General features: G+C 33.1%; 6 protein-coding genes and 2 long non-coding RNA genes across 14 annotated transcripts in view; 4 read left to right on the top strand and 4 right to left on the bottom strand.

Annotated features, from left to right (window-relative positions):
- Positions 1–3,584, top strand: part of LOC146903293 (cellulose synthase A catalytic subunit 7 [UDP-forming]) — a 4,980-nt gene extending 1,396 nt beyond the window's left edge. For both annotated transcript variants that reach the window (XM_085737769.1, XM_085737768.1), the window contains 8 exons: positions 57–323; positions 405–750; positions 845–1,108; positions 1,211–1,423; positions 1,545–1,755; positions 1,853–2,049; positions 2,151–2,504; positions 2,760–3,584. In XM_085737769.1, coding sequence (XP_085593895.1) covers positions 57–323; positions 405–750; positions 845–1,108; positions 1,211–1,423; positions 1,545–1,755; positions 1,853–2,049; positions 2,151–2,504; positions 2,760–3,341 — 2,434 coding nt within the window. In that variant the 3' untranslated portion in view covers positions 3,342–3,584. The remainder of the gene's footprint in view (positions 1–56; positions 324–404; positions 751–844; positions 1,109–1,210; positions 1,424–1,544; positions 1,756–1,852; positions 2,050–2,150; positions 2,505–2,759) is intronic.
- Positions 1–4,235, bottom strand: part of LOC146903292 (uncharacterized) — a 4,258-nt gene extending 23 nt beyond the window's left edge. The window contains exons 1-2 of the long non-coding RNA XR_015023548.1: positions 2,594–4,235; positions 1–2,529 (exon numbers count right to left, since the gene is read on the bottom strand). The exon at positions 1–2,529 is cut by the window's left edge and continues 23 nt beyond it. This is a non-coding gene — a long non-coding RNA (uncharacterized LOC146903292). The remainder of the gene's footprint in view (positions 2,530–2,593) is intronic.
- Positions 4,236–4,853: 618 nt separating this feature from the next.
- Positions 4,854–8,027, bottom strand: MEF29 (Pentatricopeptide repeat (PPR) superfamily protein). The gene has a single exon (XM_085737770.1). The coding sequence runs from the start codon at positions 7,837–7,839 to the stop codon at positions 5,488–5,490; it is 2,352 nt and encodes a 783-aa protein (XP_085593896.1). The 5' UTR covers positions 7,840–8,027; the 3' UTR covers positions 4,854–5,487.
- A 693-nt stretch (positions 8,028–8,720) lies between these two features.
- QWRF8 (QWRF motif protein (DUF566)) lies at positions 8,721–15,451 on the bottom strand. 4 transcript variants are annotated; one of them, XM_085737765.1, is made up of 7 exons: positions 13,632–15,451; positions 12,031–13,528; positions 11,783–11,902; positions 11,042–11,158; positions 10,864–10,953; positions 10,219–10,326; positions 8,721–9,289 (listed from the first exon to the last, which is right to left on the bottom strand). In XM_085737765.1, the coding sequence occupies exons 2-7, from the start codon at positions 13,381–13,383 to the stop codon at positions 9,224–9,226; spliced, it is 1,854 nt and encodes a 617-aa protein (XP_085593891.1). In that variant the 5' UTR covers positions 13,384–13,528; positions 13,632–15,451; the 3' UTR covers positions 8,721–9,223. The 4 variants fall into 4 exon arrangements, with proteins under 4 accessions (XP_085593891.1, XP_085593893.1, XP_085593890.1 ...); XM_085737767.1 differs by having other exon boundaries at positions 8,721–9,178; XM_085737764.1 differs by having other exon boundaries at positions 15,294–15,451.
- A 28,307-nt stretch (positions 15,452–43,758) lies between these two features.
- LOC146903289 (uncharacterized) lies at positions 43,759–47,272 on the top strand. The gene is made up of 6 exons (XM_085734776.1): positions 43,759–43,928; positions 44,015–44,139; positions 44,232–44,328; positions 44,414–44,523; positions 45,492–45,566; positions 46,921–47,272. The coding sequence occupies exons 1-6, from the start codon at positions 43,859–43,861 to the stop codon at positions 46,969–46,971; spliced, it is 528 nt and encodes a 175-aa protein (XP_085590902.1). The 5' UTR covers positions 43,759–43,858; the 3' UTR covers positions 46,972–47,272.
- A 2,576-nt stretch (positions 47,273–49,848) lies between these two features.
- LOC146903288 (uncharacterized) lies at positions 49,849–53,489 on the top strand. Of its 3 annotated transcripts, none has more exons than XM_085733828.1 (3): positions 49,849–50,206; positions 51,140–52,531; positions 52,976–53,489. In XM_085733828.1, the coding sequence occupies exons 2-3, from the start codon at positions 51,191–51,193 to the stop codon at positions 52,997–52,999; spliced, it is 1,365 nt and encodes a 454-aa protein (XP_085589954.1). In that variant the 5' UTR covers positions 49,849–50,206; positions 51,140–51,190; the 3' UTR covers positions 53,000–53,489. The 3 variants fall into 3 exon arrangements, with proteins under 3 accessions (XP_085589954.1, XP_085589956.1, XP_085589955.1); XM_085733830.1 differs by lacking the exon at positions 49,849–50,206 and adding an exon at positions 50,255–50,325; XM_085733829.1 differs by lacking the exon at positions 49,849–50,206 and adding an exon at positions 50,342–50,633.
- Positions 53,490–54,340: 851 nt separating this feature from the next.
- On the bottom strand, positions 54,341–57,998 carry LOC146903287 (Leucine-rich receptor-like protein kinase family protein). Its single transcript, XM_085733827.1, is given in 3 exon segments — positions 54,341–54,821; positions 55,383–57,296; positions 57,299–57,998. Coding segments are annotated over 3 exon segments (2,922 nt in total). The 5' UTR covers positions 57,912–57,998; the 3' UTR covers positions 54,341–54,426.
- A 4,782-nt stretch (positions 57,999–62,780) lies between these two features.
- LOC146903286 (uncharacterized) lies at positions 62,781–65,832 on the top strand. Its single transcript, XR_015022433.1, has 3 exons — positions 62,781–63,563; positions 64,591–65,150; positions 65,318–65,832. It is a non-coding gene; the product is annotated as an uncharacterized LOC146903286 (long non-coding RNA).
- The last annotated feature ends 2,129 nt before the right edge of the window (positions 65,833–67,961 follow it).

Genomic DNA, 67,961 nt, shown 5'->3' with positions numbered 1-67,961 from the left:
TTGAAAGATCATAATCAATATTAATGTTAGTTACTATACAATGTGAACCGATGCAGGTCAGATGAAGCAAGACAACCACTGTCAAGGAAGGTACCAATAGCATCTAGCAAAATCAATCCATATAGGATGGTGATCGTGGCACGGCTTGTTATTCTTGGCTTCTTCCTCCGATACAGACTTATGAACCCAGTACATGATGCAATGGGGCTATGGCTAACCTCAATTATATGTGAAATCTGGTTTGCTATATCATGGATCCTTGATCAGTTCCCCAAATGGTATCCTATTGATAGAGAAACATACCTTGATCGTCTTTCACTCAGGTAAAGGGACCTTCACTCCTGATTGTTGAAATACCAGTGTTTAAATATTTATATCGCTGAACAAAAAAAGTTGTTTATCAGGTATGAGCGTGAAGGCGAACCCAATATGCTTGCTCCTGTAGATGTGTTTGTTAGTACTGTGGATCCCTTGAAGGAACCTCCTCTGAATACAGCCAACACAGTTCTTTCAATCCTGGCAATGGACTACCCCATTGATAAGATATCATGCTACATTTCTGATGACGGAGCTTCAATGTGTACATTTGAAGCCCTGTCGGAAACGGCAGAGTTTGCTAGGAAATGGGTACCATTTTGTAAGAAATTTTTGATAGAACCTCGTGCACCAGAGATGTACTTCTCTGAGAAAATTGACTATCTAAAGGACAAGGTGCAGCCAACTTTTGTCAAAGAACGTCGGTCCATGAAGGTTTGTATTAATCTATTAGAATTGTTAAAAAAATATGAAGTTCTGAAATCAGTTTAAAGCTTACTCATCGAACTGTTAATTGGATGCATGGCAGAGAGAATATGAAGAGTTTAAGGTTAGGATCAATGCACTTGTGGCAAAAGCTCAAAAGGTTCCAGCAGGAGGGTGGATTATGCAGGATGGGACACCATGGCCAGGAAACAATACTAAGGATCATCCTGGTATGATTCAAGTTTTTCTTGGTCACAGTGGAGGTCATGATAGTGAAGGAAACCAGCTTCCTCGCCTTGTTTATGTATCTAGAGAGAAAAGGCCAGGATTTCAACACCACAAGAAAGCCGGTGCCATGAATGCTCTGGTAGAGTTACTTGAACAAACAGCTTTTGTTATTTTTATGATGTCCATTCGCCTTTCTGAACCACACTTACTTGACTCATCTAATAATTTATGTAACTTCCAGGTACGGGTCTCTGCAGTGCTTACAAATGCTCCTTTCATGCTGAACTTGGATTGTGATCATTATATCAATAACAGCAAGGCTGTCCGAGAGGCCATGTGCTTCTTGATGGACCCCCAAACAGGGAAGAAAGTCTGCTATGTCCAGTTTCCTCAAAGATTCGATGGCATTGATGCGCATGATCGATATGCTAATAGAAACACAGTTTTCTTTGATGTAAGTCACTGCAAGAAAGTCAACATCAACACGACATGATCTTCTTTGAAGCAATTGATGTTTTTGTAGTAGTGCAAGCTAATATATATATTACTAATTCCTCTTCTTTCTGTTATGGCAGATTAACATGAAGGGTCTAGATGGTATTCAGGGTCCTGTATATGTCGGCACAGGGTGTGTATTTAGAAGGCAGGCTTTATATGGATATAATCCTCCTAAGGGTCCCAAGCGTCCAAAAATGGTAAGTTGTGATTGCTGCCCATGTTTTGGAAGGCGCAAGAAGGTTAAGCATGCAATGAACGACGCAAATGGAGAAGCTGCAGGCCTAAGAGGTTCTAATTTAAAAATAGTCAGCAATCTTGACGCTAAATCCTTATACAAATTGATTTCATGTTCACCTGTTCTAATCCCTGTCACACGTCCATATAGGAATGGAAGATGACAAAGAGTTACTGATGTCCCAGATGAATTTTGAGAAGAAATTTGGGCAGTCATCAATTTTTGTGACTTCAGTCTTGATGGAAGAGGGTGGTGTACCTCCTTCGTCAAGTCCAGCAAGCCAACTTAAAGAAGCCATTCATGTAATCAGTTGCGGATATGAAGATAAAACTGAATGGGGGATTGAGGTAACACCAACATTGGCAGCCTAGGCTCTCATTGATATCTTACAATAGTTGTTCACAATAAGAAAATCAGCTCATCCATTATTTTGTTTTCCAAATTGCAGCTTGGTTGGATTTATGGGTCCATTACAGAGGATATTTTGACAGGCTTTAAGATGCATTGCCGTGGTTGGAGATCCATTTACTGTATGCCAAAGAGAGTAGCATTCAAGGGTACTGCTCCTATCAACTTGTCAGATAGACTCAACCAGGTGCTTCGTTGGGCTCTTGGCTCCATTGAGATCTTCTTCAGTCATCATTGCCCTTTATGGTATGGCCACAAGGAAGGGAATCTGAAGTGGCTGGAGCGATTTGCCTATGCAAACACAACCGTCTACCCCTTCACCTCCATACCTCTAGTTGCCTACTGTATTCTTCCAGCTGTCTGCTTACTCACTGACAAATTCATCATGCCACCGGTAACATTTTTAGTCTTTTATCTTCCTACACGATGAGCTTTTGAAATTATATTTTTTTTGACAAACATTACAATATTTCATTATATTACCTTCAAAAGCACAAGAATGATCACGATCTTTTTATGTATGTAGTAGGAATCCAACTTTTAAATCCATAACAGCTAAGAAATGCGAGGCATCCTTGTTCAAGGATGCTCAGAGAATTCATACCAAGCCTTTTTACTCAAAAATAATTTTTAATTGTTCATTCTTCAGATAAGCACTTTTGCAAGTTTGTACTTTGTTGCTCTCTTCTCTTCAATCATGGCAACAGGCATTCTTGAGTTGAAATGGAGTGGAGTCAGCATTGAGGAATGGTGGAGAAATGAGCAATTCTGGGTCATTGGTGGTGTATCAGCACATCTCTTTGCTGTCATACAAGGGCTTCTGAAGGTTCTTGCTGGAATTGACACCAACTTCACTGTTACATCCAAGGCAACAGATGATGAGGAATTTGGAGAATTATACGCCATCAAGTGGACCACTCTCCTAATTCCTCCAACTACTATCTTAATAATCAATATTGTTGGGGTTGTTGCTGGAATCTCAGACGCCATAAACAATGGTTACCAATCATGGGGACCTCTATTTGGAAAACTCTTCTTTTCCTTCTGGGTGATTGTCCATCTATATCCATTCCTTAAAGGTTTGATGGGTCGGCAAAACCGCACCCCCACCATTGTTGTGATATGGTCAGTGTTGTTGGCTTCCATTTTCTCTTTGTTATGGGTAAGAATTGACCCATTCGTGATGAAAACTAAGGGACCTGATACCAAGCTATGTGGAATCAACTGTTAAAAAGACTGGTTTGTTTTCCTACAGTATTCTTTGATAAACATCTTTATGTGAATTCTTGATTGAGAAGTATGATGTGTGGATCAACAAAGCTTAGATGCACAAGAATGAATGAGCAAAGAGTGGATTATTAGGAAGTGCAAATGCAGTTTTCACATTTTTGTAAATGTAGTGGATATCTTGTGTTTTGGTTCAAATAACAAGGATTGAAAAGTATACCAATAGTACAGGTTTACGGTTTACCAATACATTGTTGCAAATTAGTACGTGTTGATAATGTTCTATCAAATGCATCTAAATCAGTATCTCTAATCCAAGTCATGTGTATAAATTGTATAATGAAGAAATTGCAACAAACAAGAAAAGAAACAGAATCTTCATTCAATTAGTTTTTCACAATCATGAAAGCATTAAGTCAGTTACATCATGATGAGTTAAATTGATTTACATAATAACATAAACATTAACATATTTCATGTAGCATTTGGCAGGACTATTTGAATTGTCTAGGTTTTCTGTTTCTTCCTCTACAATCTTTACAAGTTATGCACTAGTAGGTTGGTACAAAGTAAGAATATAAAACAGTAAATGATCCTTAAAACCTGGAGTCCTGGACTAAGAAACAGGGCAGGAAATAGAACTTACTTGACTAACTTATTGATAGCTAATGGTCTGGGTTTTTGCTACTAAAAGAAGTGTCTTCGAGATTTCCCATAATATATGATTCTGGATTTGTTGCCCTGTAAATTACAAATGTTTTTTGCAATTGAACTACTAAATTAGCTTTCCTTTGTTTCCTCATATGTAAAACAGGGAAGTTGAGTTCATATACAAAATTCAGACAAAGAAGTAGAGTTTGTTTAACTTGATATAATGTCAACATCGAAAAGATTGCTTAACCCACCCAAACTATGATGTAACTTTTTGTCTTTTAGAGTGAAAATAGAAAGCACCGACATTTTATCCATCTATTACCAGGTAGCCTTCTTTATTTATTTATTTGCTTAAATAAACTTTTGGTCTCTTTGTTTTTGCTGATTTATGTATGATTTTGCTTCCCACATTTCCAAATCCAAAAATATAGTCGCTCTTGTTATAATAAATATTATAGTTTTTATTATTTAGGTTGAAATATCTATCCAAATTGTCAACTTACAATAGTAAGTGATAATTACATATTATCTAGGTCCAGCCAACAGTAGCACACAATGCTACACTATGTAGAGATGTTGAATTTTCTTATCCTACATGCACATAGGATCATAGCATGGGATGCTTAATTTCTACATGTGTCAGAGTAAATGGAAAATGGGTGCAACAATGTTTGAAAGTGTGAACCAAGCATTTAATGCCTGTGGTTCAAATCTCTATAAATAGAGAAGAACTTCAGCAATGAAATACACACCACTTTTGAGAAATCAAAATATATCATCTATTCAGTGGCGGAGTAAATTTCTGAAATTTTCAAAATTGGGGGACTATATTTTCATATTTAGAAATGCAGAGTAAAGTCGAATCAACAAATGTAGGGGTCCAAAAATGCATTTTACCCTTTTCTTTTTCATTGTTAAAAGCCAACAAACAAGAGCACATTGAAAAATCATCAAGAAATGATCTCAGTATCCTGAAAATGATAGATCATACTTGGCAGCAAGATGGATCATAAATCTGAATTTGAGCAAAAAAACGTAATTAATGTGTTTAAAACGTCAAGTATATCAGGAAGAACGTCCAGTTTCCACAGTTGTTGTATACATTTTGTTAAAATGAAATGTGAGATGCCTATTCTTCCACCCCAAGTGCGTTCACCAACAGCCTCCCTAGAAGAAAATACCCCTTTTTGAAAGATGTTTCTGCATTTATGGTACTTTCTTGAACGTACACACTCTACCCTGTTCCAGTTTGAACATATGTTTAGTTCAAACATAACTCCAAGCTTGTGATCATCCATGGACACAGTGAGGTAAACCATGGATGAAACTTCCTTTAGTCAGGCCGGTGCTGTGAAATGTTGTACTTCTCAAGTGGAGGTTCACATGAGGGTTCGGACTCCATATCAAAATTGTAAGATAAATAATATGAAAGCAAAAGATTAGATAATGCTTCTGCTCCATATAACTTTAAGTGGTGAAAAAATATTAGTTCGGCTTCACCAATAATCGCCACAAGAACAGATCCCATCTTTGAAATGGTGGAATCTGTTAGCATCCCTAACCACTATCACTCTTTCAGTGATCTTCGATATAAACTTAGTTGCAGTGTGGCAATCTAAACAAACCCGAAGATTCTTGATGATCCTGATCTCGGTACCAGGTTCAGTGGTGATAAGGCCAAAAGCTATGGCTAACTTCTCACTATGAACATTCACCGCGAGTTCTTTTTCCTCTTCTTCCACGTCATGTAAAGCAGGGACTATTTCTGCCTGATACCCCATCTCCCTCATCTTGCCCGTTAACTTCTCCAGCTTTGCATAAATATCGGTTGCATGAGAATGAGAACGATCACCAGATACAAAGACATGGGGGGTCCCATTAACCTCAATTAGAGTGCACCCTGGACTCTTTGCCAGTTTTCTTTTCTTAACAACTTGGCGTATTGAAGCAGCCTTTGGGAAGTTTCTCTCTACAGAGTATATATTAGAAAGTAAGACATAGTATCCTACACTACCTGGATCGAGTTCAAATAGCCTTTCTGAAGCCAAGCGGGCTATGTCCGTGTCTTTGTGAATCATGCAGGCGCCAAGCAGTGTACCCCAGACAGCAGGACCCGGCTCAACAGGCATTTTCTTTATAAATTCTAAGGCTTTTTCTAACTGTCCAGATCGTCCCAGAATGTCCACCATGCATGCATAGTGCTCGATTAAGGGGTCAATCCTGTATTTATTGACCATATTATGAAAAATTTCCTCTCCTTCTGCTACTAAGCCAGCATGGCTGCAAGCATACAAGACTGAAAGAAAAGTGACCGCAGATGGATTGTACCCTAAATGTAACATCTCATTATAAAGCTTAAGTGCTTCATGCCCATATCCATGGAGCCCATAACCAAAAATCATAGTATTCCAAGTTACAGTATTCTTTTCACTCATCGAGTCAAATAATTGCCAAGCCTCCGAAATGTTCCCACACTTGGCGTACATGTCAACTAGAGCTGCCGAGACATAAATGTTTGGCTCAAGATTTTTGCTTTTAATCAACTGATGGACCCATTTTCCAAAACTTAGAGATCCTAGTTGAGCACAAGCTGAAAGGATGGTCGTGATGGTAACTGCATTTGGAGTGAATTCAGTCTTCATCATTTCCTTAAAAAGAGAGATAGCCGTCTCTGTCGAACCATTTTGCGTGTAACCCGAAATCATAGCATTCCAAGCCACCACGGTTTTCTCTGGCGATTCATCAAACAGTTGGCGAGCCAAATCTATTTCATTAAGTTTGTTGTATATAGCAGTGAGTGCAGTTGAAACGGTCGGATTCAAAATAATACGGGATTTCACACAAAACCCATGAATAGAGCAAGCCAAATACAGATGACCAAAGGGAGAATGCAATGGAATCAAACCAACAATTGTACTTGAACTGACTCTCTCACTAGAAAAAAGCAGCTCTCTGAAAAGCTTCACAGAACATTCAGTCTCACCATTGGCAGTAAACCCGGAAATCATGGCATTGTAAGCTATCAAGTCCGGCCTATTAATCCTCCTAAACAACAACCTCGCCGTGTTTGCATCCCCACATTTAGAATACAAGGAAATCAAACCGGTCAACACATAATCACAAAAACCAAACCCAATTTTCAAAGCCAAACACTGAATCCCCATCCCAATTTTCAACTCTTGCAACTCAGCAGCAGCAGGAAGCACAGCAGTAACAGTCGACGAATCCACCCTCACCCCATCTGCAACCATTTCCCTAAAGAGCTGAATAGAATCATCAAAACAACAATTTTTAACCAACCCATTAATCATGGTGTTCCACAAAACAGTATCTCTCTCAGGCATTCCATCAAACACTTTCCTTGCATACGCAACTCTTGAAAACTTGCAGTACAAGTCAATAAGAGCAGAACCAACAAATACATTAGAACCATACCCATCAATAATAGAGTGGGCATGCAGAAGCATCAAATGCTTATCATTAGAACAAGCTGCAACGGCGAAAGCGTAGGTGAAGTTATCAGGTGCAAGATTGGTATTTCGACGCAAATGAGTGTATAGAGAAATGGAAGAAGAAGGTGAATCGTTGAGGGAGAAGCCACGAACGAGGACATTGAAGAGGAAGATGTCGGGTTTGGAAACAGAGAAGAAGAGGGCGCGTGCATGGCGCGTGGCGGAGAAGTCGAAGAGTTTTTGAGTGAGTTTGGTGATGGTGGCGAGGTCGAAACGGTAACCATTGAGAATGAGTTGAGCGTGAGTTTGAGCAAGATGAGGAAAGGTGGAAGCTTTGTTGATTAGGGAAAATAGTGTGTTGCGGCTAAGTTTGCCACTGCTATTGCTGAGAATCATTTCAACTAATTTTTCATTTATGCTTTCGCGGGACACAATAGTTTGTGTTTTTTGTAAGTTCTGAAAACGATTTGTGTAGGTGGAAGGAACATAAAATATTTACATGTTAATCGTTTTTCATCAACTTCATTAGAAAAGTGTGTTTATACCATGTGATGTTGATAACACTTTCTTTTGAACTATCACGTTGACATGTCTAAAAAATGTTTATGACACAAAACATCTTTATTTACAAACATTTTCTCCTTATTGATTCCGAATTTAAATCTAACTTTACATATAAATGTGAACATCACCACAAATCAAGTAATCGAACATCATCATAGTTTTAAGAGTAGTGAATTTTTAACCCACCAGCTTTAAGATTAAACATTTATTCAATTTTTTGACATTTTTAAAAAAATTACTCTTATTTTCTCTTCACTTCACTTCACTTGATTCATTTGGAGTGGAGTGTTTCTCATGCATGGTAAATTTTCATACACATGAATCAAATATCAAACTCTGGATCATGGTATAGTTAAGGGACCCTAGGCGCCACCTAATCATGCAACACCGGATTGATATGAGTAGGGATCCCTTTATTTTACAAAAAAAGAAAATGGGGATATCCATTACTAAAATTTTAAGATTTGGTGGTGAGATCCATTATTTACTTTTTTTTTGTTCATCTACATCTCTTAAAATTGAGTCTTCTATATCTTTTGAGAAATGGAGAGGATCCATCCCAACTTAGTGGTGACATGTATTATGCATTTACATCTCAATTTTAGTAAAGGACATTTCCATTGCTTTTGAGAAATGAAGAGGATCTCTACAGTCCACATTATGTTGTTCAAAATCTCTGTCATACTTCGCGAGATAAATGTAAATATAGACTATTTTGCTCTTTTACTTTGCATTTTCTTTTCATTTGCCTGATACAAAATTACAAGTGGAAAGCTCGGGCCACTAATGTTAACTAGAAAGAAAAAGATAATGGTTGAACAATATAATTTCCAACATATTTGAGGGAAGAGGGGAACCAAAAAAAAAACCTATTTAAAAAATTTACACACTAATACTACCGCTTTGGGTGCAGCCGCAAGAGACTATTTCCTGTTAGCTTGGTAGCAGGTCAGGCTCATGTGTGTCTAAATTTCTGAGATGGTGTCTGGAACCATAGTAGAAGCATTGTAGACGCGCGACAAGGATGAACCTACACATTGTAGCTTCTATATGGATGTGCGTTGAAAGACTTTTGGACGCAGAAACAATCGCACTATGAGATTGGTTACTTTTTTACCTCCAAAGCTTGCTTGAATTGCATCAGATGCGTCCGAAGGCTATATTCCTCAACCTGATATCACCAAAGGACGCAGAAACAATCGCACTATGAGATTGGTTACTTTTTTACCTCCAAAGCTTGCTTGAATTGCATCAGATGCGTCCGAAGGCTATATTCCTCAACCTGATATCACCAAAAAAAGTATAAAATTAGAAACTAATACAAGAACAATGATAAAGCACGTTGCATTTCATTCCTCTCGGTCTAAGCCATAAATTGAAGAACTAGTTCACATAGCTTCGTTTCTTTCAAACTGTCCTTTTGTAAGGGACTGATAAAGGCCCTAGACCTTAGTGTTGAAAGGACGCCTCTTCCTTTCATGAAATGAAAAGAAGAAGAACTATGTACATTTGGCTTGTTCACTTCTTCATTCAGATGGAAGCATGGAATAAGTAACTATAGCCTTGATGAATATATTATATTTGTGGCATCGTGACCATCACACTCACACATCTATAGATAATATAGTTGCAGCAGTTATACTACTGGCAAACCATGAGGTGTGGTGGATAACGGTGTATGCCACATATATTGGTTAAATGCACACAAGTCTCTAATTGATCACGTTTTTTGCACTTACACCTCCACCCATTCATTATCAAGTTTATTTGAACAGTTTAATTATGTGTAACAGTTTTCAGATATTAAATGGCAGAAGTGAAAAGAGTTATAAAACTACACTTAAATGTCAGAATAGACAAGAAATAAGCATTTGACCATCGAAGCATTTTCACATTATGGCATGTTCAACTTTCCTCAACAACTAATTAATTTCTAGTATTTCAGTGAAAAATGAGGGAGTATATAGTAAAAGTAATAGCAAAGTAGGAAAGTTATAATAGTTTACAACCAACCCAGGTTCTTAAGATCTAGACTGAAGCTCTAGTATGATTCACTAATCAAGTATTACAAGAAAATCAAACTTAATGCAAAATTTGATAAGTGTGAGTGAAATGTATTCTCCACTAATTTATGCCCGTCCTTAGCATCATAAAATCGAAAAATCATATCTGCATAATTTAAGTTCATAAACTATATATTATGATTCTTACCTGCATAGACGTTGAAAAAGCCAGTAGCGCTTCACATTCATCAAGCATGGCTTTCTCCTGTGCTGATACAATAGCAACTTCAGAAATTAAGTTATTCATGCCCTCAACCTGTCAGACACAGTATTAAATTAGGTCAGCCTCTCGTAGAATATAAAATTTAATGAACGATACATAAAATATACTAACCCTTTAATGCCCAAGACTTCAGTTCTACTAATTTGAAAAATCAGAAGGAAGAAAAACATATTTTTAGGAACCTTTCTTTTGGTATAAAAAAAAACTTCCCAAAACTGGACAGAATTGAACAAACAAGGGAATAATTATATTGAAAGACTGAGAAAGGATAAAAAAGAATAAGAGAGAATATCTTCTCCAAGGGTTCCACTTCACAATAGAGTCACTACTTTATTCACAAATTTTACAATGATTCAAAGATACCCCGGTCTAACAAACAACTAACCAACTAACTAATTGCTCTAACACTCTTAAACTACTCTAATTCCCCTTAAATCTATATCCTAACACATACAACCAGCAAAAAGAGGTTTTGTATTAAATGTGTTGACTTCGAAAATAGCAGGATAGAACTAGCGCTAGGAGATTATGTGAACCACAGCAGTAGAACTCTTGAGACAGTTAACTCACCCGTGAGGACAAAGGGCGGATTGCAGATCCCATAGCTTGCATGACATCAACAGCTGAACAGATAGCAACCTTCAAGGGCTCAATATCTGCCTGTAGGAGTGTAAACATAGAATAATTGATGCTAGTGTCACTTCTTAGGTAAGTTGCAACAAACCAAAAGGCACAAAACCATGCATACCTTTGCCCCTCCGGTGAGTGGAAGACGAAGCGTGTTTGCCTCTAAATCTTCTACAGCCCCAGATAGAGCATCAACATGATTGCTTTCAAGAGCAGCCCAGTCATCAAGGTAGGCCATCTAGTTCATTGAGCACAAAAATTTTATTACTATTATTGAAAGTTGAAAAATTAACTAAGGAAAGAAACTAGCATCACATACAATAATTGATATCATATTAGATAATCAACGTTGTATAAGATTTCATATAATATCAGTATCTTTCTTGATCAAAATGTTTTTTAAAATCTGTAATCCACATCAAAATGTAACCAACCTCCAAACTATATCAGATTCTCGTAGCATACCACAGTACCCATTCTTCCAATGTTTTACTTTCAACAAGCAGAATGATAACCTTTCTATTTTTCTTGTCGATATAAAAGTATCTTAATTGCAAGTATCTCTTGGACTTTCACTAATTAAGACTTATGTATATTGTATAACAGATACTTATTTCAACCATTAACATGAATAACATATTATCAGATACTAACATAAACACGATTTTTTGATAAAACAAGGGAAATCTCTTGGTAAGTACATGTGTATCACTTATAAACTCCACAAAATTGTCTGAAACTAAAGTACTCAAACGAATTAAAACACGTGAAAGGACTGTACTACAGTAACAGCGATTTTTTTGAACTGATAATATAATAATAAAATATGATAGGAATATTTCAGTCAAGAGAAAAGTATTACTTGATCATTCAAAATAGAGTTTAGCTTCAGCTCAAGCTGCAGCTGTTGGAGATAGATTCTCTTTCTAGTTATCGACTCCCACATAGACAAAGTAGTGCTCCATACATTATACAAAGTTTTCTGCATCATTGAACAAATACTTGTAAATTGATGCAGGTAAATGATTCCAAATATGCAATTTATTTATGTAATAGAGGAAGTCCGCAAAGAAGAGTTTGCCGGATTGTCAAAGATAGCAAGCCATATACCTCCACAATTGCATTTTTAACATAAAACGCGTCCTCTGCTCTCGCATTGGCAAATCTCCATTGCAAGTATCTGTTATACATGAGCCTTAATTGGTGAGCATCTTCAACATATGCTGCACCTTTTTTCCCTTTTTTAAAATCGGCAATAAAGCTAAGCACTGATATTGAATTATTGGATTGGTTGGATGAATTGGTTGCCCTTATTCGACTTGGACTAACCCCTCCGGGAGGAGTTGCTGGCCTTGACCGAGATGGACTGACGCCTCTTGAACTAGAAGAGGATAGCGTTGTGGTCCTACTAGGTGAGGCAGGACGTGACCCTGGAGTTGTCAAGGACTGAGATCTGACTCCAGCAAATGCTAATCCTGTTTTACCTGATGTAGTGGCAGGAACAGATTTGCGAGTTCTTAATACCTGGAAGCTGTCATCAAATGCTTTCACCTCGCTTCCTATTCTACCATTTTCAACAAGCGACAATAGCCTTGCAACATCAGTAGATGTTTTTTGCAAGGGCCTGCTTACATCACCTGGTAACGAAAATCTTCTAAGTGAAGATACACCACTTCCTGGAACAGAACTGTTCAACGTTCTGGTTATCTTATCTGAATGATCAACACTTCTATTTAAGGAATTAGAAGATACCTTCCCACCTATTCTACTTGGCCACCGATGCTGATCTATCAATCGAGAATGCAAACTATCAACTGGTTTCGAGTTCTCAGACTGATCAGAGGCATTCTTCCCTTTAAGAGGACTCCTCCTTCTCTCTGGTGTAGGCTTTCGTGTATTTGGTGTTTCAACCTGCTTATGTGCCACGTTTGAAGTTGGCCGTAGAGTGCGATCAGAAGCACTAGTAACAGGCCTCTCTTTCTTGCTCACAGGTATCGAAATGGTATCTGACTGAAAAGAAACACTCAAACTTCGCATTGTGGAAGGCCATAGACTCTCTTGCATACGGCTACTGGCTGCCCTTCTGGATAAATGCACATCATCCTGAGCTGGTGTAGAAGGACTTGGTGGGGAAGTAGGGGTTGTAGGCCGCTTCCTCTCAGCTGATAGAGCTCTCTTGGGTAACAATTTGGATGCTGCAGTTGTTCTAGTGAAGCTGCTTGGAGATGGACATCGACGAGGACCAGATGGAGATGGGCATCGACGAGGACCAGATGGAGACGGGCATCGTTGAGGACCAGAAGCCGCTGCCGGAGTAGGTGACTTATACCTTGAACTAACTTCCCTAGTTCCAGAGCGCCTGGTGGGGATTGCATTATTCTTTTCAGCCAGGACCAGAGGGCGTCTCGGGGTCTCCCCAGTTCTATGTTTCCGTAATGCTTGCTGTGATTCACATACATCCATCCACTCTAACCCAATCAGACCACATTGATGGAAGTTTTCATTAAACTAAACCAAATATAGCAAGCAACTTTGGCACTCCAAATCCAATGGAATAAATGAACAGCGAAGATTATCCAGAAAGAAGATCCTTTTCTCTGCAATAAATCTGTCACAAATGAAAATAATAAAGTAAGATACTACAGACTGGTAAAGAGAAGAAACACAGAAAGAATAAACCACTTCAAAAAGAGAAAAATAAAAAAGCGCACATCTTTACAGAGACTCAGATCTGTTGGAGAATGAATTTGAGAATCGCAGGTAATTAACACAAGTGGGTATGTTTTTTTCATGAAAAAAAACCCAAATCCAACAAGATCAAGACACGGCAAGAAGAATATGGAGAGGGAAAACAACATCTGGTGTAATGGATGAGAAAAACTCGCGGAAACTGTCTCAACGTACATTTAACGTTTTTTATCATTAAAACTTGGTTTATGGTTAATTCAAGATTAATAAAAAAGTTGATTTGCTGGTTTAAGGGGGGTCCCCTTGGAAATTAGGGATAGTGAGAAATAAAATGGAATAATAGAGGGTATATAAGATAAGAAAGAGGAAATGCATAGGCTTTAATTTTTTTCCCCTTTTGTCTCTCTCACGAGAATGCCATGGTCTTGTGGGCTGGCAATAGGTTCACTCCACACAAACACACTCTGTCCAATTTCTTCTTCTCTCTCAACTCCTTTTCATGAAAGGGAATTCAATGAAAGTGATGCAATAACTTGCATTGCAGGCCCCAAATTTAACTAACTAATCTCTCCTATAACACCAAACTAATTAAGTTGCAACCAATTTAATCAATGTGTAACTTTTTCCTTAAAGATAATAGTTACCATATAGTAACTGCTTTGGCCTTTGAAGTATAAAATATAAATTTCCTCTTCCAAAACTTGCAAACAGAATATTATATTCAATAGAGCTAAAGCCAATTAATTATGTATTTTGTTTGTATTGATGTATTATATAGGAGTATGTACTGCATAATGTTTTATATTATTTTAATAATTAAATTGAAGGTGGAAGTTTGAACTTGATGGTGTTATTGTTGTATGGGAAATGGGCAAAGACAAGTAGATCCACGTGCAGTGATCATTGTCCATCCCCATATAACTATTGTGTAAACCTAACATGATACACAGACACCATTTTCTGCAACAACAAAAAATAAAAAATAGTAGAAAAATGATAGAGTGGTAATTTCGATTTTTGACACTAGTATGAAGAATATTGCTGAAATCCAAGAAGGAAAAAGTGAAAAAATAATTAACCTGAAAAATTGATTGAAAAGAAACAAAACAATGGGTTCAGAACAGAGATCCAATGACAAATGTCCGAAATAACACAGATTCATGTCTCTCTCACTGAAGACACGGTTGAGTGTTATCACACACAAACAAGTAGTACTACATACTAATGTTCATTCAATTTTATTCCCAGATTCTTCAATAAATCAATAAACACATTCAAAACTTTCTCAATTTTTTCACAATTTCAATTGCAATTAAATAATGAAAACTACCTTCAGAAGATAAATAATTGAAACCATATAATTAAAAAGCATAAAACTTGATCGGAAACAAAAACCTAAAGTATTTCAAGCATAATGTGGGAGTAATAACCAAAGTAATCATTAATCAAGATCCATCGAGAAATTTTTTTATAGAAAAGATTGCAGAAAAGGAAAATTAATAAAAACCTAATTAACTCAATTCCAATCTCTTGTTATAAAAAAAAAAACTCAATTCCAATCTAATTCACACGTTCTACTGATAATATAAGTTTCTCCGATCAGATTGAAAGTTAAAACTAAACAGCGAATCCACGAGAGAGAACCCTAAATAAAAATAAATAAACCAGTGATTGAATTGAATCACCTTCCTCGTGAAATCAGAGTCGTCGGAGATTGAACGGAGAGGTTACAGGTGGTGGCCAGAGACAAGCTTCACCGGCGATGGCAGTTTTGTGATTTTGAAAGTTAGTGGGAAAGAGAAAGCGAATAAGAGAGAGAGAGAGAGAGAAAGAATTAAAACTTAAAAAGAGGTAAAAAAAAAATTATGATTACGTGTTAAGGAAAAACTTTACTAATAAAAAATAAAAAAGAATTAAAAAGGGTAATGATAAAACGGTTTCAGTTAAGGAAAAAGGAGGGAGAGGTGGGGTCTGTTGTTTTCGCGCCACCAACTTCTAATTGTTCTTTTCCTCTAATCTAACTGCCATCACCATTCTTGTTCTTGTCTTTATAATTAATCATTTTTTAATTTTACTACACTTTTATTATTTCTTAATTCTAAAAGTACATCTTTTTTATCTCCAATTGCAACAATAATCATCGTTTGTAACAACGTGTGGGGTCAATTATTCATTCATATAATTTCTACTCAATATTTTAGGGTATGTATCATAGGACTTGCCGATTCGTTATTAGAAAGAATTAAAACCTGTAACATTTTATCCTCGAGTATTTCAAGACCTAATTAACATCAAATATCATTTTTAATAGTAATCAATTCCAAATAAAATAGTTTTTTTCTTTCTTAAGTTTTGATTGATTGTTTTTACTTCGCTTTCGTCGACTATACCATAAAATGATATTAAATGTCACTTTGTGACAATAACTCTGTCTAGTGGCATGATGCATGCAACAACGTATTTTTGACGCATTATGCCGTTTAGGTGTTTTCAAACCTCGTCTTTATGGATTTGATTTGATTCACAAAAATGGACGTAAAACTCCATAAACAAGCGTGTCCATATGTACAAGTACAATAATAAAAGACTCGTTCATTCCTCCTTAAAAAAAAAAGAAAAGAAAAAAGACTAGTACATTCATATGAATTGTGTAACACTCTGTTAATAATAAAAAAAATTATTACATTCATAATATGGCAAATTATTACACATACTTTGAGACCTACAACATTGACAACGTTAAAATCATTGAAAACCTAACTTCTCTTTTAAGATTGTTGATAATTATCAATGTATATAGTTACTTACACCTTCCGGTCACTAATATAAGCAAAAATTCACTTTTTAGATACATTCAATTAATGATATATGTAGTCTTTATTATATGTCACATACATCATTAATTGTATCTGAAAAGTGAATTTTTGCTTATATTAGTGGCCGGATGGTGTATATTAATCATGGTCAATACTCCCTGTGGTTCCTATTTACAAGAAACTTTTAGGTCAACAAAATTTGATGTATATGGTTAGGAATTTGGACCAAATACATTAACTTTTGTTAACTCAAATATCTCTTATAAATAGTACCGGATGGAGTATTACCTTTTTTCATACGGGTATGTGTGTGTGCGCGCGCGCGCTCTCTCTCCGATTTCATTTATAAGTAAATTTTGACTTTTTAAATTTATTGTTTAAATGATGTATGTAATCTATATTATAAACCATATAGACTGATGTCTTCCAAAACACTCGATTTATGATCATTTGTATGCTCCATGGATCCGATGCAATATTATGATTCTTGCATGGATTCATCAATCGCTATATGAATAGGTAATACGATATATTTTCTAGATTCACCGAATAGATAATGTGATCTATTCTCTAGATAATGTGATCTATTTTCTAGATTCATTATGGTGTAGCCCTATGGAAGAATATGAAGAGAATACTAGTATATGTTATCTTCTAATTTTATCATTCATTTAAACAATTTCATACATTTATACGAAGAGAATACCAAGTTTTGATATATTTTTTTTTTCAATTTTACCATTCATTTTAATTATTATATTTAGAATTTTATCCTTTCAGTAAAAAAACATATATCCTTATTTACCAAATAATCCTTTATTTATTTAATTGCACTTTTAGTCCTCCTATTTAAAAAATTATTGTATTTTGGTCTTTATATTTTACTTTTCTTTTTTGCTCCCTCATCTTATTTTTTGGTAATTTTTATGACATAGCCTATTCATTTATGACAACAACACATATTGGACCACATTGAATATTTGTGTCAATAAAATTATGTCTACCAAACGCTGCTACTTCAAAATAATTGTCACATCATTAAAAATGACTCAAAAAAAAAATGACATGAGAGACTAAAATTCTTAAAAAATAAATAAATATGGGGACAAAAAACCAACTTTGAAAACTGAGAGCCAACACTTTTTTTTGTTAAAAATTAAAATAGAAAAATAGAGGAATCAAAATGAATTGCATAATTTTCGATTACTTTTATAAAAAAGCAAACACATACGAGCACACCAGGCAAGTAAAATAATAAAGTTTATAAAAATAGATTCAAGAGAAAGATAAATTAAACTAATTTAATCATTATCTTTAAGGTTTTATATCAAAAGACACGCATACAATACACTTTATCTTTTCCCTTATGTAAAAAGTGGTTTATGAAATGAGGAAATTAGTTAGGGACTTGTGACTTGTGCAAATAAATAAAAGGCTAAATTGCATTTTTTGGTCCCTTAACTATTTAGGTAGTATCGCTTTGCTCCCTTAATTAAAATTCGATTTATTTTGGTCCTTTAACTTTCTCTCTGTTACACCTTTTAGTCCTTTTCATTAGTATTAATTCAAAAACGTTGGAGTTTCTTCATTTTCTTTTGGAATTTTTTTGGAATTTTTTAATTGTTGAAGGTTGATGGAGATAATATGAATATGAAAAAGAGGAGAAGAAGATGGAAAACCCTAACATTTTTGAATTAAAACTAACGTAAGGACCAAAAAATAGTTAATGGACCAAAAATGCAATTTAGCTTAAATAAAATATTATATTTTTCATTAAGGCTCTGTTTGTTTGAGGAGAAAAAGAGGCGAGAGAAGTTGAAAGGAGAGAAGATGGAGAGAAATGTCCCATCAATGGTGTTTGGTAGAGCAAAGAAATAGAGGCGAGAGATTAAAATTGAGTGGACCCCACGTTAAAATTCTTTCTCTGCAATGGTGCGAAGAAACAGAACTACCATTATGATTTTGGGTCTTTGTCAATTATACCCTTCCTATTAAGTAATAAAGTTGTGCATTAATTTTTTAGTGTAAGGATATCTTGGTCTTTTCAAAATTAAACACACTTCTTTCTCTTCTGTTTCTCTCTTCTTTCTCTTATACCAAACAACCCATCAAATCTATTCTATTTCTCATCTATTTCTCTCTTCTCATACTCTCTCTCACCTATTTCTCTCTTCTTATTTTCTTCTCACAACCAAACACACCATAAAAGATGAAGATAGCATTTTTAGCGACAATTGAGATTACATTCTTCTGATTTGACTTATAAGGACCCATGTGATTAAGGTGTTAAGAGTTGCCATCTTTACAACAAGCTTGTCCACCTTTCTCTTTCTCTTTCTCCTTTAATTTGAATTATGGCTTAATTGCTATTTTCGTTCCTTAACTATTTAATTAATATCGCTTTGGTCCCATAACTAAAAAAAAAGTCCGTTTTGGTATTTAAGTTTATCTCCGTTACACATTTTGGTCCTTTCCGTTAAATTTAATTCAAAAACGTTAGGGTTTAATAAAAACGTTAGGGTTTAATAAAAAAATATTAACTGCTATACATGTGTCATTATTGCATTGGATCTGGAAATTTTAATTATATTTTTTCCGGATCTTCATCATCTTCATTAAAACCTTCATCATAAAACTAGTGAAAAAACAACCTATTGTTTTCTTCTTAAATCACTACATCATCTTCAGCCTCTCATCACTACCATTAACAACAACACCTAATATTATCATACCCATAAATCTTCTAACAACAACACATAACATTGAGTTAAATTTCTGCAGAAATCTTCATAAATCCAAACCTTCGTCATAGGAACATTGAGTGTTGTTTCCCAAATCCAGCAACAAACAACAATTGATTAAATCCATAAGAAAATCCTCAAACCCAAATGAATTCGATTGAATCCATGAATCAACAACAACACATTTCCGAGATCCTCGTCATAGCTGACAGTTTAGAATGAGATTTCCAATTTACTGTAGCAAGCAGTTTGGAATTAGAATTAGGAGTGGATCTGGGTTCTGTGTTTCTTCTTAACATCCATCATCTTTTTTCTTCATTGAATTTTTTTTCTTCCTTTGTTTTTTTTACACTCGAATCTGGAATTGATGAATGGAAGAGGAAGAATAGTTGGTATAAAAGAATTGGTTTGGTGAGGGACAATCAGAGAAAAAGAGTTAGGAGGGATTTGCTGCACTTTTGCTTGAATATTAGGAGTTGAATGATTTAGGGATTTGCTGCAAAAACATGATGAAGGAAGAAGCAAAGATCCAAGATGGAAATTCATAAATGGGCATCGAAATAATGGTTTTTTGAGAGAAGAAGACATAAAGATTGGGGTTTTAAAAACATAATTTAAGTTTTAAATTTTTGATTTTATGTGTTTTTAATATTTCTGGTGAAGATGATGAAGAATATGAGGGAGGGAGGAAGATGAACCATTTTTGTTGAATTTAAAATTTCTGGTTTTTTAATTTTTGATTTTTTAATTTCTGGGTTTAAATGATGAAGGTGTGATGAATATGATGAAGAAAATGATGAAGATGAGAAAGAAAGAAGATGAAGAAATGAGAAAAAAATTAGTTGGTGATGATTCCCTATAAGATAAATTAGGCTTTCATGATCCAACGACCCTCTTTTGAGAAAAACGATCAAATGGTTAAAATTAAATTTTTTAATAAGGTTTACGGTGGATCACCTGAATCTTGGTCCATCTAAGACATTTGGGGTTAATCTATTGACGGAAGGGACTAAATTGTGTAACGAAAATTAACTTAAAATACCAAAACGGACTTTTTTTTAGTTATGAGACCAAACCGATACCAAAAAATTAGTTAAGGGACTAAAATAGCAATTAAGCCTTGAATTATTTGTATAGTTAGAAAAAGATATATTGCATTAGTCGAAGGTACATTTTCACATTCTTTCTTCTTTCTTTCATTCTCTTAACTTTTTATCTCTCTCTATTCAATAAAAAAAGAAAAATATAATCAAGAGAGATAGAGTTAGAAGAAGGATCGAGAAAAAAAATAATCCAATTTAGTATTAACCGTTTATGTATTTTACTACATATACATACATATATGTATCTATGTATTTCATTTTATGTGTGTGTATATATTTCACGGAAACGATACACTTACAGATTAAATTCTATTGATAAATTTATTTTCTAAATCGATAAATTAACAATAATCAAACGGACTAGCACTGCAAACACCCTGCTTAAGACACATGCAACTTTGCATTAAAATTTAACAATATATCGATTTTTTCTCTCTTTATTCTATATATGGTCCGCCTTAAAACAGGGGCTTTGTCTTGGTCAATTCTCCCGACAGTTGACCCATAAACTGGTCCAATCATATATTTATTTAATTTTTAAAAAAATTGGCATGGAATCAATATCAACAAAACAATGAATTAAGTTCCCTCAAAAAAAAAAAGAAAAGAATTAAGTCCTCTTAAAAAAAGAGGCAATGAATTATGTCAAAATAAGGAGTAGTATTTCTTTATTTCGTATTACTGCTTACCATTCGGCGGCAATATAATTACACATAATAATTTGGTGACTTGGTGATAAAAGCTGGAAAGAATAAAAGAATAATTTAGTAGAAAAATGGTTTGCTTACATCAAAATGGGTCACTATCAGCAAATGGTGAAAATTGTGTTCCTCTCATGTCATCCAAGTTATCTACTTTTGTTTTTTTCCTCCATGTCCGAAAACATGAATGAAAGTTCGCTTGGTAGTTTGTTGTCTGTTTTCTTTGTTTATAGTAATAGAATTCTTATGATTGGAATTAGCTACGGTCGCTGGGCTGGGTGGGTTACTTGATCACATCTACCACACCTCCATTTCTAACTACTTTTATATTATATTCTATGCATAATAGTAATTACTAACTTACATATTTTTCCACGTTAATTAACTCATCATATTCTCCCCTCCAGTCACTAATATAAACAAAAATCCATTTTTTAGATACATTTAATTATTGATGTATGTAGTCTTTATTATATGTCACATACATCATTAATTGAATGTATTTAAAAAGTGTATTTTTGTTTATATTAGTGACCGGAGGGTGTAACTATCAATACAGGGTTCGCATACGTTCATACCATAAATACGATCCGTATTCATTTATACTTGATTTCTTGAGAGTGGTGGATACGACAAAAGGGAGTAAAAATAGCATAGAGTATTTTGCTTTTTTATTGTATATTTCAATTATTTATCTTACTTTTGGTGAAAATATTGGAGGTCAGTGGATAAAAAATGTAAATCTTTGAAGCATGATGATTGAAGTATGATTGTATATGCATGATTATATAAGGGTGTATTTGATCCGATAAAAAATGAAAGACAAGATAAGACAACTTCAATTGTTCACTGTACAGGTTGACCAAATACTAAAATAGCATTTTGTTCACAAAAAAATTGTATAAGATCGAAATTTATTCAATCGCGTAAAATTTTGTCATATGTTATTCCATCTTATGTTGTTTGTTGTTCAGCCAAATATTTACTCTTTAGCAAAAATAATTCAGCAAAAATAATAATATTATTTTAGTTAGTATATCATTGGTTAAAATGATTTATATTGACTAAAAAATGGTTTGGTTCAAATCAGTGGCGGTTTCACCGCCCGGGCTTCGGCCCAAATTTTTTTGCAATTTCTTATGTAAATTCCTCTGAATTTCTTCTATAAACCCCTATAAATTGGGCAATTTATTTGGATTTTTTTTATTTGCTTGCAATTTCTTATGTAAACACCTATAAATGTGTTGCTGATTTGTTTTGCCCAGACTTTGTAACAATCCTGGCTCCGCCACTGGTTCAAATGGTAATGAACTTCAACCCCCTAAACACGTGATTAGGGGTTCGATTTCAGATATATATGTAACGCCCTCCTTTTTATTTAATTATTTTAATTAGTTTTAGAATATATTTATATGATTGGTATGATTTACATGATTTATGTGATATTTTCTTATGTTATATGTTGGTATTTACTAGCATAATATAATTGTTATTTGGTGTAGAAATATATTTGTTATTTGTTATAGATATATTTGTTATTTGGTGTAGAAATATATTTGTTATTTGTTATAGATATATTTGTTATTTGGTGTAGAAATATATTTGTTATTTGTTAGAGATATATTTGTTTTTGGTGTATTATTATTATTAAGTGGGGGAGAGATATATTTAATTTAGAAATAAATAAGATTATGAGGAATAGAGTAGTTTTGAGGTGTAAGAGAAATAAGAAGGGGGTTAGAATAGAAAGAAGAATAAGTTGTTGGGCCAAAATAGATTTAGGAAGAGCGTTTAGTATTATAAATAGAGAAGCTTAGGTTGGAAAGAGTTTACCTTAAACCGCTTTTTGGAAAAGAGAAGAACAAGAAAGAAGAGAAGAGAAGAGAAAAGTCAAGAGAAGATGAGAAGACCTTAGGAAAGAAGAACGCTGCCGCTGATTCAGGAATTAATCTAAGGTAAGGGTGAGACTAATTTTCAATATTATTAAGAGTATAATTCTATAGGATGAATTTAGCATGATTAGGTTAAGTTTTGGAGAGAATTAAGAATTAGGTTTAGGATCAATTTTGATGAATGAATCAAGAACAGATGTTAGATTGATGCAAAATTAGTATACAGACCTTAGATATGACTTAAGATGATAATTAGATGCTATTTGGATGAAGGAATCATGAATATAGGTGAAAAGTTGTGATTTTTAGGTTTCTGGCCGTACTGACATTCATCGCTCGCACCTGCGAGCAAGAACACTCGCATCTGCGAGCTAGAACCCAGAACTCGCAACTGCGAGCAATGCAACTCGCAACTGCGAGTGACCTGTGAGCTCGCAACTGCGAGCAGAATAACTCGCCACTGCGAGTAAATACGTAGGAACCCAGAATGCACACTTTGCTCGCCAGTGCGAGTGAAGTTACTCGCCACTGCGAGTTAAGCTGTTAGTTGCCCAAAATTGTCCCGATGCGATCCTTTCGCTCGTGTAGTCTTGAGATGACCTTAGAAGTAAGTTAGAGAGCTGTTTAGGATGCTTTCATAAGCTCCAGAAGTCTGTTATGGTGACTGAGATTAGTAGTGTTGTTGCATGAATGATATTATGATGCTTTATGATACTTATGTTGATGTAATTCATTCCTTAGATGATGTTAACGCATTCAAGTGTTATTAAATGATGTATCTTGCTGCTGTTTCCTGCTATTGACTGTTAGTGTCTTGAAGTTGCATGAGTCGGTCTATGTTGTTGGAATTTAAGAAGTTGTCCATGATTATGAGTCGTATGAGTTGTTCATGTTGTTGTCTAAGTTGTTGGAAGTTTGAGTTCATTGCATACTCATTAAAGTTGGGGGCTTTAGGCCCGGCAACCTTTGTGCTCTGATACGTAACGGGATGGGGGCTTGCTTTTACTTCTATTCCTTACGTGTCTCTTTTATGAACTAATTTATGAGATTTTTCAATAAGGCCTGCGTGCCAAGACTTTTAAATGTTGAACTATTTTCCGCTGCAATAGTTTAAGATTTTTCATGATGTTGAATTTGAAGGATAATTATTATTATCCATTTTATGATTTAATTGAAGCATGTGACATTCCGTTGTGATCAAAATACTCTGATTTTAAATGAAATTTTCATGTTGGGAAAACGGGGTGTTACAATTGGTATCAGAGCAGGTCGGTCCGTTCGGCCAAGTAGAAGAGTCGTTGTGTCGTGTCGTCATGTTTTCTAGTTAGTAGTTATGTTTTATTATGCGATCATGTTTAACTGACTAACATTGATGTGGTTTTGTGTTTTGTTTGAAGAAACAATAATTAAATTTATTTTCTCTTGTGCTTGAATTTCGAGGACGAAATTCTTTTAAGTTGGGGAGAGTTGTAACGCCCTCCTTTTTATTTAATTATTTTAATTAGTTTTAGAATATATTTATATGATTGGTATGATTTACATGATTTATGTGATATTTTCTTATGTTATATGTTGGTATTTACTAGCATAATATAATTGTTATTTGGTGTAGAAATATATTTGTTATTTGTTATAGATATATTTGTTATTTGGTGTAGAAATATATTTGTTATTTGTTATAGATATATTTGTTATTTGGTGTAGAAATATATTTGTTATTTGTTAGAGATATATTTGTTTTTGGTGTATTATTATTATTAAGTGGGGGAGAGATATATTTAATTTAGAAATAAATAAGATTATGAGGAATAGAGTAGTTTTGAGGTGTAAGAGAAATAAGAAGGGGGTTAGAATAGAAAGAAGAATAAGTTGTTGGGCCAAAATAGATTTAGGAAGAGCGTTTAGTATTATAAATAGAGAAGCTTAGGTTGGAAAGAGTTTACCTTAAACCGCTTTTTGGAAAAGAGAAGAACAAGAAAGAAGAGAAGAGAAGAGAAAAGTCAAGAGAAGATGAGAAGACCTTAGGAAAGAAGAACGCTGCCGCTGATTCAGGAATTAATCTAAGGTAAGGGTGAGACTAATTTTCAATATTATTAAGAGTATAATTCTATAGGATGAATTTAGCATGATTAGGTTAAGTTTTGGAGAGAATTGAGAATTAGGTTTAGGATCAATTTTGATGAATGAATCAAGAACAGATGTTAGATTGATGCAAAATTAGTATACAGACCTTAGATATGACTTAAGATGATAATTAGATGCTATTTGGATGAAGGAATCATGAATATAGGTGAAAAGTTGTGATTTTTAGGTTTCTGGCCGTACTGACATTCATCGCTCGCACCTGCGAGCAAGAACACTCGCATCTGCGAGCTAGAACCCAGAACTCGCAACTGCGAGCAATGCAACTCGCAACTGCGAGTGACCTGTGAGCTCGCAACTGCGAGCAGAATAACTCGCCACTGCGAGTAAATACGTAGGAACCCAGAATGCACACTTTGCTCGCCAGTGCGAGTGAAGTTACTCGCCACTGCGAGTTAAGCTGTTAGTTGCCCAAAATTGTCCCGATGCGATCCTTTCGCTCGTGTAGTCTTGAGATGACCTTAGAAGTAAGTTAGAGAGCTGTTTAGGATGCTTTCATAAGCTCCAGAAGTCTGTTATGGTGACTGAGATTAGTAGTGTTGTTGCATGAATGATATTATGATGCTTTATGATACTTATGTTGATGTAATTCATTCCTTAGATGATGTTAACGCATTCAAGTGTTATTAAATGATGTATCTTGCTGCTGTTTCCTGCTATTGACTGTTAGTGTCTTGAAGTTGCATGAGTCGGTCTATGTTGTTGGAATTTAAGAAGTTGTCCATGATTATGAGTCGTATGAGTTGTTCATGTTGTTGTCTAAGTTGTTGGAAGTTTGAGTTCATTGCATACTCATTAAAGTTGGGGGCTTTAGGCCCGGCAACCTTTGTGCTCTGATACGTAACGGGATGGGGGCTTGCTTTTACTTCTATTCCTTACGTGTCTCTTTTATGAACTAATTTATGAGATTTTTCAATAAGGCCTGCGTGCCAAGACTTTTAAATGTTGAACTATTTTCCGCTGCAATAGTTTAAGATTTTTCATGATGTTGAATTTGAAGGATAATTATTATTATCCATTTTATGATTTAATTGAAGCATGTGACATTCCGTTGTGATCAAAATACTCTGATTTTAAATGAAATTTTCATGTTGGGAAAACGGGGTGTTACAATATACATATAAAAAAAATCTTGTTAGGAGGGAAGAATCCACATTGTATGTCAACCCCATTGGTTTCTGACGGAGATTAATCACGATAAAACGGTGGAGGAAAATTGTATCAATATCACGATAAAAAATAAATATTTATATTGACAAATGGAGTATTATCTAATTATGTGAAGACAATATTATTTTAAGTTTTAACCACTCTACTTCATCCTATTCTCATTGCCTTTTTTGTTTGATTCACAATTTTAGTCTTTTAATCTTGAATAAATATAGTCTCTAGATTTTAAATATTTGTCTCCCTACTGTTGGGGTTTATTTTTCATAGAGTGTAACTTGGTCAGTGAGCTAGCAAGTCATAAGGTATTGTAGAAGGCAAATGTGGAATAAATCTTAATATTTTAGTTTTCTTTTCTTTTATGCAAGGCGGGTCTGGTTGGGAGGGGATAATCTACATTGTGTATCTCAGAGATTTCTGACGAAGATTAATCACCGCGAAACGGCAGAGGAAACTTTGTACAAATATTATGGTAAAAAATAAATATTTATATTGACAAATGGAGTATTATTCTATTATGTGAAGAAAAAAATATTATTTGAAGTTTAAACCACTCTTACTTCATCCTATTCTCATTGCCTTTTTTGTTTGATTCACAATTTTAGTCTTATAATTTTAAATATATAAATATAGTCTCCAAATTGTAAATATTTGGCTCCCTACTGTTGGGGTTTATTTTTCATGGATTGTAACTTGGGCAATGAGCTAGCAAATCATAGAATAGTGTGGAACGCAAATGCGGAATAAATTTTAGGCTAAATTGTACTTTTCGTCCCCTAAGTTTCAAAAAGTTGCGATTTTGGTCCCATATTAAAAAAAAGAGGCAATTTTGGCCCCTTTCGTCCCAATAGCATATTTCCCTAAACGTGGGGGGTCATTTTTGCCATTTTTTAATAGGGGGCCTAAATCGCAACATTTTGAAACTTAGGAAGCCAAAAATGCAGTTTAGCCTAAATCTTAATATTTTAGTTTCCTCTTGGCTATGGCCCACAAACCAAAAATTAAAGTTAGGGGGACGAGTTTAAGAATATAATTCAATAAAAAAAAATCAAATGTATAATATATAATTATAAGATATTTCAAAAGTTAATATTTTTTTAAAAATTAAAAGAAATTTTAAAGATAAAGGAAAGACGAGTACCTTATGGATTGTTAGAGAATGATTAGACAAACAATTTTTGAATCATTCCGAAAAGGCAAAAGAGACGTAATTAGGAATTACATAAAAAATTATATATGGAAAAGACATTGGCAAGTCATTCTTGGTGAAAACATCTACGACTTAGTTATATTCAGGATTAATGTGAGATAAAGAGAAATGATGCAAATAACGAAAGATCGATATCAATGACCCGATTCACTAAAAAAGAGCGAAGATATCGAACATTGCAACTATCTTGGATCAAACCTAATATCACCTTTGATTCAGATTCAATATAAATAGATATGAAACCCTTCTCAAAAGCCATGTTTAAACCTTTAAGAATTGCCTATAATTCTGCCATAGTGACATAATAACACACACAGAGAGTAAACAACCCCAAAAAAGAAATTCTCATGGTGGTCGTGACTCGTGAGTCACTCCTTCACAAGACATCATAGTCCCATTGTTAATCACAACATCCTCTCATTAAACTTCACACAACCAAAATAAGAAGGATCCAACATATGTACAAGACTCGTTGTTACTATATATGATGAGGATTAACGAAAAGATAATAATAAAAAAAAGGACGGAGAGATGGTAATCACTTGTTTATTTTTAAATACTCTCAGGCATTGCTTCAATTGAGACGTTGTAGTTAATAGACACATTCTCATTTCGAGCCATCTAAATATGACCCAGAGCCACCACACAAAGGTGGTAAACCAATACGAATCATCCATGGAGTACCATTCAGATTGTTCAACAATATCAAGAATCGACATCATGCATCAAAAAGTCTAAAGGAATAAGAAATCCAAATAGTTCACACCACAAATCACAATTCAACAGGAGTTCCCTGGGATCAAAATTAAATGTAGATGACTCACAAGTCACAAGGAAGCTCTACCATGCTAGTGTTGATGCAAATTAGTGTGTCTTTAAAACACTAACATTTTTTTGGTTACAAATTAGTGTCAACATCTTTATACTATTTTCTTCATTTTTCCTTCCCAAAAATAAAGTGTTTTTAGAAAACGACAGTTTGTCTTACCTAAAGATCACAACATATGACATCCTAATTATTTTATTGAATGGGTGAAGCCTGTAAAGGGGACACTTGTTGCTCCGATACAATGTTTAGCATCAGTTGTATTCGACAAAAACAGTATTGTATTACTAGAACGTTGGCACATGCGACCTTGTGTTGTGGTTTTTCTGTGAGATGGTCACCACCACCACATGCACTAACGCCGACAAGTCATGTCACGTATCTCTCGTTTCAGCTCATATTTTTGTTCTTTACACCGACTGTTTCATACATATACTTGGGTTTAGTCTCACAGAGAGTTATTATTGTGAACAAATTACATTACATCTCTTTAATTGCTAGTAATTACGAACAAATAAAAATGTAAAATTGAAAAGATAAATTTTAATTGTTATTCAATAATATATATAGGGTTTTGCTAGAAGCCACCCATGAAGGTGTCTTCTAGCAAAACTCATATATATATATATATATATATATATATATATATATATATATATATATATATATATAAGCCACCCATGAAGGTGACTTTTAGCAATCCACACCTCAAGGTGTGATCTTTGCTAAAAGACCCTATATATATATATATATATATATATATATATATATATATATATATATATATAGGGTTATGTTACGAGCCACCCTTTGGTGGTGTCTTTTATCAAGGCACACCTTAAGGTGTGATTTTCACTTTTTAGTTATAACTTTGATAAAAGACACCTTCATAAAAAAGTAAGTTGGTGTCTTTTCGCAAATGCTCATAGAGTAACTTGATAAAAGACACCTTCACAAAAGGTGTCTTCTATCATAACCCATATATATATATATATATATATATATATATATATATAGATTTTAAAAACCAATATACCTAATTTATCAACTAAATATTATACTTGTTTTGGACTAGGCAAAACCCTAGCCCGCCACAAATTAAGGCCTAATTACTCAAAGGTCCAACAAGCGAAGCCTACCTTTATAGTCAGTGGCGGAGCTAGAAAATATTATGGGGGTGGGCCAAATTATTTTTTATCCGTTCAAGTGACCAATTATTTCATGTTCAAATTTACCGCGTAAAGAAGTTTTATTTTTGGATCAACCAAAACCTAAAATCAACATAAAATTGTATAAAATCTCGCAAATAGACCTATAATTGAATTATTTAAATTTTTTTGGTGAGCCAGTACACCACTTTACGGGAATTTGGATCAACCGAAACCTAAAACCGACACAAAATTGTATAAAATCTCGCAAAGTAGACCTATAATCGTTGATTTTTTAATTTTTGGGGGTGGGTCGTGGCCCACCTCAGCCCATGAAGGGCTCCGCCACTGCTTATAGTATTGGACCTTTGCTTTTCTGACTTCCAGAAGTTCCTGATAACACATGGAAATGACCAAAAAAACCAGCGTTAGTACCGCTGGGGGTAATTTAGACATTTCCATGTGGTATTAGGAACTTCTGGAAGTCAGAAAAACAATTTTCATAGTATTGAATCCTCTCCTACCAATAATGGTCTATAGCGGCTACTAATGGTTGGTAACACCCATTCAATCTCGTCATAATGGGCGCCTTTCATAGCGGCCGCCCCATGACTACACAACGGTCTCCTCGACCTATATAAAGAGCTCTTGACAAGCTCATAATGTATGTATCTCTTCACTCTCACTGTTGATCATACACTGACTTGAGTACCAGAGCACCTGCATGTACAACACCCCCTTCTCCTCAACGGGGTTGCAACCACGACATCCTCAAAGCGCCGCCATCAACGTCCAGAGCACCTCCTTCGGTCCACCACCACTACGAGTATCCTTACCCTCTCCAGGTAAATTATCTGTTTGTTCTGAACAACACTCAACTTTTATATACGATTATAAATCCAAGTTGTAAACCAAAGCTTCCCTACACATTTTTTTAACACTGGTGGAGGAGTGGATTTCTAATGTGTAATCATCACATTGTTAGCGCAATTTATTGATTTCATGCACTCTAAAGTGTGTTTGGATGGGGGAATGTTTTGAGGGAATGTAATGTTATGAGGGAATTCAAATACTTTGAGGTGAATTCCATTGTTTGGATGGAGGAATGTAATGTAATGTTGAGGAAATGTAATGTTATGAGGGAATTCAAATACTTTGAGGTAAATTGCCTAGAATTTTAAATTCTTTAAAATTTCCAAATTACCTCATCCAAACACACTCTAAGTGATTTATGAAAGATGATGAATGATGAGATTATGATGACGAGAACTAGAGAAGAGAATAATTCGTTGTAACTGAATTTTCATTAGTAAATTAGTAAATGAATAGAATGTTTACAACCTATTTATAGTAGTTGCTTGTTAGCCAGGTAACAAACTTTAACAAAATAGCTAGCTATATGTCTGTAACTAACACTCCTATTATTATGGATTAATATCTCAACACACATATGAGAGAGTAATGTGAAATTTCTCCATAATAAATTTACTTCACGTAAACTTTTGTCAACAAGAAATCTCATATGAATCAATTGCAAAATGACCTCAACTGATATGAGATTCAGAGTAATTTATAATTAACAATGTTTCAGTTAGGGCAAAAGTGCAAGCTTAAACTAATACTAAAATTATGCAGCAGATAACTAACCCTTTTGTTTTCTCATTTGCCATATGCATGTATGAGCAGACATGTCATACTCGTTTGTTGGTACCCACGTGAAGGAATGAGAAACACAATCACATATTTACAATGCTTAAAGACCATACATATGCCATGTACATTCAATGTCCCATTGATACTCCAACGTTTATTATTTTAATGTCTTTGCTTTTCTTTCTCCTCCTTTCGGAATTTAGATTTGCCTGTGTTTAATTAAACTTCCCAGACTCATGTGTAGTCATTTTGAGACAAATGAATCATTATATGCCCCCGGTAAAATCCAAGAGAATCATGTTTGATTAATCATAAACTGCACAATAATTCAAAATGACGGTTTAATTATTTTCGCAAAACTACAAAATTGTATGATTATAAGTTATTTTTTTGTTCATAAGGGGATGATTCTCTTTGCATTGGATACCTTGTCAGTTCCTGAGAACAAGAAATGCCGGTACAATGCATTGATAATTTGGCACTAAATTGAGGCCTACGAAATTTAATATTTACACGTAGCTATCCCATTTTCTTTTTTTTATATAATGGGTAGTGTTAACTTGTGCCCTTAGTGTAGGGGTGTTCAAAATCGAACCAATCCAATAGAAAAACAGCAAACCGAACCAACCCAAACCAAAACCGCATTTGGTTCGGATGTAATCAGATCATTTTCTTGCTCAACCGCATGGTTTGATTTGGTTTGCGGTTTTCATTTAACCAACCGAACCAAACCAAACCAAACCGCAACATAAGAAAAATGTTGATTAAACATATCTCACCTAGACCAATACTCATAGAAACTCAATGAAAACTTTATAAAATGACATATTTTTTCTCTTGTTAGATTCTTTCTTTACTTTTTATTTAAAAATGCATTTATGTACTATTTGAAATTTTAGAGAAAGATTAAATCTTAGTCTTTTGCATTTCTTACTAAATAGGATTATGTTTTGTCCATGTTTTTAACTTGGTTTATGTTGTTGGAAACATTGTAAAATGAAAATGAAATTGTAATATTTGATGAAATTTAAAACATTGCAGAAAATATGTTGTGTTTAAGCTTTTTAACTTGATTTTAATATTGGAAACAAAAAATTATATTGTCTAAAAAAAACCGCACAAACCGATCCAACCCAAACCGCATTGGTTTGGTTTGGTTCGGATTTTATTTTTAAAAAAGTAAACCGAACCAAACCAAACCGCAAGCTTTTTTATCTTACGGTTCGGGTGACTTTTACCCTCAAAACCGAACCAAATCGCACCGCGAACACCCCTACCTTAGGGCACATGTTAAGAAATCCCTAAAAAATATATTCTCTTAAACTTTGTGCATTCAACTCATTAAAACATTAAAGATTAAATTTAATGCACGCATTCCAATATATTATTTCTCATTTGGCTTCTAAACTTGTGCCTTAAGGACACAAGTTAACATTTCTCATAAAATAAACATTTTTTTAAGAGAACTGCTATTGTACACGACAAAAGCACCGCACGACCCTGCACGATATATGACTTGGCATGATCTCCTTTATTTAAATAAATTTTTAATTCAAATAAATGAAAATTCTGAAATAGTGTGCAGGTGGAATAAAGGGTCGTGTGGATTACACGACAAGGTGATGTCGTGCTCTTAAGCATTTTTCTTTTTTTAAAGGTATAAAATAAAAAAGTTATACATACAATCCTTTTTTAGGGAAAAATATACGAGCCGTGCATTACTTCTTTTTTTGGCAAATTACATTTTTTTGACAACAACGTGTTGACAAATTACATAATTTCTATGTATTGAATATTAATGCATTCAATCAAATCACATAATGGTATATCAATTTTTTTTTTTGTTGAAGGAAATGGTATATCAATTATGATTGACACGGACACGCATATGGTTAGATATTTCACTCACATAATTTGTAACTTGAATCTCTGGGCAGCCCATGAAAAAAAAAAAAAAAAATTGTAGGTACTTTAGTTCTCTATCCTTGTTTTTTTATTGCTTTTTGCTATGTACGTACTACGTAAGTTATGGTTACTTAGTAAAAACATTGGATACTTGAATGTAGATACTGACATTGCTTTGCGAAGAATGGTACATTTCTTGTGTTTAATCAATAACTATTTCATCCACACATCGAACTTTGGTTCTTTGAACAATTTGCTAGAGAATTTTAACTACTTATCAAACCCATTGATAGAAAACATATTAGTATTACTTAGAGCAACTCCGACGGTAGCACTTCATCTATGTCCGCCAAGGTGGAGTTTGAAAAAATGCATTCTTTTCGAATAATACTAATGGAGTTTGCAAACCTGTCAATGTATTATCTTCAGACAGGAACAAAACTTTGATTAAAAAAATAATATTTGTTACTTTTTGTTTATTACGTAATATTTTATACTGTTTTAATAATCATGAAAAGTTGCAACATATATTAATTTCTTTTAATAACTTTCTTTTGAAGAATCATTTTTATATAACTTTGAAAATGATTTGTATTTTTTTGACTTCAAAATATTTACATTAATATTTTAAGTTGCAATAATAAAAAAATTAATACGAGAGATAAAGTTATCAAATTCATTCGTTAGAGTTGAACCATTAAAGTAAAAGATAAGAACAACTTTAGCCGCTGAATCCTAAAGATGATAGGAAAGGATGATGTTTTTTTTGGTCTGGTTTTGAACCTCGGACCTTACATATTTATGCATTGTTCATACCAACTGAGTTAAGCTCACAAGGACAAAGATGATGTTTTTGTTGTGGTCAGGTTTTGAACCTAGACCTTACATATATTATGCATTGTCCATACCAACTGAGCTAAACTCACGAGGACAAAAATGATGTTCTTGTTGGTCCTTAAATTGGAGTCTACCACAGTGGCGGCACCATTATTTCAGCAAGTAACGTTATTTTGTGGGGCTCAATTTGAATAAAATGTTATTTTAGTTGTAATAGATTAAAAGATAAATAAAATATTAATATGTGAGAGGTAAAATTTTTTCAAAGTTTTTTTTGAAGAAGCTAAAATGAAGGTAGGTATAAGTTTTTTCAAAGTTTTCAAAGTTTTTTTTTGTAGGTATAAGTTTTCAAAGTTGCACCAATAGTAGAAAATATGCGAGTTGTTTTAAGATGATGCAACTTCAATAGAATCCATAAAATAACTTTGAATAAGTTCACGATTGAAAGTGTGCTTAAAATGAGTTGTTTCAAATTTACGTGGCAAGATCCACAAAATAACCAATAGTTGGAGTTCACAATTGGAGTTGCTATTATAACAATGTTCTTGAAAACAATTTTTTTCAGACAATTTTTTTTCTTCCAGAATTGTTCCTCTAAAAAACAATATTTTCAAGGTTTTAAGATTTCTTTCAAATAGCGACATGTGGCGCTCTAATGTTCTTCTATTCTAATTTTTTTTATGGAAATGTTATAATTCAATGTTTTTTTTTTGGAAGAGCAATTATATTGTGTTATTATATGTTATTTTTTTTATGGAAATGTTGCAATTCAATGTTTTTTTTTGGAAGACCAATGATATCGTATTATTATATTATTTGTATAATCGTGAAATGTAGTGTTTAGTTATCATATATTTTATAGTTGGTATTAAAGAATGAAATTTTAACGAGATTGTTTTATATAATATGATATTTCAATTATAACATGAAAATATGTGCAGAATAAATAAAAAATATCGTTGAAAATAAAAGGTTAACCCACGCTGATATTTATCCCTGTGCCAAAAATATGAATATTGTTTTATCCCTGCGCCAAGTATAGTGACCGTGATCCACCATATTTTTTTGTTTTATCCCTGCGCCAAGTATAGTGACCGTGATCCACCATATTTTTTTTAATAAATTTCGTTGAATATTTATTTTAGGAAAGGAAAAAAAATCGGATACTTTATTTTAGGGCAGAAAAAATATTGGAGTTTGAGGTATTTAATTGGAATTAAAATCATAAATGGGTGATTGACAACAAATATGAAAAATATGGTTACAATATGATATGAAAAAAGAGTTTAATGAGCATATATGATCGGAAAAAATTAGCTTTACATAAACTGACACCCCATTACAGTAATTTCTTTCTCCATATTTTATTGCCAATCTAAAAACACAATTATAAAAGTGGCACGATATAGTGATATAGCAAAAGAAAATTGGATACTTTATTTTAGGACAGAATTTTTTTTGGAATTTGAGGTATTTAATTGGAATTAAAATCATAAATGGGTGAATTTGAGATAATTTAAATGTTTTTTTAATATTACTTAAAATTGTGATAATAATGAATTTGTATCTCCATTTAACATAAAGATTTTAAAGGTGTATTGAGTTATTGAAATCGTTATTATGAATTAAAAGGCCATAATATTTATAGCCATTTTTGTCAAATTTTTTAATAAAATATGATTAAATGTGGAATGATTCGTAAATGAGTATATTATTGTATTTATTTCTAGAACAAGGATAGAATGGAATGCCTATTTGATTTTTTAATTCAAATCTTTTGATCTTCTATTTTTCTGTGGAAAAAATTGTGTTTAAATACATTTTACATAAAAAGAATTATACATCTGGTTTTTGAACACATTTACAATTTTTTTTACGTATTTATATAAAAAAATTAAATGGAGATGTGCATCATGAGTATTTGTTTCCCCTAAAAAAAATCATGAGTACTTTTTTTTTTCTTTCTAATTTTAATCGTATAAATTGTTGATAATTAATGTACCATTTTATTTTCAATTACTACATCCATAAATTAAGGGAAATTTTTTTGTGATTGTTTCATACATATTGGCTATAAATATTATGTTTGAGACTCACACTTTTCACACCATTTTGAGTTACAACTCACAAATTTCACATCAGTGCTATAAATTGTTCTTTTTGAAAATTTTCTCGAGATCATTCTTTTAATTAATTCATTATTACTTATTCTAATTTTTTTCTTAGATCTAATTCTCATTACCAGTTCAATTTCTATTTTTTTTTTGTCAATTCATTTTTATCTTTATTCACCTTCTATTTTTTTGTTGTAGAAGTGCATCTCAAACGACGAATATGATGAAAGAATCAGCATATGGTGTGAACTTTGAAGATATTGGATTGTACACTTTGATTAGAATGAATGTATTTTATTAGTTTTTTAAGCGATGATTATTCTTTTGTACAATTATTCATCTAATTAGCTTTAGAAATACAATTTGTGTTCTAAATGTTATTTTACATTCTAAATAGTAGTGTTTCTATAGATTATTCATTATGTTGTACTTTCAACTTTGATCTGCATCTATGAAAAAAAATTGTAAGAACTGTCATATGTTTATTAAGATTTTTTTTCTTAATATTATAATATTGATAAGATTTTATTGAATATTATAGAAATTTGTTATTTGCTTCTTTGTAATTTGTTATTCAACGAAATTAATGAGCACAAAAATACAATTATAGATCTTCTTCTTAAGAGACATAGAACATCATGGTTCAAATCCTTCGCCCTATGACTTTGTGTGGGACACGAACATAGACCAATTTTCTTAATATTTAGAAATGGTTTTAATGAATCAAAAGATTGGCTTGCAATTTTGATTTTTAATTTTTGAATTTTTTAGTAGTTTACGTTATTGGTGATTAATTCAATTTTTTGTTGAATTTTAGATTTTTTTTTATGATTTTCAATTTTAGTTTTTTACTAATATTTGACGTTAAAAATAAACATATCCGAAATTAAACGATATATATACCATTTTAGGTATATATTTTACATTAATATTTTTTTATTAGTTCAATTTTTTTCCAATTACCAAAATTTTAAAGGAATTATTGTTTTAATGGACATTTAATGAGGAAATATTCACCATTCAATAGCTATTATCATTGTCCCGGACTTTTAATGCGTATGCTTGAAGTGTTTTGTATATTATAAATACAATGTTAGTATTTTAATTTGATTAATAAAATAAAAGATGATACCTTTTTTTTGTTGGTATGATACCTTTTTTATGCCGATATTTTTAGATGATTATGAGCACAAAAATAAAAACATAGACCTCTATTGCCTATATTATATATATATATTCCTCAAATGTATATATGAAAACAAAGTTCTTCAAAGCCTACTCTTGACACACGACACCATGGACCAAACCAAGCATTTTCATGCATTTAACATCTGTGGCGGTTATTTTTTTATTTGGTCATGATGTATGCATTAAAATAATTTTACTATTCTAAGGTTTTTTATTTTCTCATTATGTAGGCATTAATTGGACCAAACACAAAATTTAATAATTATAACTAAAAAAGAAAATTGAATTTTTTTATAAATAAAATTGTTTTAATCTTATTTTTTAAAATAAATTGAAACAACATTCATCTTTTTTGTTGGTTTCTAAACAACATTCATCTACTTTAATAATTGTACCACTAAATTAATTTTTTATATGTTGAAAAAGTATAAATAAAGATAATTTGATTTTTTTAAAATTTAAATCATTTTTAATCTACAACATGGTTAAAATAATTTTGTTATCTTTTAATTTTCTTAAGATTTTAAATATTATAATTAAATTCCTCAAAAAAATTATTATAGTTATATAATTTTTAAGTCTTATTAAAAAAAAACTTATGAAGGTAGACAAATATCTAAGAGAATCAGAAGCAATTTAAATGATAATATTGTGATACAAGCTTTCTAAACAAGTTATCAATTTGTGATATTTTTAATAAATTTTAATGAAGTTTTCCTAATAAGTCATCTCAATATAATATATAACAGAAAATTGAATATTAATCAGGACATTCTCTTTACCGTCGAATTTTAATAATTATAATTATAATAATAAATAAAAAATTTAATTTTTTATAACTACAATTATACATTAATAAATTAAAATAATAAGTAATATTAAAATAAAAAGGGAAAACCAGTTCATTTCTTTTTATCAGGTTGATGTAATTTATTGATCTGTCTTTAATGTCCAAGACCTTATCTCTTTACCACTAGACCAAACATTTACAAATGTATTACATTAATATTAATATATCATCGGTTGATTTTTTTTTTGATATTTTATCTCATTCTTATGAGTGTGTTTCCATGGGTGGATGCACCATATGGATTTGGTGTGGCTATAGTCACACCAAATTTTTCCTAAAAATAAACTTACATGTGAAAGATGTCTACAAGATAACAGTAGAATTGCAAGTTTAAAAAAATTGGTCAAACCATTTGTGATTATATATACTTGGTGTTGTTATACATGCTTTTGCATTGACACCTACATGTGTTCACAGGATGGGTCACTTTTCATTGTAATCTATTACCCGATGCAATGAAGTTTCGTTAGGTTGGATCAACAAATCATTACATATAACTTTTTAAAAAAAATATTTAAAATATATATAATTAAATGACATTCTATATTATAAAAACTTCAAGACTTAGACTAGATTCTATTGTTTAAAATTTGAACACTTGAATACAATTGAAACACTTTGAATCTCTATGACATGAACCGAGTATTAATAGTGTGAACACTAGGTCAGTGCTTAGAGGAAACACGTTGTATAAGTCAAGTACAATGTTAAATGAGCAAGGGTCAATACATCGCCGCCTGGATGCAGTAAAAAATAAGCAAGAGTCTCAACATCTTTGTGAATGAGTGTGAGTAAATAAGTTAGTTCACGAGAGTATGACCCATTTTAGAACATGGAATAAAAGCACCCTTGAAAATATATGGAAATAGTTGACTCTATGACTAGGAGGAAGGTTAATTTTATGTGCCAACAAGAAACTAAGTGGGTGGGTGAAAAGGCGAAAGAATTAGATAGTTCAAGATTTAAGCATTGATACACTTAAAAAGTTGGATCAAGAAATGGTGTAGGCATTATTGTGAATAAATAAAGGAAAAAGGATATTATGGATGTAAAGAGGATAGGAGATTGGATTGTAGCCCACAAATTTGTAGCTGAATTAGACATCTTTAATTATTATTTTTTGAAAGGAAATAAGACAACTTTAATGTTATTAGTGTTTATGCATCTTAGGTATGGTTGAAAGAATGTCCTAAAGTAAAATTTTGAAAGGATTTGAAAGGCTTAATTCAAGATATACCACAAGAAGAAAATATTTTTCTAGGAGGGGGTCTAAATGGGCATGTTAGGAGTGTTTGATAAGTTTTGAAGATGTGAATTAGGGTATAGCCTCGGGGAGATAAATGCACAGGGTAAATTTATCCCAAATCTTTTGTTGTCTTCTAATCTTACTTTAGGAAAACAAAAGGGAGTTTTATTACATACAAGAGTGAGATGTCATGTTTTTAGAGAGATGTATTTCTTATTAGTAATTATGACAATAAGATTTGATGAACTTAAGGTTTTACCTGGAGAGAGTTTGACTATCCAACATATAGTATTGGTTATAGATGCAAGGGTTAAGAGAATAAAGAAGAGGAGATGCCACAGTTGGGATACAAGGATCAAATGGTGGCATTTAAAGGATGAAAAACAAAGTGTTTTCCAACAAAAGATTTTAAAGGAAGGTTGCGTCAAGCTACATAAGTGGAACAAGATGACATATAAGATTAGAAAAGTAGCAAAAAAGACAATAGAAAAACTAATAGGTTTTGGACCTAACTAGGAGTAAAGAATCATGGTGGCACTAACATTTTTAAATTAAAATGAGAATCAAAAGGGGATGTTTTAAAGTGTGGTATAGGTGTACACGTACAAATATTTAGGAAAATTATAAGATAGCTAAGAAAGGGGCAAAGAAGGCATTAAACGCAACAAGAACACAAGCTTTTGATGGGTTATACCAATCCTTACACACCAAAGAAGGAGAAAAGTTTATATATATTCTTGCTAAAGGACAAGAAAGAAAGAAAAGATAGATATTAGAGAGGCAGATATAAACTATAACTACTATCATCGTATTATAGAACACGAGGTAAAAGAAGTGTTGAAACGGATGAGACAATAAGGTAGTTGAGCTTGAAAATGAATCTATTGAAGTGCAAAAAAGTTGTGGAGAAATTTCATCCTCAAACCTGAACCCGTCCCCAACCTAAACATTTTCCCAAACCCGAACCTACTACTAGAAATTCATATCCACCATTTTTTATCAATCTAATCCATTTGAGGTAGGAAAACACACAACACCATATTTTATATCAAACGAACCTCTTCACAAAGTAATTAGTCAATTTTAAATCAGGGTAATGATTACAGTGATTAAAAGTTCAAAAATATCTCAAAAGTAGAGATAATATTTAGAGATTTGCATGTTACATATTAATATATTTCTACATTCGGTATAGGTTCGAAATGGGTATCTATATCTTTAAATACTTGCCAATCATAATAGGAACACATGCTACCATAGAACTTATATAAAAATCCATTTTCAAAAGATGAATTTGACAATAGTAAATATATATTTTTTTTAAATGTCAATATAATATATTCTTGGGGCAAATATCATCATGTTGGAGAGATCAAAACAATTGCCCTTTTTTTTAATGACAAATGTTAGTAATTAGTTGTTAAATTAATATTACTCCTTCGTTTGAGTTTGACCCAGTACCTCTAACTCTTTATTCCTTAACTCAAATCATTTGAACTACTCAACCCCAAAAACAATTTATTAGTTAGGATAAAAATACCAATTTAAAATAAAATATAGTTGTAAACTATATATATATATACTTTATATTTGTAAAAGAAAATATTCCCTCAAAAAAAAATTGTAAAAGAAAAGATCTTGATACAACTATATAATATTATATTTTTTTACAAAAACTATTAATATTAAGTTATATTTTTTGTCAAAAAACTATATAATTTATTTAAAGTTACTTTAAATTTATATTGATTTATATATCAAATAACTTAAATACTCATAAACTTTATGTAAATTAATTTTCAATTTTAAATAATATTTTATTAAACATTAACGTTAATTCCTTGAGTAAAAAAATATAAAAAAGTATGTTAATTTCCCGTGCTTAGCACGAGTAACTCGATTTGAATGATAATCTTGGTGACCCTTTATTTTTCCAAGAAAGGGGAATACTCACACCAACGCTTGATTCAGTTGAGCATGTTAATGAATATATGATGTCACTGATTCCAGGTGAAGAGAAAGAGTATTTAAGCTCTGATTCTGTTTGTCGATCGGGTGAAAATTCTGATGTCCAAAGCAAGTGGTTAACAACGGAATTTCTTAATGATATTAAGAGCTCTGGAGAGAAACATCGATCAGACCAATGGATTGTGTAATGGTGCGAGGCGGATAGTTACACATCTAGGGAAGAGCACGATAGCTGTTACCCTAATTACAGGAAAAGGGACGGTACTAGGGTATTCATTTCCAGGATGAATCTTATTCCGAGTGATCCAGGACTACCCTTCGAATTCAGGCGCATGCAATTTCCATTGACGCTTTGTTTTGCAATGACAATAAATAAAAGTCAGGGTCAATCTTTATCTCGGGTGGGAGTTTATCTTCTTAAGTTCGTGTTCACGCATGGACCACTCTATGCCGCTGTCTCTCGAGTTACTTCTAGAAAAGGTTTGAAGCTGCTCATCTTGGATGAAGATAATAATGTTTGCAAAGAGACCACAAATGTTGTGTATCGTGAAATTTTTCAAGAAGTATGATCATTGGTTATGTTTTAGAATTGTTGTTGCTATAATTTAGAAAACTAAAGTTGTGTATTGTTTGGAAGTTGTTTTTTTTTCATTTCTTTGTAATTAGGCGTACTGGTCATTACGGGCCATGCAATTTCTATATAAGCAGATCCTCCTGCCATTGACTTTTAATTGATGCACTTTTCAGGTATAACAATACATGGAATTTTTTTTTATATCGTCGTTACCCTAAAATACAATATTTACATTAGACCATTGATTTTGTAAAAAATAAAAATAAAAACAAATAACAATCGGCGTTTCTGTAGCCCAAACTATATTTATACACACCCGTAAAAAATTTAACGTTTGCATTCACAGACTAGGTGTATACATCTGACACTAGGCATGACAATGGGGGGGGGGGGGGGGGACGGGTTTTACCTTCCCCGTCCCCATACCCGATTCTCATATACTTACCTGTTATTCTACCCATACCCAACATGGATGAGAAATTGAATCTCATCCCCGTCCCCGACGAGTTCAGGTATCCCCGCCCCATCCCTGTCCCCGCATTGAATAATTTTTTTAAATAAAAAAGAGAAGTTTTTTTGCATCCCCAAGAGAAATGTTGTAATACATTATCGAACAACACGCTCACATTAACATTTGTTAGATGAAATGATTTAGTTGATCCTTTAAATATCAATTGTAGTTTTTATTAACATGACAGTTATCAAACAAAATAACATGACATATCAACATAAAATAATTTTTTACATTTGGGACGGGTATGGGTTTGGGTTTGGGGTGGGTACCTATATACCCGTTACCCGTCCCATACCCGTGTTTTGAAATCGGGAAAAACCCATACCCATATTCAAACCCAGTAAAAACGGGGAAGACCCGTCAAATTGGGTTTGGTTCGGGCGGGTAACCGCGGGTATGGGTTTTCTTGTCATGCCTATCTGACACTGACTATTATATAAAAAAAAATACAAATTTTGTAGTTTTTATGATTAATAAAATACATTATGTCAACAAATAATAATATACAGTACGTCGGCGTATTTTTGCAAAAATATTACATATGTTAAGTTTAACAATGAGTACATCTTATACTACAAATAATTAGTATAAATATAAATCCAAATACTTTAATCGTTATGTGCAATGTTTAGATATTTCAAAATATATACAAAATTAACAAAATTAAGATGATATTTTTTTACATATCAAATTTAAATTATAACCACACTTATAACTTTAAGATAACATAATATAAAATCTATACATTTGATTAAAAAAGTTTTTTATTTCCCGTGCTTGGCACGGGTCACTATACTAGTAATGGTAAATGCATCAATACTCGACAAAAACACTTAAAACCATTCTTGAATATTTCTTGATAAAATCTTTCTTGATATATAGCATTGCTCTTTTTTCTCTCCTTCACTTATACATTTTTGAGTTCAATATACTCTACATTGCATTTAAGATAATGAAGAATGCACAAATATTTGACAAAACACTCAAAACTATTTTTCTCTTTTTTTACTTATATATGTGTGTGTGTGTGTGGGGGGCTAGAATTCACTTATTTTTCAAGGTGAATACATTACACATAGGCTAAATGCTCCAGTGTTATATTCGCTAGCGATTGAATATACTCCCTCCGGTCCTTATTATAAGAAACAATTAACTTTTTTGGTTCATTGTATAAGTGATGTATCTAGTCTATATTTCCAATAAGATACATTAATTATTCTATGAACCTAAAAAGTCAACTTTTTCTTATAATAAGGACCGGAGGGAGTATTTTAATTTTTTTATGAATGAATTGGTATCATAAAATTGATTCCGAGTAAAAGTGAGTTTAATGTATTTCTAAATTTATCCTCTTAATCAATGTCTTAAGGCACTCTATAACATTTCCTTTTTTTAATAAATGTGAAACGAAGGAAAGATTATGGTAGTATTATGGAACGGAGCAAATATGATTTTACTAATTTTGAGTTTGTAGTCTTCCTCGACAGGGTCAAAGTCAATGAGCCCATTGGGCCAAAATTCGGTATTGATTGATGTGGGCCCAGAAACAGTTGGCAGTTTGGGGGAACTCGTGTCTCTTCACTCTCTCTCTCTCTCTCTCTCTGAGTCTGAGGGGTTGAATGTTGTAGCCTTGTAGGTGAGTGAGTGATCGATCGATGGGTAACACATCTTCCATGCTCACACAGTACGACATTGAAGAAGTTCAACAACACTGCAAACACGCATGTAACTAACAACGATACTCTTTCTTTCAATCTCTAATTCTCACCTTCATTTCTATTTCCTTTAACTTCTTCGTTTTCTTTTTGTAGTTACTCAGCAAGAGATCGTTTCACTTTACCAGCGTTTCTGTCAACTCGATCGCAACAACTGTGGTTTCATTCCTTCCGATGAATTTCTCTCCATTCCCGAATTCGCCGTCAATCCTCTCTCTCAGGTCTCTCCCTCTCTCTTTCTCTTCCTCGCAACTTGCTATAAATCGATTTGAATTCAAAATGCAAAATGCGAATGAGTGATTCAATTTTGCAGAGTTTGCTGAGAATGCTAGATGGCTTTAATTTCAAGGAATTTATAGCTTTTTTGTCTGCATTCAGTCCACGTGCTACTCTCCAACACAAAATTGAATGTGTGTATTTGATCTTAATTTGTTCATTGCTTGCATAAATTAATAATTGGATTGAACTTAAATGAATGCTTTTTGTTTTTTGTAGTTATTTTCAAGGTTTATGATACGGATTGCAATGGAAAAGTTAGTTTTGATGATATGTTGACGGTTTTGAGGGATTTGACTGGACAATATATGTCTGAACATCAAAGAAAGGTTACCAATCTTTCTCCTGCTCCTTCTATGCTTTCTGTTATGTGTATCAATTGGCCTTTCACTGTCACCTTTCATCTTATTTACTATAGAGAATGTCCAATTTCTATTTAGAGTTCCTTTCAAATCGATTTTTGAAATTTGATGTTTCAAGGGATGATTGACAATCAAATAATGAGAAATTCTAATACGGACCATCTTCATAAGTGATCCACCGTGGACTAGTACTTAAAAAAATGTTTAAAATTCCAACGACAACAAACGTCGTCTCTTTGTAGTAGATGTTAATCATCCTCCTCATTTTTACAATTGAAATAATGGCTTAATTGAAAAAACGGAAAATAAATTTGTAGCTCTTATTGAACCAAGATCAATCAAGTCATTGTCTTAGCCGTAAATATGAGAAATGTCATGAGTTTTTATTTCGGAATAGTATCGTCTTCAGTCGTTGAAATTTTCTGATAATTTGAAGTACTTATCCATGGTGGACCACTTATGAAGGTGGTCCACCGAAGAACTCACCTCACATAATAACATGAGTATGTGCCTATTTATGGAATTATACTCGGAGAAGCTGAAAAACTAAGCAAAAGACAGTATGTAACCTTGGGAGATGAGATAAAGCTTTTTTGAAAACTCTTACTGATTGTACTCTTCCTGTCCCTTTAAAATACACGGCATTGAGTGTGTGTGTGTGTGTATTAACGGACAGGGAAACCTTTATCAGTTTATTTAATGAAGGTAAAAAACACATAATTTTATTCTTAAGCAAAAAAAGTATTTGTATGAAGTGTGCTATCGGTGTGTGTATTTGTAATTGAAAATATGTAAATCAGGTTGAGAATGGAGACTTTATTGGAGGATATCAGTTTTCTTGTTATTGTTATTTAGCATTTCGATTGCCCTCAATAACGAGGGATGATATGGTCTGCTTATAACAGCTTGTGATGTATTCTGTTTTGTACTTACAGGAAGTTCTGGCACAGGTCCTTGAGGAAGCTGGTTATACAAAGGATTCTTTCTTAGTCTTGTCTGACTTCATGAAGGTACTGGAACAAATAATAATATCTAGCATATTTTTTTTTTTTTTTGATACTTAAGTTTGGTAAACATTTTTATTGGCAAGTGGTAGATTAGGGATTATGCACCAAGTCCTTTTTGGTTTTTCTCATTCATATTATTATGATCTTAACTATTTACTTCAAATACATGGAAAGTCTCTCCCAGAATAGTTACCTATATTTTATATATGATTGCACACATGATAGCTTGGAGTGACGAGGGCGCTGACTGCCATCGAGTATGGAAATTGTTCAGCGAGACTAAACTGACCTGGCCTTTTTTTTTCTTCTCAAATCAAGGCCTGAGATTGACCGGGACCTATCTGATATAGGCTTGTTTCCATTGCTTGATCTTGAGAAGATTATTATGTAGTCTGAAATGCTATTTAATTTTTGCAGTAAGACTTTCAAACACGTTATAATGCTTACCGCTAAATTGAGCTTAGAACTGTAGGCCTTAGTATTTATGCAGTTTAACGGGTCAAATCCTTTAAACAGACCCAGTATTTAAGTTTAAGATATTACAACAAAAATCCAAAATAATGTTAATAAAAGTATTATTATAACCTAACTTATTTAGTAACTAGGCCCTGCCTAATACTTTTTTTTTCTTCCCCGGAGCCCTTTCTAATACACTTAGGCTTTGTTTGGGAGTTTGGAGGGGAGGGGAAGGAAAGGCTTTGAGGGATGGAAAAATATGAAGGAAAATGGAGAAATCATTCAAAAAAATTAAAAGAGTAGCTTTTCAGAGAATGATAAATTAATGTGATTACTATATTTTTAATTTTAAAAATATTATAACATAGATTAAAATTGAAGAATTCATATAAACCCTCCAAAATCCCCCCCATACCCTTCTCCAATACATTTTTTTAGTTCCCCCAAATGAGGAGGGTTTTGTATTATGAATAAAAGTTAACCCCCAAAGCCCTCCCCTCTCATTTTCCTCTATTTCTTCCACTTGCTCATTCCTTTTTTCCCAAGTCTTCCCCTCCAAACTCGCAAACAGAGCCTTAAGGCCATAGGTTTGTGACAGGCTGTATGAACTATTCCCGCCTTTTACTGCTGATGAGTTAAATCAACCTCAATATCTTTATTTGAAACATAGGTCCTAATTAGATTTAGCATATATAAACTTTATGGTTTTCTTTGAAACCTAGGTCCTATTGTTTGAGGGTGATGCAACTGAATCCTCTCTCGTGATTGTTTTAGGGTCATACAACTTCATACTCATGCTGAATTTCTACTATGGCACAATAAACACCGCTATCTGTTGATATTTGTTCAGTATGCATCTTTCATTTGAAAAAAATGTTTGACAATCCCTTTTTACTGTTAGATTCTTGGCAATTCGGATTTGAAGATGGAAGCAGAGGTTCCCGTGGATTAGAAGGAGGATAGCAATTTCCTTAGAGTATAATATACCCACAAAAAATCTCTGTCATGCCTTACTTTGGGTTTGATGAGGGAGATTTTTTATTCTCTCTTTTCTTCCTCAGTGTGAATGATAGTATATGTTGATTGCAAAACAAAAACTTGGGTGATAAGACAACTGCATTCGACGCTGTTTATTTCTATTTAGAAATAATGTTTGAAGTAAATATGATTTTTTTAGCTATTGGTGTGGCAACTATTGAGTTTCGTTGGAAGGTTTCTGTAAAATATATTACTCCTACCCCTTTTCCTCCTTAGATGTAATGTATTGTAAATCTATAAATAAAGAAACAAGCAGATACGAAGAGCTAAATGGCATTGCAAAAGGAAGAAATAGGAAAACATGCTAAAGGGAGGCTGAAGCAAGCCTAATCAACATCTGTTAAGAAATCTAATAACAATGTTGTCAACAGAATTGGTGACGAGTGTAGTAACTCATCAGTGGATTTTTTTTTAGGCATCATAACGCCTCTTTGGATCTTGCAAGACCCCTTTGGTTCTTCTAGTGCATTCTATCACGCCTCATAATACTCGAATAATTGTTCAATAAGCCCCTCAAATTGCTCATATTTTCATAAAAGTAATTGTTTGTTATCCGTAACATTCAACATTATATAATAGAATATCAATTTAAATAAAGGTGTCGTTACGCATACATGCACAGTAAATCATATACTGCAACGTTATTGGCGTGGTTGGGAGTATATGTTTATTTTTTTTCTTCTTAATGATCATTAATCACAAGCAGTGTAGTAAGTAGAAATTCACCTCTTTAGATGGATAAGTAGGGAATTCATATTCAAATTCAGACTCTTGCATATTGCAATGTCTCTACCAACTAGGTTATGCTCAAGGGAAATGCGTATATGTTTTTAAATAAAACTATTGATTGTTACAGATATTATATTTTTGGATTATGTTAACTTGTACCATAAAGTTAAAGAGTTTAAAATGAAAATAAAAAATAAGTTTTAAATTGAAAATATAACATTTAAAACTTGTAAGACATTGATGCACAATTTCCAATAAATGACTTCTCCATTTGACTTCTTAACTTGTGTCCCAAGAGATTAGCATTTTCCTGTATGACTTCTCCATTTGACTTCTTAACTTGTGTCCCAAGAGATTAGCATTTTCCTGTATTTGTTTATCAAACCATTCAACATTATATATAATATAGTAGAATATAATATTTTTTCAATTTATTCTTTTTACTCTCGTCAACAAAATATATTTTTAGTGTATTGCTCATTTACACTGTGTTTGGTTGAGGTGAAATAGAGAAGAGAGAAAGAGCATGCAGAGAAATATGAGAGAAGTTCAAAACTTCTCCTGTTTGGTTGCAAAGAGAAAGAGGGAAGAGAGATAAAAACACGTGGGACCCATGGCTGTTTTTAGTCTCTCCAAAATAGAGAAGAAAGAGAGCAGAAGTCCACTTCTTTATTTTAATTCCACTAATACCCTTATGAAATTGTTGCAAGTTTGCAACATGAAAACACATGTATTGGCTGGTGATAAAGCGTTCCTTTCCTAATAACATATGCCGAGTAGTAAAAATAGTAAGTAAAGTTTTTAAATTTCCTTCATAATCGATTAAATTACATAAAAAACTATAATTAATTTTACTTAATTCAATTAAACTAATTAATTTAATTTATCACAAAAAAACTAATTAATTTAATTGATATAAAATTTAATTAATTAATGTAATTAATTACAATAAAATTGAATAAAAGAATAAATAATTTTAATGGATATTTTTTTATTGTAGGGGCATCTTAGTATTTTTATAAATAATCAACACTTCTCTCTCTTCTATTTCTCTCACATCTCTCTTATACCAAACAACACATCAAATCTACTCTATTTCTCACATATTTCTCTCTTCTCACTTTCTCTCTCACCTATTTCTCTCTTCACAATTTCTCTTCTCAGCCAAACACACCCTTAGAGGAGCTAACACACACAATTCACTTTTAGAGCATTGGATAAATTAGAATGATGTTTTTAAAATTCTTCACAAAAAAATGATATTTTAATGAGCCACAATTTTCCTTTAACCAATATTGACGAGGGCTTTGATTTTGATAAGTAGTGTATCGAATTTGAATTTGAAATCTTATAATATGAGTTTCTTTTTTTATATTTAAAAAGGTCCACCTTTTGTTTATTAAAAAAAGAGGCCCACATTACATGACGTGAAGAAACAATGGTGACTTGTTTTTTTAAGACAAAAGGAAATGTTATGAATATATGTTTTTTAAGACAAAAGGAAATATTATTTTCGACTTTATTACACATTTACACTTATATATATACTCCATGTATAAGAATTTTTTAAGACAAAATGAAATATTATTCTTTTAGCTTTTTTTTTACTGAAATTATTTTATTTTATTTGTACACATTTGTTTGTATGAAGCCTCATGCCAGTCAAATCAATTGTTTTGACCAATTTAAAACAAGATGTGCATGAACAAGAACTCAAAAAAATAAAATTATATACTATAAAAAAATATAACTAATTTTTTATTTATTTACAAAAACACGAGAGTTATATACAATGGGTATTATATTTATATATAAAAAAAATACAATTTCTTTTATTTAAGACCGAAGGGAGGGAGTGCTCGTAATGTAATCGAAGAATTACAAGAGAGTTATGTAAATTTTAGTTTGCATTTAATAATGAAAATGCTTTTTATTTTTGAACGCATGAGGAGAGGAAGCCAGCAGCATAATGAATGAATGAATGAAGGGTTGAATTGAATGCATGCGTGTGTTGGAGTTTGACTTGACACATTTAATAATGAGGTCGGTTCACATTATAACCGTTGAGAAAATATGCCTCTGACCAGAACATGCTTTCCCAAATAGAAAAATTACTCAGAAAATTAAAATTAAAAAGGAAAGGAAAAGAAAAGAATCGAAAAGAATTGCGACGTGTAAGGAACATTTGCGGGAGACAAGACAAGAGTATGACCCTACAATTTCACAAAAGAAAACAAAACAAAACAATGAGTGAGATCACAGAATGAAGAAGAAGAAGAAGTCGAATAATAACAATAACTATGATTTTGTCTTTACCAACAACAATAACAATAACTTCTCACAACGAAACTCACATTCTCTTGTTCTTTTCTATCTATCTTACAACAACTTCCTCTTCCTCTGCCCACTTACAAACAAAGGTAGGTAATTTCATTTCTTATTTTTTTCTTAATCACTCTCCAATTTGTATATTCATCGTAATCATAGGATTTTATTTATTTATTTATTTATCTTTGGAAAAATAAAAACAATTGGAAAGGTAGATTTGTTTTTTGATTACATTTCCTTGTTACAAAAGCGTTACCAAGTCTTATTATATGGTTAGGTAGGTACTATGTCGCTGTGATTCTGTGAATCAATCAATCGAATGCTACTAAGCAACCTTTATCTTTTCTTAAGCGTTTTCTTCTATTTTCTTTTTTCTTTTTATGCAATAGAAATTTTCACCTTCACATTTTCTACTAGATTGCTTTAATTTGTTTACGATCAATAGATATTTTAACTGGTTTTTGATCAATACTGTTGGTATTCGGCAATTTAGCAATTTTTGTTAGCAGTTTCATGAAGGTTAGTGTATCAATCAATGACGCATTTCATGAATTAATTACATGAATTTAGTTTTTTGTATTTATTTAGCTATTTACTTGCTATTGATCTCATTCTTGGATGAAAGACAAAATTTCAGTGAATTTTCTTAGGTTTTTTGGGTCTTGTTCTTCACTTAAAATACATTTTTTGTGATTATACCAAATTTTGAAAGAACAGTTAGTTAGCATCTAAGGAAATGAACCCGAGTAGTTGTGTATTTAGCTATTTACTTGTAATTGATCGTGCATTTCCTTGGTGTTTCTGGTGTCGTTCTTCACTTAGAATATTTTTTTGTGGTTATAATAAACTTTGAAATTATGACTCGAACAAATTGTAGGTAGTTATGAATATCTTAAGCATGCACCAACAACATCTGAGAAAATGCATATACATTTTGTCACTGGATGAAAAGGAACCCAATTCAACCACAAACCATTATTTCTCTCATTCGATGGTTGACTTAAAAAATTTATCTTGTGTTTCAGGAACAAGTGAATAAGTGACTGCTTCAAGTTCAACATTTAATAAAATCCATCATGTCTGAGAGTGATATAACAGCCATGAAGGAGACTCTTCGTGCGCAACAGCAACTTCTGCAGAAACTATACGCGGAATTGGATCAGGAAAGAGAAGCCTCAGCAACTGCAGCAAGTGAAGCAATGGACATGATACTGCGTCTGCAAGGCGAAAAGGCTGCGGTGAAGATGGAAGCAAGTCACTATAAGAGAATGTCAGAGGAAAAGATAGGTCATGCCGAGGCTACCCTTGAGGTTTTTGAAGAGCTTATGTATCAGAAAGAAATGGAAATTGCTTCTCTTGAGTTTCAAGTCTGTGCTTATAAACACAAACTTCTAACACTAGGTGCTGATTTCAATGCAAGTGAGTTTGAATTCCCTGAAGACCTTCACTTGAATAGAAATGATCAGCAACATAATGGAGAAAATGTTCAAAGTAGTACTATAAGAAGGCTAAGCTCATTGCCACCTATTCCGCGAGCTAACCGAAAGAGAGATCGATCGCCGACTCCAATTCCAGTTTCAGATGTGATTCCTAATACACTTGAAGATAGGGACCGAGAAGTCATTTCACCAAGCCCGGATTTGCCAAGAAAATCTATGGATTTTTCATATGGAACACTTGATTCATATTGGAACCAAATCCAAAGCTTAGACGAAAAAGTGAACGAGATTTCGGATTGTAAAGAATCAGGAGTTGAAAAATGTGCAAACCTGAGGAGTAGAAGAGGGAGATCATGTTCAATATTTTCACAAGCAAGCAATAAGATACCTCTTGATAAATCATATAGATTACCTTATCCTATTAATGCAGATAAAGAAAATCACTTTGAAAGGGGAATGGATACACCGCAAGTTTCTAGTCCCTCTTGTTCGGTTAATGTGCATGATGTATTCGAAGTTCCACAAACAAGTGAAAAACATGAAGTTAGTGAACATGGGAAAAGAAGACTTGAGAGATGGATTTCAGATGTAGATAATAGATTAATAAAACCAGATTCTGTGTCTGAGGAAATCATAGAAGCACATGTTAAGCATGATATGGAGAAGCTCAAGAGCATGATGCTTAGCACAAATCATGAAGTCAAAAAATCAAATCATAAAGATGTGAAGAGTGTTGTGGATTGTAATGCGGAAGCTGAGTTTCATAAGTTGCATCAGAGAATTGATAGGCTTGAGAGGGAGAGAGTTAGTATAAGGCAAGATGAGATTAGGCATGAAGGAAATGGAGAAGAGTACTTGAGGTTGTTGAAGGACATTCAGAGTCAACTCAATTCAATACAGTCAGAGATGAGAAACTGTAATAAAACCAAAAAAGCCTCACCTAAAAAGGAGGATGTTTCTTTGGGACCTCTTCAAGAGGTAATGTGCCTTTTCCTTTTCTTTTGAGAAAACCTAGTTATTGTTTGATATTTTACATTTAGGCCATGTTTGAATAAATAACTTAATGAAGCGCTTATAACATAAGCCCTTGTTATATAAGTGCTTATTGCATATGTATAAGTTGTTTCTATAACAAAAGATAAAACAAAGTCAAACTGTTTTCATTTAAGCTAAGCTGTTCTCAAACCTAACCTGGAGAGCTTACGGGAGTAAGCTGAAAACAACTTATGGATATGCGATACGCTATTTCCGTAAGCTCTACCGAACAGTCTCACAGGTACTTATGTCGGTAGATGGGATCCAATAAGTCATTCCAAACAGGCCCTTTATGACCAAGGGATGGAATAATTAGGGATGAACTTTTGTTTCTTGAATTATTTTTTTTTAACTTTATAATAAGATTATTCAAATTTCTATGAACAGGCAATGCTGTACTTTTGGATTTGATCAAATTGCCACAGATTACAGAATGAACATCTCAGACAACTGATCAACTCAGAGCATTATTTTGTGTACATATAATACTTTGTTGACAAAGATGATTGTGTTTGGTATAGGAAGGTAAAATAGATTTTATAGGCTGAATTTTAGTTACTGAAGAGTGTATACCTTTTCATATAGTTCAATATTTTACAATTGACACTAGTGTGACAGGTGAGTTGAATTTTTTGTGTGACTGAATATGGTGTCTTGTGTTTTTTTGCCCCGGAGATTATACAACTTAGTGGATTAAAAACTTCTTGCAAAATTGACATTGCATTTTTACATAAATTATATCATGTATGTATAGATGCCTAACTCAGTCACTATCGATATGATGTTCATAGTAGTTATTTATTCAAAGTGTGAGACTTAAAAGTTATCTAGTCTAGTGAAATCCTTTATAGTACACTTATGAAATCCATTGCATCAAATATATATCTACATGGATATTGAATCCAGCTGTTAGTAACGTGAGCGTGAAGACATAAAATGTTACTAACGTGACATAGTTATGAATAAAGCTTAATGAATTAAATAAACCAAATGGAAAATTCCAATGATAATAATTGGAAAACCGAGCAGAGAAGATGCATGATGCACTTGGATTGGACAGCAAAGGGAAGCATTCAGAATTTGCTAGACATTGTATAGCCAGCAACAAATATGAAATGTATCCACATGAATTTCTGATTAAATAACCTTACTTCATAAGTCCATTTTTTATTTAATGAAATCTAAGTGAGATTCACTCAACGATTAAATAACCTTACTGGTGCATGAATGATTAAACAGCAGTGGAGACTTTTTGTAAGGAGCACCCCACGGGGTCTAGACTCCTAGTTTTCATCTAAGCATCTACTTCTGCCTCTCACTTTATGTTAATTTAAGGTTGACATATGTGTGGCATGGCTTACCTTGTGATAAGTACTCATGACGCAATCTTGCTTCTGATCTCTGTTGAGGGACAATTGGACCTACTCACTCCAGCAAACAATCATATTATAGCCATTGTTCTGTCCTGAAGTGATTTATATGCAATTTTATAATGGTTTATTTTTATCAGTGTAAGGTAGGCAAAAAGAGAAATGTATTATGAAATCGATAGCCAATAAATATTTATTATTTTATATAGCCAAATTTGATGGTTATAATTTCATTTGTTAAGGGAAGAGTGAATTTGTTAGCAATGAGGATCACACCTTAAATCACTTTCTTAATACTCCTTCGACGTCTCAACTCATACCACTGAGCTACACCTTGGAAGCTATTTGAATATGATGACAAGTAACTAACACTTGAGCAGATATTAAACATCTATAAATTGACAGTGGAATGTGTACAAAGCTTCACATTTACAATGTGTGAAAATTAAAATCTTGAATTTTTTTTTTTTACTTTTCAATTAAATTATCTTCTCCTATGAAAGAATTGGTGAGGTAATCCTTCAACCTCCCCATCTCTTGTGCTACATCCAGCATGGTTGGTCTTGTTGAAGGGTTTTGTTGTGTGCAAAGTAGCCCTAGCTCAATGAGTTCCAACATAACATCTTCCCAAATTTTACTATCATGCCTTAACACACAAGAAAGAGAGAACCTTTGAAGTGCTTGTTCAACAATGTTTTCAAGTTTGTGTGGCTGTATGTATTGTCTCTTAACCCATTCATGCAAGCTAGAGCCTTCATGGACAAGGACATCCGTAGGGCGTCTACCTGTCACTGTTTCTAACAGAATCACCCCAAAACTGTAAACATCGCCCTCAGTCGAAGCTTGTTTTCCCATTCCATATTCTGTCTTGTTCAAGAAAATAGAGTGAGACAATAGTGAGCTCTACAACACAAAACTGTTTGATAAATAGCAATCATAACGCGCACACAGGCAAAAAAAAGTCATACTCAATTTCTTAAAGCTGTAGTTAGATCCTGGTTAAAAAAAAAAAAAAAAACATAATTACGCGTTTATACTAATACTGTAAATACTTATCATATAAGTGCTTGTGTATAAACTATTTCTATCACAGAAGATAAAATGAAGTCAAACTGTTTTCATATAAGCTATAGCCTATTTTCATAAGCTATCATGGAGAGTTTATGGAGATAAATTGAAAACAGCTTATGGACATATCATAAACTATATCCGTAAATTTTTTTGCAACAGTCTCACAAGTGCTTATACTGGTAAATAAGCTCAGATAAGACAATATTCCAAACATACTCTAAGTACTGTCCCATATAAAATATTTCTAATCAAAATCCGTACTGAAATTCTTAAAACTACAATTCATCATTAACAAAAAACAGTTATGAACATGTCATGGAAAAATGTTGAATTGCAATTGACAAAGTACATACCAGGAGCTATATAACCAACAGAGCCACACAACAAGCCATGAGTTGAACTGAAAGATGTTGAGTCACATGTAGAAGCATTGGCATCGCCTTTTAGAAGCCTTGAAATTCCAAAATCAGAGACCAAAGCTGTAAAGTCATCATCAAGTAGTACATTGCTAGGCTTAAGATCACAATGCACAACTTTCACAGGAGAATAATGGTGCAGATAACACATTCCCTCAGCTACATCACTACAAATCCTCACTAATTGAATCACATCCAACTTATGACTTAACTCATGGTTTGGATCATATAGGTTCCTCTCAAGACTACCATTTGACATCAGTGGAAGAACAATAGCCTTAAATTCTTTCTTGTTGCAAATTGAAATGATCCTTATTAAATTTCTGTGCCTTATCTTTTTAAGGATTTGGCATTCCCTTCTAAAGCTCCATGATCTTTCATTATCTTTTGTTGTATCTAATACTTTCACTGCTACTCTTGTATTATCTAGGAGGACACCTTTGTAAACTCGTCCGAACTGACCTGAACCGATGAGGCTTGAAGCATCGAACCCTCCAGTGACTTCTCTAAGTTGTCTATATGAAATTCTTGGATGCTTGAGCTCTTTTGTTTCCTCTTCTTCATCCTCCAAGTCACATCTGTTACTAACGGCTTGAAGTTTCTTTCTCACTTTCAACTTGATTATTATGGAGTTCCTACACATGCATATCACAGGTGTTCCAAATAGTAACACAGGAACTAACAAAAACACCAAATGATAACTTTTTTTCCTATGACATTGTTTCATGCCTTTAAATGGACCACATAGATTATTGTTTCCTAGGAAAGAATCTATGGTTAAAGATGAAAACGCTCCTTTCTTTGAGACATTTCCTGAGAATTTGTTGAAAGAGAAGTTAAGTGTTTTGAGATAGGAACATAACTGGAGTGACTCTGGTATTGTTCCATTCAATTGGTTTGAAGATACATCAAGCGATTGAATATAAGGCAATTGGCCTAATGAATCAGGGAGAGGACCTTCTAAGCAATTACCAGAAAGATTGAGATATTCTAATGCTATACAATTCTCAAGTTGTGGTGGAATTCTACCATAGAAATTATTCACAGATACGTCAATAGCAAGCACCATATCCATTTTGCTTAGTTCTAATGGTAAATTCCCTTGTAACTCATTGTTTGATAAATTCAAGTATAGTTTCAAGCTAGTCAATGCTGCAACTTCTGAAGGAATCATCCCTGTGATCTTGTTGTGAGACAAGTCTAGAATCTCCAAGTTGACACATTTTCCTAGACTTGGTGGGATTGTCCCAGAAAGGTGGTTTTCATAAAGTAAAAGCCTTCTTAACTGAGTGAGTTTTGCGAAACTATCCGGTATCGAACCAGAAAGCTTGTTTTTCGACAAATCAAGTAGTCCAAGATGTTGGATGTCGCCAAGAGTTGAAGGAATCTCACCAGATAGATAATTGTTTGACAAATAAATTCTCTCTAGCCTATTAATCTTGCATAGGCTGCGAGGTATTGTTCCATTTATTAGGTTACTAGACAACTTTAAGAAAGTTAAGTTGGCAAGGTTGGCAATGTGAGGTGGAATAGAGCCATGTATGAGATTTTCTTCTAGGTGAAGGTGTTGCAAACTTGAAGGAAGATTGCCAATAATATGAGGCAGCCTCCCACCGAGACCATTTCCGGCCAATTCAAGTTCTTGAAAGTTTGACGAATTCATCAAAGAAGCAAAGAAAGGTTCGAGGTTAGTGTTACCATCATGGCTAACAAAATTGTTATATGATAAGTAGAGGAATTGTAATTGTGGAAAATTACATATAATCTTAGATGGAAGTTCTCCAGTCAAAATATTTGACTCCAAATCAAGCCATTTAAGTTTAGTAGAATTTGAAAGAGCCAAAGGAAGAAGAAGAACTTAAGCTCCTTAATGATACACTTATTGTTTAATGGGATTTTTCCTCCTAATGAGTTATTAGAGAGGTCTATATAACTCAATGAAGTAACATTGCATAAAAGGGGTGGAGGAATCTCTCCCTCAAGTTGATTGGTTCCCAAGTCAAGGTAGTACAAGTTGTGAAGTAAACCAAATTCTAAAGGAATGTTTCCTTGAAGTAAATTCCAAGATAAACTAAGTTGTTCAAGGTGAACTAAATAGCCTAATTCTCTAGGAATGTGACCCACCAAAAGATTTCCAGAAAGGTCAAGAATTTGCAACAAAGAGAGGTTAGCAAGAGCAGGGGAAATAGTTCCTCCTAGTGATTTTCCACTAAGATCAAGCTCTATGATCCTTTTATTATTACTTGCATTGTTGCATTTAACACCTGACCAATCACAAACATGAACAACATTTAATTTCCAACTCTCTAGCGCGCTCTCAGGGTCTGAAATAATGTATGACATGAATGAAACAAGTGAATTTTTATCATTCATAAGACCAATATGTTCCTCATCATGAACTCTAGAATGAACAAAGACAAGAAAATAAAATAGAAGCATTGTAAGTTGTTTAAAAAAACACATCATGAATCAATATATATTATTATGTCTTTTATCTCAATGAAGGAGAGGAGAAAAAAAGTGAAAGAAATGTAGAAAGAAACCAAGGAATGTGTCATTTCAGGTACAATTGTGGCTCAATATAAGGAAGCAGAAGTGATGGAAAAATTGAGTTGTTTGACCTGTGGTGTGCCTAACTGCCTTTGAAGTAACAAACGTATATTAATTTGGTGCTTAATAATATGTTTTACTTTATTTCAAAATTGACTTATAAAAAACACGTGAGTAGGATTATTGGCTGTTTAGCAATAGTGGTGATGGACATGTCAGCACTACATAACGAGCCTAACATTGATTTTATTAATCAAATTTTGGATTATGTTGATTAATTTGGGAGGTTCATATAGATTTTGTTCAAGTGGTAGTGGATGATGTGCTGTTAATAAGGATAATGTTTACTAATAGGCATGCTTTCTAGGAACTATGATTGTGTGCTGATATTGGTATATTTGTCGGCTGTGTTGTTGTTATGTAGTTTGATTTTGTTTTTTGATATCTGAAAAGGGTGTGAGTGGAATTTCAGCGTCTCTACATTTTTATATAGCAGAAAATGTTATATACTGTTACTAACGAAATTTAACATGCACGTTTGGTAAAGATTCAATGAATTGATCCGCAAGTAACAAGGTTGAGCAAAACCACAACGCTAGCTAGTTCACAACAAGCACTCATGCATTGCATATTTTATTACAATATTATTTGTTGGAGAATGTGATACAAATTTTCAGAATAGTACTCCCTTGGTCACAGGGCTATACACAGTGTAGCCTGTTTTTCTACAACCAAAATCTTCACAACTCTTTAACCGTGACTAATCTTCGTCCAATCTATTGGACATGTAAAGTATGTTTTCTCCATTCAATTTAATTTTCCACATGAATCAAAGTCAGTAAATAGTTCTACATGTTGTTTTTAGGTGAATTATATGTGAGTGTACACTTTGTAATTTTGCTTAAGGAAAAAAAAAATCGCTCCAAAAAGAGTTTAAATTTACATGATAATAAAGAATGTATTGTGTTGGTTGAAAGTGAATTTTTTTTCTATACAATGAAAATGCATTTTTTTTTCTTTCAAAAGAGTAGAAATCTAAGTTGAAATTCACATGCACTTAGTGCAGAGAAGCGGAACACTGCGGATTTGAAAATGTGCTCCAACATATGAAATTGTTTCGACAACTTTTTAGCATACATTTATAATGAAAGTGCATCTTTAAACAATTGATTTCATAAAAAATATGTAAACTTTTTTAGTAGCAATGTCAGAGTGGAAGATAGCTCTCTTTGCTCAAATAAGCATGTCTTAGGAGATTGCTCTTTAGACACGCAACAATTGCTCAAAACACAATTATTACGGTTCGTTAAGCGGCAACTAATCACCGTTCGCTTCGAAATGGTAGTTAATTGTCGTTCAAAACTTATTAAATCATTTAAATTAGTTTTTAAATTTGTGTAACCAATTTTAAAAGTTTCTCAAACGATAATTAATTGTTGTTGGAGGTATTTTGAATAATTTGAGGTGTCTGTGAGCAATTGATAGGTGCTAAAGAGCAATTTTCCATGTCTTCAGCCAAGGGTTGCTTTTAGACATGCGCAGCCCAAACCAAGGAATAAAGCCCACTCCACCTAATTATAGCGTTTATAATTGGATAAAAGGTTAAAAAAAATATTTAAATATTTATCTTGAAAATTTGAAATAGTAACTCCTTGATTCAAAAAAAAAAAAAAATAGTAACTCCTAATAAAATTGTAAATGTTATCATGATTAAAAATGTTTTTTAATAAAAAAAAACTGACCAAACATACTTATGATGACATACTAAAACATTTCACATGGAGAATATGTTTAGAAGAACAAAGTTTGATTTACTAGGTGGATCATCATGGACATCAAAGTTTACAAGAGAATCACATATGGAGTCAATAATGGTCAGTTGGTAACTCTCTCTTTTTCCACTTTCTTTTAGAATGATCGATGGTGTATAGTACATTATGCCAATCTCACCCGCAAAAAATAGTTTATCCTCTTTCATTTTATTATGAATATGATCAAAATATGAGCAACGAAGATGATCGAGATTCTCTTATAATCGGCAAATAAGAATAAACAATTCTATGATATCTATGAAATGTATCTTACTTGAGTTTGACCACATTGTACTTATCTATTAGAACCATATCACAGAGAGAGTGTGTGGGCTACAATATATTCTATCAAGTTGCCTTTTGTGTTTATTAGTTGCTGCTGGTATATGGATTCTTGTGGTGGTCTTTATCAATCTCCATGTCCCTCCCTTTTTAGGTTGAACATATTTGTCTTATATCTTATACAACAAATCCCCATGTGAATGCCAAAGCTCTTGATTGTAACCATAGAATGTTTGTGAACTTAATGTTAAGTTGTCTTAATTTTTTTGAAAATGATTAAGTTATCATAATTTGATAATACATACTCCCTCCGGTCACTATTATAAGCAAAATTTGACTTTTTAGATACATTGAGTAATTAATGTATCTAGTCTTTAATAAAGACTAGATACATTAATCATTCGATGTATCTAAAAAGTCAAATTTTGCTTATAAAAGTGACCGGAGGGAGTATTTCAATATAGAGTAATCGTGAATTGGAGTGGAGTGGTGTTATTTTGAAAACTAGTTTTGTGAAAGCTAGTTTGCGTGTGTTTAAATATAACAATTTTTATTTCTCCACTTTAAACTTTAAGTAAAAACACTCTTCCCTAAAATAAATAAATAAAGTAAAAACACTCTAAATTTATAATACTCACACAATCCGAATAGACTACACCAACATACGTTGGCTCAGTTGGTAAGGAACGGGCCACTTCCTTGCAGAAGGTTGTGTGTTCGATTCCCTCTGCCGATGTGAGGGGATGTGAGGGCAGTGTTGGTGGATGATCTGTAAGTACCTCTATAAGTGCCCTTTGGGCCCGGAGGCGTGCCCTGACCCTGGTGGTGACCGGAGCCGAACCCACCTAAACTTTTTATTACCAAAAAAAAAATCCGAATAGACTACTCGTGGTGTGTCGTGTGTGTATTTAGATAAAGTCATAAACGTAATTTCAAATGATGTTTTTCAAATGATCTTAATTTTGAAATTAAAAATATTATTAAAATGATGTTTGAATTGAAAGAATACAAAATCAATTATATTATATTTTTCTTTTGTGAAATCAAACGTACACTTGGATAAATTAGGGTACATAAATTGTATATTTTTTCATTTGAAAATATTAAAAGAAAGATTTGTAAAGAAAAACAAAGTTATTAAAACACAATGAAAATTAAACAACAGACAATTAAGGGTACGTAAAAGCAGAATATAATTTTGGTTTATAATTATTGATTTTTTTTGAAGGAAATTATTGATTTTTTTTTTTAAAACTCAGTTGGATTTGTTTCAGATTTGTTTTTTTTTATAAAAGAATCACTTTTTATTTTATTTTTAAGTGGTTGATGTTTAGGATTTAAAAAAAAAAATCCCAAAAAACTATTTATTTAGACATAAATAGCTTCAGTTTTTTCTTGTCAAAAAAAAAACATCAGTTTTTTTTTTAATCTCTAAAATAAATCTCTGTATTCTTTTAACAATTTTTTTTTTGTGGTGGTCGGGGTTCGAACCATGGACTTTACATATATTATGCATTGTCCATATCAGTTGAGAAAAACTCACGAGTAGGGGTGGAAATGGGCTAGGCCGGGCCGGGCTTTGTAAGGCCTAAGCCTGACCTACTTCAAAAATGCTAGGCCTGAGCCTGACCTATTACCCGTCATAGGCTCATTTTCGAGGCCTGACCTGGCCTTTTTAAAGGCCTGATGAAGTCTGAAAGCCTATTTAAAAGCCTATTTTATGCTAAGGTCTGGCAACACATGTAAGCCTACTCCTATATAGGGCAAAACTTATTAAGGCCTAAAGCACACAAATATGTTTGCTACTAAATAATGAATTTTTACGAAGGTTTAATCACACCAATATATCAGCTACTAAATAACCAATCATATGAAGACTTGTGTTTATGAAAAAAAAACTTCAAAAATATCAATAATGGAAGATATATTATATATGAAAAGCTTAATAGGCCGGTCCGATGGGCTTAATAGGCTTTTTCGCAAGCCTTAGCCTGGCCTGTTTAATTAAATAGGCATTATAAAAAGCTTGAGTCTGGCCTTGTTAATAAACGAGCTGGGCCGAGTTAGGCCTTAAATAGGCTAGGCCGTAAGCCCCTGTCGGACGGTCTGGCCTATTCCCACCCCTACTCACGAGGACACAATTTTTTTTTCTTTCTAAAGGTGAAGCAAACACACCCTTAATTTTTTAAAGAAATTAATTTTGACACAATTCATTGGAAAATACATTTATTTTTTAATTTAACTTATAAATATTATTGAATTAAATTAGTTTGTAAATACCCGGTAACTGTTTCAAAAAGAGCAAGAATGAAACTTTGATAATGTTGATCGGTTTTAGTTAGCCTAACAATTCTTCAAAAAAAAAAAAAAAAAAGTTAGCCTAACAATTTTTTTGGGTATATACCTAACAGTTTATTTTTATTTCCTCTATTTAGTCAATTCTTTATATAGTCAAGCCAACAAAATGAGAATTACTCATAGACAAAAATTGACTTTTCTTTCATTTAAAAATAAACTCGTGTTCTGAATGCTTTATATTAGTAGTTATCAAACGTTTATTTCCCAAGTTGTTTCTTTCACAACTTAATCGAAAATGAGGTTGTTGTCACTTGACTTTCCCCCCAAGACATGGACATCTCAAATCAATTGATTAACATTAACATGCATGAAGCAGTTGAAACTCATTAATTATAGAGTCCTGATAGGTATACCACCATAGGTGGCAATACCACTCCTACACCCACATAAAAAAATGACATGTGGCAATGTGGGGCCCACACTCCCACAGCTCTTCCCAACCATTCTCTCTCTCTCCTCTCTACTTGCATTTCTTCTCTCTCGCAGCTCTTTCCAACAAAAAACAAAGAAAAACCTCTGTTCTCTCTCATCGTTGAGTTGTTCCGACCACCGTAACAGACTCTCTCGCCTCCGTAACGGCATCTTTTCGGCCTCATCTCCGGTCATTTCTGGTCCATTCTCTTTGTCCTGCTTCACTGAACGTGATTTCATCATCAATTTTGCTTTTTGAAGACTCTTTCTCCGTCAATCGTTGTTTATCTCAGAGACTTCTCTCGGCGTCGTTTCTGGTGGGTTCCTCTTCCTTTCTCTGTTCGGTTTCAATTTCTCCTCTTCGTATGGCATGTCCGTCGAAGTTCTCAGCTCCGCCGAAGACGGCGACGTCGGCAACAACCCCTCTGGTTCATCAAACGTTTGCGCAAGCAGTGTCAAAAACGTGTAGCATTCATGCCAGTCAATTTCCCCCACGAGCCTTCAAAGGTGATTCTGTAAGTATCAAAATCTCTCAAATTGAATACGAAAAGGGGATCGAAGACAGTAAACGGTATCTCCATGGACGTTTGACCTTACAAAAGGGTGATTCTCCTCTGACAGCAAGGGATTTGTGCAACAAAACGGTATCTCAAATTGAATACGAAAAGGGGATCGAAGACAGTAAAGTTTCTCTTTTTCATCATGGGTATGTCTTAAATTTGTTTATTAGCTTAGTGTGTTTTGTGCTGCAAAAAGATATGATTTTTTAATTGGTGTTGAGTAGTTTTGTTGGAGAAAACAATAATCACTGACATTGTTTTTCATCTGTTGATTGTTTCATCTGTTGATTGTATTGTTAGAGGCTTTAGTTAAGCATATAGGATAACTTGAATCAATTTAATTTATTGTGTCATGCTTGATTAAATGATCAAGGGCATAGCTTTTGTTCCAAGAAACAAGAGATTGTTTATCAAATAGAATCGAGTAAATGTGCTCACATACCTTTTGTCTATTTGTTCTCTTTTGGTTGTGTTTGCAGTATGACTCAATTTTCAGGAATTTTGTCACAGCTAACCATTGTACTGATGTTAATTTTATACTACGAGTTTTGTTTTTGTTTGAAGTTATAAGGTTTTAAATAAAGAGGGAAGAGAAGAGATACAATTAAGATTTTGATTTATTATTGTGGTTTGTATGATTAAGATTCTGTGAAAGATAGTTTAACATATAAGATAAAAAAACTAATCCTATGAGATAATCTAACATACTCTAAAGATAATATCAAGATGTTAAAGACGTTTTCAATTTTCATATATTCTAATAGTTTTTATCCCTTTTGTTGCGTTAATATTATGAGATTGCCTTTCACAAGTATAAGTTCACAGCCTTTAATGAGTTAATTAATTTACTTAATTTAACTTATGGAACTCAATTGCTTACAAAGTTACAAGTAAATCTATCAAACAGTATGGCTAGTTCAGACATTGTTTTGTTGGCCTATCTTGGCCTGGCCCAACAAAACTGTTCCATTGACAAAACTTCACCAGGCATGGAGAAATTGGTTGTTTAAACAGACTTGCTCAAAATACATGTAAAAAGGAGGCTGGTTCATTTTATCCATTTTTCTTAGTTATACTGGCATTTTAATTTGTTTCTGGCTGGGTTGAATTATATCTTCAACTGTAATTATATATATTTATTTTGTTTTTTCCACGGCCTTCCACATTCCACAGGAAGCAGGTGGATGGAGAGAGTCAACTGTTGTTGCAGCAGCAACAGCAGCAGGTAGTTCCATTGCAGGACAGTTACATGCAAAGAAGAGTTGAAGCTCTTCAAAATGTTGAGTCCACTATTCATGAGCTCAGCAACATCTTTAATCAACTAGCAACACTTGTCTCCCAGCAAGGGGAGGTTGCCATAAGGTTTTCTATTTGTCCCACTTGTGTGTATTGTCCTTTATTACATACAAACTTACTTGATTCATTAGTAATTTTGTGACAAATGAATTTGTGGCAGTGATTAACCTTAAGAGTTTAGACAAGTTAGGGCTTTGAGTTTAATTAGCTTGCATTATGTATAATGAACACTCGCTTTGGTTTGTGGTTATTTGTCCCACTTGTGTGTATTAGCTACACATGACTCTCTTTTTGTGATCCGACGAGAGATACGACTAGGTTTATGCATACAAATCAGGTGCTATTAGCTGGTGTTGGTTGGACATGAAGATATTGAACAAAAACAATCTAATGTTTCCTGGGCATCTAAAGATCCTTGAGTTTCTAAGCAAATAATGGTATATAATCTGTCATCTCTTTCCATTCTTTCCATTCTATGTACATAACTAAATGGCCTTGAAAACAATTATGCTAAAGCAATAATTTGTTTTAGTTCTATAAATGGTATGATTTGTTCATGTTTCTTCAATTTTATGGATAACAACACATATTTTGGACTGGGCAGTTTCCATGTGAAGATAGCAATTTGAAACCCTTTGTATGAGATTGTAGTTCATAGTGTAAACAGTTCGTGATGGAGGTAAAAAAAGAAGGCTTAGCTCATAAGTAAGTTTGAGTCTATTCTCTATGAAGATCTACAATATTGTCGTAGCTTGAGAATTCTACAATATAATACCAAGCAAAGGTTCGGGTATCCACATGATGAAGATCATCAAATGTATCAGATGATGAAGATCACCAAGCATCAACCGTGTTCACTCGAATAAAAGACAAGTCAAGAAATTGTGTCAAGAGCGGGGTTCTTGGAACACCGTGGGTGAAGAGTGATACGAGGAAGAATAAAAATAGTGTAGTGGCATAATCAAAATTTAATGTAAATTTTTTTATGCTCTTTTAAGCTTGTAATGTACTATTCCTTCTTTTACTAACTTTCTTGAACAATACTATAGTATGGTACTCACTAAGCTTGTAATGTACTATTCCTTCTAATCGCACTATGTATGGTTTTATGGTTCTTAAGATAGATATTGACAAAGTATGAATATGAATATGTTTTGTATGACCACATTTTAACAAATACGTGACCACTATTTTTTTCATAAATTAGAACGTGTCCGTCTTTAGGCATGATAAACTTGCCGATTGTAAAACATGTTATTTATGGTTGGAAATGCTTTTAGTGCAGTGATCAAATGAGATCATGCGTTCGATTCGCCTAAAACGATATTATTTACATCTGGGAAAGAAAAACTAGCCAAATATATGGTCTGTATGCCCACATTTTTACAAATATGTGACCACTATTTCTTCATAAAATAGAACTTGTCCGTCTTTAGGCGTGATAAACTCGTAAATTGTAAAATAAGTTATTTATTGTTGGAATTGCTTTTAGTGTAGTGATCAAATTAGATTATGTGTTTGATTCGCATAAAACAAGATTATTTATACATGAGAAATATAAATTAGCCAAATATATGTTTTGTGTGACCACATATTTTAAGGTGCGTGACCACTATTTTTTCAGAAATTAGAACTTGTCCGTCTTTAGGTGTGATAAACTTGTAGATTGTAAAAGAAGTTATTTATCGTTTGAAAGGCTTTTAATGCAGTGATCAAATGAGATCATGCGTTCGATTCGCCTAAAACGAAATTATTTACATCTGAGAAATATAAACTAGCCAAATATATGGTCTGTATGACCACATTTTTACAAATACGTGACCACTATTTTTTCATAAATTAGAACTTGTCCGTCCTTAGGCGTGATAAACTCGCCGATTGTAAAACAGGTTATTTATGGTTGAAAATGCTTTTAGTGCAGTGATCAAATGAGATTATGCATTCGATTCGCCTAAAACGAAATTATTTACATCTGAGAAATATAAACTAGCCAAATATATGGTCCGTATGACCACATTTTTACAAATACGTGACCACTATTTTTTCATAAATTAGAATTTGTCCGTCCTTAGGCGTGATAAACTCGCCGATTGTAAAACAAGTTATTTATGGTTGAAAATGCTTTTAGTGCAGTGATCAAATGAGATTATGCGTTCGATTAGCCTAAAACGAAATTATTTACATCTGGGAAATATAAACTAGCCAAATATATGGTCTGTATGACCACATTTTTACAAATACGTGACCACTATTTTTTCATAAATTAGAACTTTGTGTATTGATCAAATGAGAATGGTGAGTTGAGATATAGATCTGGTTTGTAGGTGTTGTTGATCTGGTTTTCCTCAAAGAAAACATTGATCTGGTTATGGTGTCGGTGATCTTTGTCTTTTTTTTCAACTAACAATATGCAATACATTGATCGGTAGCTAGAATTTATAGAGAAGAAAAAAAGGACGAAAAACAATATGTAGGAAAAGCCAATACTCCATCCATAATTTTCAGAAGCAATATTAATATGTATAAAGAAATGGAATCTCTAAGAATGCAAAAGAATGGTGAGTTGAGATATAGATTCTTAGAGTGAATATTTGAGGAGGCGAAAATAGAGAGAGAGGTGGGTGGAGGAGAGAGAAGCTGGGATGGTTTGGTGAGAGAAACAAGGAACAGGTGGAAAGGGGAAGGAGACTGGTGTTGGAAATTACAAAAATGTCCTTGCCATGTCATGGGTGTACCAAAGGGTGTACCAAAAGAGTGGTTCATCAATCTTTTTCCTTAATTATAATTTGTTTTTATTGAATGCATTTTTTTTTCTTTCATTTCTAAAAAGGCCATGTGACATAGATTTGGACAAGATAAAGAAAAGTCTCATCTTTTCCTTGTTTCTTGTGATGTATGCTCTGATTTTTCATACCAGGCCTGGCCAGGAGTGCTGTAATTTTAATTATTATTATATTTCAAAAGTTAATTAAAATTTAGCCCACCAAAATTATGTTTCACATGCTTAATTGCTTGGTCAAATATTTATTTACGAGGTGTCATTCCTTTGTTACTTAAAATTAGGAACTACCACCACTCAAAATGTTTGATATATTATGTTCCTTATTTTTCTCTTAAAAATAAAAAAAAGGTATTGGCTATATATGCTTTGCAGTCACCTACGTACAATCCCCTTGAAAAAACCTTCTGTATAAACTTACCTACTAGGTCAAGGCTTATGCTTATTTGTAGGAACAGGAGTTCTACAC

The sequence above is a fragment of the Medicago sativa genome, chromosome 8 (genome assembly GCF_051527215.1).
Source record: "Medicago sativa cultivar Bolivia chromosome 8, Bolivia_mono, whole genome shotgun sequence".
NCBI lineage: Eukaryota > Viridiplantae > Streptophyta > Magnoliopsida > Fabales > Fabaceae > Medicago > Medicago sativa.
This window is presented reverse-complemented; position numbering and strand designations above follow the sequence as displayed.

Excerpts from the sequence above, each read along its gene's own strand:
- MEF29 (XM_085737770.1), bottom strand. The coding sequence starts at position 7,839 with ATGATTCTCAGCAATAGCAGTGGCAAACTTAGCCGCAACACACTATTT.
- QWRF8 (XM_085737765.1), bottom strand. The coding sequence starts at position 13,383 with ATGGATGTATGTGAATCACAGCAAGCATTACGGAAACATAGAACTGGG. Across the intron at positions 11,903-12,030 it reads TTAAAAATGCAATTGTGGAG|AAAACTTTGTATAATGTATG; the intron begins GTATATGGCTTG and ends TCAATGATGCAG. Across the intron at positions 9,290-10,218 it reads CTTTTTCAACGTCTATGCAG|GTTGAGGAATATAGCCTTCG; the intron begins GTAAGAATCATA and ends TGGTGATATCAG.
- LOC146903289 (XM_085734776.1), top strand. The coding sequence starts at position 43,859 with ATGGGTAACACATCTTCCATGCTCACACAGTACGACATTGAAGAAGTT. Across the intron at positions 44,140-44,231 it reads CCGTCAATCCTCTCTCTCAG|AGTTTGCTGAGAATGCTAGA; the intron begins GTCTCTCCCTCT and ends TCAATTTTGCAG. Across the intron at positions 44,329-44,413 it reads TCTCCAACACAAAATTGAAT|TTATTTTCAAGGTTTATGAT; the intron begins GTGTGTATTTGA and ends TGTTTTTTGTAG.
- LOC146903288 (XM_085733828.1), top strand. The coding sequence starts at position 51,191 with ATGTCTGAGAGTGATATAACAGCCATGAAGGAGACTCTTCGTGCGCAA. Across the intron at positions 52,532-52,975 it reads CTTTGGGACCTCTTCAAGAG|GCAATGCTGTACTTTTGGAT; the intron begins GTAATGTGCCTT and ends TTCTATGAACAG.